Source organism: Helianthus annuus, chromosome 15 (assembly GCF_002127325.2).
Source record: "Helianthus annuus cultivar XRQ/B chromosome 15, HanXRQr2.0-SUNRISE, whole genome shotgun sequence".
NCBI classification, from domain to species: domain Eukaryota; kingdom Viridiplantae; phylum Streptophyta; class Magnoliopsida; order Asterales; family Asteraceae; genus Helianthus; species Helianthus annuus.
The window spans coordinates 30,955,737-31,027,825 of record NC_035447.2 but is presented as its reverse complement, the minus strand read 5'-3'; the positions used below and the strand labels follow the sequence as shown (position 1 = coordinate 31,027,825).

The 72,089-nt window shown below is 38.6% G+C and overlaps 5 protein-coding genes, 1 long non-coding RNA gene and 1 other non-coding gene across 10 annotated transcripts; 3 read left to right on the top strand and 4 right to left on the bottom strand.

The window, feature by feature from the left end:
• Nucleotides 1–941: 941 nt before the first annotated feature.
• LOC110911191 lies at nucleotides 942–7,933 on the bottom strand. Of its 4 annotated transcripts, none has more exons than XR_004881303.1 (3): nucleotides 7,783–7,933; nucleotides 2,358–2,897; nucleotides 942–1,998 (listed from the first exon to the last, which is right to left on the bottom strand). It is a non-coding gene; the product is annotated as an uncharacterized LOC110911191 (long non-coding RNA). The 4 variants fall into 4 exon arrangements; XR_004881305.1 differs by lacking the exon at nucleotides 7,783–7,933 and having other exon boundaries at nucleotides 942–1,313; nucleotides 1,935–1,998; nucleotides 2,358–2,976; XR_004881304.1 differs by lacking the exon at nucleotides 7,783–7,933 and having other exon boundaries at nucleotides 2,358–2,418; nucleotides 2,499–2,976.
• Nucleotides 7,934–19,642: 11,709 nt separating this feature from the next.
• LOC110909535 (zinc finger CCCH domain-containing protein 3-like) lies at nucleotides 19,643–25,840 on the top strand. The gene is made up of 4 exons (XM_022154441.2): nucleotides 19,643–19,832; nucleotides 20,496–20,558; nucleotides 25,196–25,300; nucleotides 25,510–25,840. Exons 1-4 carry the CDS (start codon nucleotides 19,698–19,700, stop codon nucleotides 25,720–25,722), a joined length of 516 nt encoding a protein of 171 aa, XP_022010133.1. The 5' UTR covers nucleotides 19,643–19,697; the 3' UTR covers nucleotides 25,723–25,840.
• A 2,735-nt stretch (nucleotides 25,841–28,575) lies between these two features.
• Nucleotides 28,576–28,941, top strand: LOC110913505. The gene has a single exon (XM_022158330.1). The coding sequence runs from the start codon at nucleotides 28,576–28,578 to the stop codon at nucleotides 28,939–28,941; it is 366 nt and encodes a 121-aa protein (XP_022014022.1).
• Nucleotides 28,942–31,275: 2,334 nt separating this feature from the next.
• LOC118487310 lies at nucleotides 31,276–36,825 on the top strand. The gene is made up of 5 exons (XM_035984019.1): nucleotides 31,276–34,390; nucleotides 34,615–34,835; nucleotides 34,921–35,013; nucleotides 35,090–35,206; nucleotides 36,220–36,825. The coding sequence occupies exons 1-5, from the start codon at nucleotides 34,375–34,377 to the stop codon at nucleotides 36,517–36,519; spliced, it is 747 nt and encodes a 248-aa protein (XP_035839912.1). The 5' UTR covers nucleotides 31,276–34,374; the 3' UTR covers nucleotides 36,520–36,825.
• Nucleotides 36,826–54,600: 17,775 nt separating this feature from the next.
• On the bottom strand, nucleotides 54,601–57,293 carry LOC110913504. Its single transcript, XM_022158328.1, has 2 exons — nucleotides 55,299–57,293; nucleotides 54,601–55,179 (listed from the first exon to the last, which is right to left on the bottom strand). The coding sequence occupies exons 1-2, from the start codon at nucleotides 57,291–57,293 to the stop codon at nucleotides 54,601–54,603; spliced, it is 2,574 nt and encodes an 857-aa protein (XP_022014020.1).
• Nucleotides 57,294–60,866: 3,573 nt separating this feature from the next.
• Nucleotides 60,867–62,330, bottom strand: LOC110913503. Its single transcript, XM_022158327.1, has one exon. The coding sequence runs from the start codon at nucleotides 62,328–62,330 to the stop codon at nucleotides 60,867–60,869; it is 1,464 nt and encodes a 487-aa protein (XP_022014019.1).
• Nucleotides 62,331–65,046: 2,716 nt separating this feature from the next.
• On the bottom strand, nucleotides 65,047–65,150 carry LOC118487861. The gene has a single exon (XR_004882804.1). It is a non-coding gene; the product is annotated as a small nucleolar RNA R71 (small nucleolar RNA).
• Nucleotides 65,151–72,089: the final 6,939 nt, after the last annotated feature.

Here is a 72,089-nt window from a genome sequence, read left to right as displayed (position 1 = left end):
CACACGCTATTTCGACGAGGTAATCTCCGGTAACACACCGGCGACGGTTCGAATACCAGAGAGAATAATACTGCTTTTGAAAACTCGTAGAATCCCTTGCAAGGTAAAACTGGTCAATTAGATTTTTTTTTTTTTTTTTTGGAAAAAGGGCGATTTCATTAAAAAGTAACTTAAGCAAGGAGCTCCAGTTTGATACATACACAAAAATAATGGAAAGACATCATACAGGAAAATTAGAAAACTTGAAATAGCTCCATGCCTCCCATCTCAAATCCAGAAATCCAGCCCTATTTTTTACCCATAGGAATGACCCAGCTTTAATGTCTCCAATAAGCTTTTGAATTGATGTTGATTTTTTTTTTTTAATTTTAAATCAAATCATTCCTTGATCTCCAAATCATCCAGCATGTTGTTTGCAGTACCACATGAACTGCCCTCTACTATCTACTATATATTATATATTGGTGGGTATGTATTTGGTTTTTAGATTTTGGTGATTTTAATGAGTTTGTCAATTTGTTGGTATTGATCTCACGGTTATTAATCTTCTTAGTGATTAATTTCAATACAAATCCATCTTTATACACTAGTGGGAATGCCTGCGCGTTGCTGCGGGTATTTTAGTTTTTTTGGCGCACATAGTTTTTGGCTTTGTCGTTGGAAGCTAGGTCTAAAACAACTCATCTAGCACTAAAGAACTTGTATGTGTTCCTAACCGTGGATGAAGTTTGGTCATCAATCTAAAATCAACACGAACCCAAAACAAATCACATTAAACGTACTCTGGTCACCACCATGGCTTTTCACATAATCACATGCATATTATTAAAAAAAAAATAGATGTCATTCCACACACGCATTGGCCCAATTAAACATGACGTCACAATCTTAGTGTAATCAACAAAACAAATAATACCATTGAAGCTAGTGTGCGATTGATATAGAGAACAAATGCCAATGATAAAAAAAACTTATAGCAAGCTATACTCCTACATGTACATGTACAACGACATCAGCAAAACAAATGTCACATCATCCGATAAAGATAGCGTCCGTTGTGTGCGTGCCTTATTCGACAGCACCAAAGAAATAGTTATATGCTTCTAGATCTAGACATTCGACGATACCTTGTCTGCCGACACGGATGAGCATTTTCCACCATTCTCAAAACCGTTATTTCTATTACTGTTAGTCTCCATGTCCCTTTGCAACATCATTTGGTTTGGAATGATATTTCAGATGATATCGTTGCTTTTGAGATGATTTTGACCCGCTTTACTGGTTTTTTTTTGTCTCCGGTTGAAGTCTTCAACCTGAAAATATATAAAATTTTAAAAACATTTGTGTTTTAAGTATAAATATTTAGAGAGCAGGAGTTTTTGAAGTACATATCTTCCCTACCAAATGGTCGATTGAATCAATTGGGGTGGAATGGATTTGCTATTAACTATCTCCCCTAATATACGAACGATTGTGATACCATGTACCCAACCCATTCGACCTCATGACCCGGCCACTTAGCCACCTTTAGCAAAAATTATATTTTGGTCAATGTGCTTTTCTTATTGTACTAATTAATAACAACTATATGAAATAAACTATATAAAATCATAATACAGATTGCATTTAACAAAGGGAACCTGGTATCACAAGTAAGCCTACAAATGCGAGGAACAACGAAAAAGACCCCTCCAAGTTAGAAAAAAAGGAGTGACAAACATATGTTAAAAAAAGGATATCGCATAATGTTCAAACCTTCTTCTAGTACAACTACTTTCCTACCATAGATCAGAGGCCTTAATTAAATAAAGAACTAAAAACTCTATTTGTGTAGGCAACAAGAGCGGTGAGTGAAAATGATTAAAGCATTAGTCTAAACTACAGTAACAGAACCATCGGTCCTGCGATCAAACCAGCTGCGCGATGGCACATACCAGTGACAACATGTCAGAGGGATGACTACAGTTATGATATGTGCACTTGAAGTCCAATCAGTCCCTAAAATTTGAAGAAAAGAATAAAAAACTCCTTACAATTATGACATTTAACTTTGATTAAAAAAAATTAACATAGAGAACAAAAATTTACAGAGAATGCACGTGAACCCTCTGTGACCCAACCCGTTTTGTCCCGAACCCAATTGACAATTTCTTAGAAGCCGCCCATTCTGAACTCAAATTGAACCCTTACACAACTCATCGTAACCCAACCTGACCAGTACCTTTTGACACATTACATGTACAACCCGATCCAACCCACCCATTTTGCAAGTCATAATCATGACATTCTTAAACATGATAAAAAAGATGGATAGACCATGACATAAAATCTATGATATATATGGATTAAAGAATCACTTTTAAGAGCGCATCCAGTTCATCTATAATAGCATGTCCATTATGCAGAGGATCATACCTCCTTGAGGTTGCAAAATAAAAAAGAAGTAGTCAGAAAAAAGTTATACCCAAATCAAAAGGTGAATGTGTAATGTTACTTACTTGTACGGATCGTATAACATCTGGAAGGTGCATTATAGCTTTGTCCCATAGATTACTTTAATTTAGCATTACCAAGACAATTAATCCTAATTTAAGCCACTCAAGTCAATAAAATTAAAAAAAAAATAAAAAAAAAATCCCAAATCCAATATCATACATTCGATTGATGAATTATCAATCATGCAACCCAAACCAACATATGTAATCACGTCAACTTACAGAAAAAAGCAAACCCAAATCGATTTCTTGTATTAAACTTACCTTCCATGCCAATTGAAACCCTAGGAGACCTACAAGAACATTGCTAGCAATCCAGAAAAAAGACACATATTATAAAATATGAAAGACAACTTAATTTTACTTACAATTTCACCCAGAGAGATAATCCGCCATTGATACCTGCTCAACGTTTTGAGAAATCTTCAAAAGCTTGAAACGGTATGAAGGATTATGGTACACGGATTTATAGGTGAATAATAGATTATATTGTAAATATAGATAGGATCCTTATGTTTATCTCTTTCCTAATTGATAGGATTGTAAACTTGTATATATGGATTGTATCAATGTATGAGAAATCACTTTGAACCATATTATTCTACATGGTATCAAGAGCCTAAAAAAACCCTAATCTCTCAATCTTTTCTTCGCCGTCACCTCCTTCCTCTCGGCCGAGATGTCTTCTTCTCCAATACATCCGGCAGTAACCGTCACTAACATCAAAAACTCCATACCTTTGATACTCGATAGCCAAACCGAGCACTACAATACTTAGGCCGAACTATTTGTCCTTCATTGCAAGGCTTATGATGTCTTTGATCACCTCCAACCCCGTGAATCCAACACCTCTTCCTCTTCTTCCTCCACCACCAAAGAATCCACAGACAAAGACAAAGAAAAATCACCGGAAGCCAAACGCACCTATCTTGAGTCATGGGAACGTATCGACTCCATTGTTCTACAGTGGATCTACGGTACCATATCTCAAGACCTCATGCACACCATAATGATCACTAACACCACCGCGTATGACGCGTGGTGTCGTCTCAAAAACCTGTTTCTAGACAACCAAGCCGCCCGTACCATCACTATTCAAAACAAATTTTTCAACACCCGCCTTGACCAATTTCCCAATATGGCCGAATACTGTCAGAACATGAAGCTTCTTCATGATCAACTCACAAGCCTGGGTTCAACCATCTCTGAAAACCAACTTGTTCTTCAGATTCTCACCGGCCTCACTGATCAATACGAGAGCATCTCTCTGATCCTTCAGCAAACCCAGCCCCTCCCAGATTTTTACAACACCAGATCGCGTCTATGTCAAGTTGAAGAACGGAAGAATGCTCAAGCCAAAGTCTCGGCTCAGACAGCGGGTACTGCCCTTCACACCACCACCGAACCCGCACCCCGCCAATCAGCGGACACCCGCAACTACACCAGGTCCGAAACTTCCGATAGGGGACGCGGCCGAGGTCGGGGCCGTGGCCGCGGTCGCGGTCGCTCTTCCTTCGGTCGGGGCCGGTACTCACAGCCATCCTACTACCCTCCATACCCCTACTGGCCGCCACCACCTTGGGCTTCTACTCCTCAACAGCAGCAAAACAACAACTGGGCCCAATGGACACCGCCCCCATGTCCATACCCATCGCAACCTTCGGCCCAAACTCCACCATCAGCCCAAGGCATCTTAGGCCCAAAACCCAACTCTCAAACGTCCGTGCATTCATACTCGGCTGGTCATTCTCCGACTGACATTGCTCAAGCTCTATATAACTTGGCTCTACAGCACAACGATTCATCATGGACCATGGATACGGGCGCCTCAGGTACAATGTCTCCTCAGCTTGATAAGTTCACGTCTATTTTTAATTCGGGCATTATTCGTAACATAATTGTTGGCAATGGCAAAACCATTCCGGTCCTTGGACAAGGCAACTTAACCCTCCCTCCTCCCTTTCCCCCTTTTAAACTTAATAATGTCCTTTATGCCCCTAATCTTGTTAAAAACCTTATATCTGTTCGTCGTTTTACCACTGACAACCAATTATCTGTTGAATTTGACCCTTATGGTTTTACTGTGAAGGACCTACGGACCAAGAAACCTATCCTACGGTGCAATAGTTCGGGGGATCTTTACACTCTCAGTCCATCCAACATCACTTCTCTCCACACTGCTTCCACTTATGCAGCTATTTCTCAAGACGTTTGGCATCAAAGGCTCGGTCACCCTGGCCCAGCTGTCTTACAAACTTTAAAAACTTCTAAGTCTATTTCTTGTGGTTCTTTACATAATAAAGTTTGCACTGCGTGTATTTTTGGAAAACATACTCGACTTCCCTTTGTTGCTTCTAATTCACGTACTTTTCACCCTTTTGATATAGTACATAGTGATGTTTGGACATCTCCCATTCTTTCTAATGGGGGACATCGTTATTACGTCTTATTTTTGGATGACTATACCAATTTTCTATGGACCTACCCTATTGCCCACAAATCTGATGTGTTTGCTATGTTTACCAAATTTACCACATTTGTTCAAACTCAATTTAACACAAAAATAAAACAATTTCAATGTGATAACGGGCGAGAGTATGCCAACAACCAATTTCATAACTTTTGCTCTCTACATGGCATGCATTTTCGTTTTTCTTGCCCGCATACCTCCTCCCAAAATGGCAAAGCGGAACGAAAAATCCGCACGATTAACAACCTTATGCGAACCATCATGGCCCACTCTTCGACCCCCAACATCTATTGGCATCACGCCCTTGAAACTGCCACTTACCTTTTAAATATTATACCTACTAAAATTCATAAATTTCAAACACCAACTCAACGCCTATATCATTGCATGCCTTCCTATGACCATCTCCGTGTGTCCGGGTGCATATGTTACCCTCTCATTCCGAACACCACTATTCACAAACTGGCATACCGTTCCTACCCATGTGTCTTTCTTGGGTACCCGTCCAACCACCGAGGTTATAAATGCCTTGACCTCAAATCTCACACCATCACGATCAATCGCCATGTTCTTTTCGATGAAACCATATTTCCCTTTGCCAAAACCCACAAACAAACTCCTCACACATATCAATTTCTTGATGACACCAACTATCCTCATCACCTTATACCCCAGCCCACACCTGAGCCCAACTGTCCCTCTCCACAGCCCACTAACTCCCCTCAGCCCGCTAACCAACCACATCCGACCCACACCTCACCTTTTCTAACTCCCTCTCCCTCAATACCCACTGCCGCCCCACTGGCCCAACCCACTGAACCCACTGAACCCACTTCTCCCTCGGCCCAGCCATCCACCCCTAACTCTACCTCGGCCCAGCTCCCCAACCACTCCCCCTCGCCACCCTTCAGCCCAACTTCCCTTTTCCCCAGCCCAACCGCAGCCACTTCACCGGCCCCCCATCAACCTTCTCCCCTATTTGCCAGCCCCATCCCAATACCCCCACCACCCCCACCGACTCGCACTATTCACACTCGTGCCATGTCCGGTATCTCCAAACCAAAACAAATCTTTAACCTTTCCACCTCAACCATCGTCCCTATTCCCACCAACCCCAAAGTTGCTCTGTCCAACCCGGAATGGTTTAACGCCATGCAAAACGAATTTAATGCCTTAATTAAAAACAAGACTTGGGAACTTGTCCCTAGACGTTCGGATATGCATATTATTCGGAGCATGTGGCTTTTTCGCCACAAATACAGATCCGATGGTTCGTTAGAAAGGTACAAGGCACGACTTGTGTGTGATGGGCGAAATCAGGAAGTCGGTATTGATTGTGGAGAGACATTTAGCCCGGTTGTTAAACCGGCTACTATTCGGACAGTTTTGACTTTGGCATTATCACAGTCTTGGTCTATTCATCAATTGGATGTCACCAATGCTTTTCTACATGGGAACCTCACTGAGACTGTGTATATGTACCAACCCATGGGGTTTCGACACCGCGACTATCCTGATCATGTTTGCCGTCTCAAGAAATCTCTTTATGGCTTTAAGCAAGCTCCGAGGGCATGGTACCAACGCTTTACGGATTATGTCACATCCATGGGCTTTCTACAGAGTCGTTGTGATAACTCTCTTTTTACATATCATCACGGGGGTGACGTTGCGTACTTGTTGATTTACGTCGATGATATTATACTCACTACTTCATCGGATCCTCTTCGTATGAAACTTATGGGCAGCCTTGCGGCTGAATTTGCCATGAAAGATCTTGGACCTCTCAGCTATTTCTTGGGTATTACGGTCACTCGCACTGGTAAGCAACTGTTTCTTTCTCAACAGTCTTATGCTCTTGACATTGTCAACCGCGCGGGTATGGACACATGCAATCCTGTAGCCACTCCAGTTGATACGAAACCAAAGCTTGGGGCTACATCCAGTGTTCCATTTGAAAACCCCACCTTATATCGTAGCCTTGCTGGGGCACTTCAGTACCTTACGTTTACCAGACCCGACATCAGTTATGCGGTTCAGCAAATCTGCATTCACATGCACAACCCCAGCTCGGATCACTGGAACGCGTTAAAACGCATTATACGCTACATTCGCGGCACTGCTTCTTATGGTCTTACCCTCTCTCCTTGTGCCGAAATCTCACTCCGGGCTTATACCGATGCAGACTGGGCTGGGTGCCCGGATACCCGACGGTCCACCTCAGGATATTGTGTTTACATGGGTCAAAATCTTTTATCCTGGTCCTCCAAGCGACAGTCGACTATTTCTCGCTCCAGTGCTGAAGCAGAATATCGTGCGGTTGCCAACGTCGTTGCTGAAATCTGTTGGATTCGTAACCTTCTTCTTGAGTTACGTCGGCCCGTCTCGACAGCCACCTTAGTATATTGTGATAACATCAGTGCGATCTACCTGTCCAGCAATCCTGTTCAACATCAACGCACTAAACACATTGAGATTGATATTCACTTTGTTCGAGAGCATGTTCAACGAGGTACGATACGGATTCTACATACTCCCACTCGTCTTCAGATCGCTGACATCTTTACCAAAGGCCTACCTCGCGTTCTGTTTGATGACTTTCGCTCCAGTCTCAACATTCGACCACCTCCTGCTGCGACTGCGGGGGTGTAATAGATTATATTGTAAATATAGATAGGATCCTTATGTTTATCTCTTTCCTAATTGATAGGATTGTAAACTTGTATATATGGATTGTATCAATGTATGAGAAATCACTTTGAACCATATTATTCTACAGTGAAGATTAAGATGCGTGATTCTTGATTACCAAAATCATACCTGAAACCTCTTCACGTGACCTAAATTAATACAACTGATCTCATTTTGCAATTGGAAACCACCGGAAGCCAAGACGCTTCATTTGCAATTGGAAACGGAAGGCACGTGATAGGTTTTTGGGGGAAAAGAGGGAGGCCGTGTGAGGGGAGAGGGGCAGAAATGGAAGAAAATGTCAAAAAAATTATAGATTTTAACTGACTTTTCATATGTCATCTTAAAAATTGTAGGTGAAATTAGATTTGTAGACATGGGAAATACTTTATAAAGGTCTATAGATATAGATATTGTTTGAAACAATCAATTCAAATTGTTTTTTTTTTTTTGAACGGCCAATTCAAATTGTTACTCCTTTCGTCCCATTAAAAGTGTCCTATTTTGAATTTTCAAAGTTTTTTTTTTTATAAACTTTGACCTTAAATAATTTTGTTTGTGTTAGATAATTCTTGATGAAAGGTATATGATTTGAGTGTGTTTTACAAGTGTTTTTATAGGGTTAATTTTCATCAAGTTTTATATAACACAAAAAATATATAATTAAAGTCAAAGTTTATAAATAAAGACTTTGAAAATTCAAAATATGACACTTTTAATGGGACGGAGGTAGTATTTGGTAATCTAATTACAGTAACAACTTTTTTTTTCTTATTTTATAAAACAAAAATCAATGATTTTTTTTCTTAAGTTGTACTTGTGGATTTCCATGTGGATTTGCTTGGTAACGCCTAAATGTAATTTGTGTTTTGTGGTTAATTAGGATGGATTTTGTAATTAAGTTTTTTCTTTGTTCAATAGTGGGTTGGGGTGGTTATAATCATTAAAGATTATTAATTAATCATTTTTTATGATATGGACAAGGTGCAAATTTTGATTTTCTTTAGATTAAGAGATAAACAAACTCTTATCAATTATGAAATGCTAGCATGTGAATAAATTAGTTGTATATGGTTGTCTATATAAATAACCTCCATGCAGCTTTGCAAATATGCTTGTATTGAATAAATGTGACCTTGCAACTTCTCAGGATTCCATGCAGCAACACTACCTTGGTGCCTAGTTTCCTACAGTGAAATCTAAAAGTGCTGCTAAAGAAAATGATTCATTGGCCACCAGATTGATCTCTAAAAAATTCAGAAGTAGATGGGCAGCCAGCAAGATTGTATCTTGAAGATGGGCACATTTGGTCTACCACGGGAGTTCAGCAAGGGGACTCATTGGGACCACTTCTTTTCGCTCTTGTTTTGCACCCCCTTGTGCATCAGATTAGAGACAAATGCAAACTTCTCCTTCATGCTTGGTATCTTGATGATGGGACTCTCATTGGAGGTTCAGAAGAGATGGCTAGAGTGTTGGACATCATTAGGGTGTCGGGTCCAACATTGGGTCTTGAACTTAATATTAAGAAAACTGAGCTATTTTGGCCTTCTTGTGATGGTAGCAAGTTTCGTGAAGGGTTATTTCCTAAGGACATCGGGAGGCCATTAGTGGGGGTGAAGCTTCTTGTTGGGGGGGGGGGCTGTTAGTAGAGATGCAAGCTTTATTAGTGGGTTGGCAAAGAAAAGAGCTACTAAGGCAGTAGATTTGATGCGTCTTCTACCGAAATTAGGTGACCCGCAGAGTGAACTACTCTTGCTTTGATCCTGTATGGGCATTGCCAAACTTTTCTTTGGCTTGAGGACATGCCAACCTGTACACATGGAAGATGCAGCGTTGTTCTTTGACAAAGGTTTGCGTGAGGCGGTTGAGGAATTGGTGGTTTGTGGAGGTCCTTTCTTTGGAGACCTCAAGTGGCGACTTGCTTCTTTACCTATTAGGTTTGGAGGTTTGGGGTTGTATTCGTCTGTAGAGGCTTCATCCTACGCTTTTGTGGCCTCGAGGGCCCAATCGTAGGTGCTACAGGACCACATCTTAAGAGACGGTGGCATATGCGGTATGGATTCTGATTATGTTTGTGCTTTGGCTTGTCTTCTTGATACGTTTCCAAGCTTTGACTTCAGCGGTTTCACTAATACGGACACCCCCCTAAAGCCTAACATGCATTGGCGAGTGCTCTTTTTAGTAAAATTGTCCAGGAAATCGAAGTGCAGTTTGACTTGTCCATTAGACAAAAAGCCGTTTTGAGTGTCTCCGAGCACCGCATGCACAAGATTTTCTTCCTGCTATACCTATAGATGGGTTAGGCCAGCATATGTCGCCGGTGGAGTACCGTACTATCCTTAAGTATCGCCTCATGATTCCTTTATTCCCAGTTGATGAGGTATGCCTAGTTTGTCATAAGGCGTGTTCGGATTCTTTTGGTGAGCATGCAGTTCATTGTAGAGAGCTCCCAGGGTTCAAATACCGACATGATTTGGTTAGAGATGTCCTTTTTGACATATTCAGGTGCGCTGGTATTTCTGCTAAGAAAGAGGCACCCATTAATTTCTTAACAGACCTGTTGGAAGGGAGATCTACCCTTCGACCAGCCGACATTCTGGTCTTTGGATGGGTAGGAAGAAAACACGCCTGTGTGGATCTAACAGGGGTTTCCCCGCTTGTGGGCTTAGGGAGTAGTGCTTTCACAGTAGGTCAGGCTGCTTCGGGTAAAGTGATCAAGCATGAGAAAGCGTACCTTGACAACCAGCACATGTTTATCCCATTTGCTTTTGATACTTTTGATTTTGTGGCGCCAGAGGCTGTGGACCTAATTAGTCGAGTTCGAAGGGTCATGCATAGTAATGTTATAACCACGAGATCTATGGACGTAGTTTTTAAAAGGCTTAGTTTTGCTATTCAAAAAGGGGTAGCGGCGCAGCTTATTGCCCGTTTACCAACTATCCCGATGTAAATTATTTACAATTTAATTTACAACTTAAAAAAAAAGAAGTAGACAGATAGACTCCACCTTGAAAGCGTGAACGATATTCCGTCCAATAACAAAAGAGTTAAAAAAACCATATACCCCATGCCCAAAAATACTCAAGAGTGAAAGTAGAAGGGCTGCCCAGTGACACAAAACGACCAATGACCAGGTTTCCACCTTTAAGCAATTCAAAAAGCATGACACAATAATTGGATCTCAAATAAATATATAAAACATGAAACAAATAAACGAATGTATACTTTGTTTAAAACTATATTAACAAACTATAAAAACAATATTTAAATCACTAATATACTTTTAACATTAAAAAACTCAAAAGCTCCAAATTAAAATGAAACAGAACCACAAAAAAAAAGAGAAGCCTAAGACATTAAACGAAAAAAATCCGCAAATTAAAACGAAACACAAAAAAAATTTAAAAATAGAGAAGCCTAAGACATTAGATATGTGCAAACTATCATTGAGCAAATCAGTTTTTTTTTCTTTTTTACATATTAAAAATTTCAAAATTAGTTGAAAATTATGATTTGAACGATGACCCAATATGTGAATTTCAACCTTTTCAAACACAAATTCATAGACATACCTTGAGAAAATAAATCTGAAACTGTAGTAACTGGAATGGGATGAAACAACCAACTTATACATCTTCAGATCCTTGAATCGAAAAAGCATCAAAGAGTGAAAGCGGGTAACAGCGGCTTTGTGGTAGGAAAATCGATAGGGTTTGGAAGTGATAGAGAGGGAAATGGTGGGGAGGGAGACGATGCTGTGGTGGGAGAGTTTGATTAAGTTTGGAGAGAAAAATTAAATGTGAAACTTTCAATTAAATATGTGTTTCTGTTGTTAAATTCATGATGAAAAACAAAATAGATAAAACATAAGAATACGAATCATGAAAGAACTTTAGGGTTAGAACATTACCAAATCAAGAGTACAACAACATGGTTGCTCTTAGGCTTCCAATAGTGATCCAAGAGATTAGGGCTCTTGAACTGAAACGGCTCCCAATTGTTAAACGATATGGGTTAAGTAAAATTAATATCTAAATGATTGTGATAAAAGAATAAAATTAATCACGATGATGAACCTGAGAAACAGCTCGAGACCACTGATTCTACCTTATCCTTGTTCATCAAGCTCCAAACTACCAGTGACCAAAAATATGAAGAAACCTATCAAATGCCTATACAAAATTAATCACAAAATATTCAGTGTATATCTTCAATCCAATCTATCAGATGCTTTCAAAAACCATAAAAATATTAAGAGCATCAGTTGAGCAGCAAGCAGCAACTAATGACGAATAACACCAGCAGACCTAATCGTAAAAACAAAAAATTAAGAACATACTAAAGAAATCAAATTAATCATCGCAATTCAAAGGAATACGTACCGAAAAAAATACATACATGCTTTGTTCGGATGTTAATCGGAAGATATTAGCATGGCAAAAGTCGCCGATGATGATTTTAGCGTAAAACCCCTAAAATCAATTCCTTAATAGGATAAAGTATCAACGATTTAACTGATGTATAAAAAACCCTAATAAATCAAAATGCAAAGAAAACCTCAAATCTAAAAACCCTAAAATCGATGGAAACTGACATTCCTATTAGACGGTTGAGAAGACGAAGAATGATGGAGCCAGATTAATTGCAGTCTGAATCATAAGGTTTTGTAACATACCTATTATGAATCCCCTTCATCTTCGACCACTGCTCACATCGTCGTTTATCCAACCACCATCAGTTCCAATCATCGTGGCCGCCAAATCTAAACCAAGAAACGCACAACAATGAAGTAGACAACTATTAGAAAGAATGAATCGAATTGATAGAAGATTTAGTATTAGGAAGATTGAACGTACCTGATGCTGAATCATTCGAACGGCTTGAATCAGGAATAGAGATGAGAAAGAATACAAGTGAAGGTTGTGTCTAGGGTTTTGCAAACTTGATGCTGAATGATTAATGGAGATGAGAAAGAATGCAGATGAAGGATGTGTCTAGGGTTTTGCAAAATAATATATAAGATCCATTTTAGGAGGTGGATGATTCAAAAGTCCAACCCAATTGTTTCCGGATCCTGCATCCCACTTGTTTTTTGGTTTGTGTTTTGAGATTTTTGGTTTGTGTGTAGAGAATTCACATAGATTCCCTCCCAAAATCATCCTCTACTCCACCATAGTATGCCGCATAAGCAAAATTGCTCCACCATCACATGCCACATGGCCCAAATCATCTCATTTATTAATATATATAGATGCATTAAATGGGATTATTCATGATTTTCAAAATAGAAATAAAAGAAAGTTGGTAATAACCCTGGGCTTATGGCTTACTGGTTATGGGAATGAGGGAAGACTCTTGACCGAATGGTCTTGAGGCCGATTCCTGATCCAACCAGGTTTTTCCGGCTTTGCATTGTCGTGCCCTCGGGCGGGTGCAGGGTCGGGTTTTCCTCGGAACTGGTGGCATGGTGGGCTAGGGGCTTCGTGCGTGCAGGTTGGGCTGTCGCGGGCTACCTTTCGGCCAATGGGTGCCGCATACGGAGTACCCGACGATTCTTATGTTGGACGTTCCAAAAAAAAAGTTGGTAATAATATTTGAATTAAACTTAGCCTTATCATTCCAGTGGGAAGTTTGATAAAAAATTAAATCAATTAAAAAACGTTTCGCAGGGAGTGAGGACCGACCGTGTGAGGGAGGGGGTGAGGATCGAATATGCGCCACACAGATAAGAAAGCGCATCTTTGACCACTTGGGAAAAAACTCATTCCTCTCTAAACTTTGATTTAAAACATATGGTGACGGCAATGTTCTGATATGTGCAAAATGCAACATATAAATTATATCAAGTAAGGTATAAAACAACCCTTTTTAGTACAAATGTTAGAAAAACAAGTGTGCTTCTTTATATACTTTTGATTTTCAGGATTAAAAGAGCTTAAATGTACAAAAAAAAACAAATTAATAGCAAAAACCAGCACAAATACAAAAGAAGGGAAGTCGATACAATATACCAACCCTCCAATTTTCAGCCCAAAGCCAAAAACAACAAATCAGAAGGCATGCACGGGCCGTGCCACCGAGCCATGGGGTCGTGACCCACTCAAGATTCTGGGAAGAAAAAACAAACAGAAACAGACAAGAGACACGGGGTCGTGTCCCATGGACACGGGGCGTAGTCAACTCCTAGATATGCAAATCTTGGATCGTACAGCAATTACAATGGCCACAGGGTCGTGCCGTTGACACATGGATCATACAGCAAGTACAATGGCCACGGGGTCGTGCCATTGACACATTTTTCCGTGTGAGCATCTAGACTGACAAGCTCATTTAATGAAGAAAGAGAAGGAGAAGGGCACGGGGTCGTGCCTACCAGGCACATGGCTGTGTAAACTGTCTGTTTTCAGCTATAAATACGGGTGCTTGGTTCAATTGCAACTCATCCCTTGGCAAGCCATTTCTCTCACATCCACCACCACAACACCACCATCTTCCACCACAATCATTAGAGTTAGAGTGAGTAGTAGTCTCATGATCCAAGATTGATAGTAAGAGCTTTTAACAAACTATGATCATGCTTGGCTAATCTCTTACATCACTTGGTGAAGACAAAATCTTTTTTGTATTACTTTTGATTTCCAATCTTTGGTTAACTTTTTAATTGGGTTTGTATTAATGACTTTAATAACTAGTTTTTTATATTGAAAGTGAATTTTATCCTATCATTTCTTCATGTTTCTTTGATTCACTCATTCGTGTCTTTACGATCTATATAAAGGGCGTTACTGCCTGGAAGGGGGTTAGAAGGGTGGTTTGGGTACAGTTCTTACCTCGTTCAGTGTATAGATCCTGCGAGGACTTAATTCAAGTTTATTAGGACTTTCTTTGAGGCAGATAGCATCAAATCGGGGGAAGTAAGTACGGCTTGAATCCCTTATAAATAAACTGCTATTAAAACTTTAAACGGCCTTGCGGTACTGCATCCCTGCTGACTCAGACCAATATGGCCGATGGTAGCGTTGCCTCCAAAAGAGGGACATGCCACATTTTGCATTAATAACTTACTTAATTATCTTTCAATATTCCGGCCTTGCGGGACTGTATCCCTGCTGACTCAGACGAATATAGCTGAGGGTAGCGTTGCCTCCAAAAGAGGGACATGTCACTATAATTAAGATAATCTCTTAAAAAAACCAAAGTGCAGAAATCATCAAAGGATACATAAAAGATGAGTCGGAACCAAGTGATTCTCTCTTTTTATTTGTTTTTTTTATTACTTTAGTTTCTTTCTTTATTTTTATTTGTTAAAAAACCTTGTCTCAAAATTTGGGTCGATTAGACGTTGACGATAATCCGGTACTAAAAGCTCTTGTGTCATTGGACGACCTCGGTATCTTACCATCACTATACTACAACAACGATGGGTGCACTTGCTCTAGCGTGTTGTAGAGAGTGATAGTGTTACATCGTGTTTTATAAATTTAAAACATGATAAAAGAGTAAAAAGTACTTACAAATATAATAAAAATCATACACAATCCGACACACGTCAAGTTTTTGGGACCATTGTCGGGGACACAAGGATTCTAAGAAAGCTTAAAATCAACGGCCTAGTCATTTTGTTTAGTTTTTCTGTCCAAATTTCTGTTCGTTTTTCTAGAAACTTCAGTTACAGTGGCTTAACACGAGACCGTGTCCAGTTTGCGGCAACTCAAAAACTTTTTTCAGAAGGCTCACACGGGCCGTGTTTCATTCGACATGGGGCCGTGTAAAAAGGCCTAGTACCGAATAAAACACAGTCCTGAGCACAGGCCCGTGTTCATAAAGCACGGGGACGTGTAAACCTTCTGTGTTCAGAAAAAATTTTTATTTCCGAAAGTCGTAATCTTCTTAGTACTATCCAAACAATGGATTATTACATGGGAGATTATGACTACTACGATTATGATGATTATGAGGAACCATATTGTACTATATGTGGTGAGTCTCATTCGGTACAAAATTGTTACCTTTTTCAACCATCAACCTCATACACAACATATGAGGAACCAAGGTTTGAGCTTCCAAAATCTAGCTTTGACTGGGACACTCCAACGTTTGAAACGTACGAGACACCACCTACAATCATTCCCGAAGCCGAAAGCCTCATACAAAGTCTCAAGAACTTAGAATTCTTGATCAAGCAATCTCATGCAAAAGAAGAGACCATTTGTACTAAAGAGGTAATAATAGAAGAGGTAAAACCCCAAGAGCAATGAAAGAGGAACCACTCAAAGAAAACTCAACACATGAAGATTAAAAAAACCCGAACCAAGCCTTTCGGAAGGTAAGCCCTTAAAGGTAAATTTCGAAGAGGAACAAAAAGACCTCTGAGAAATACACATCCTACAACCTTCATTCGAAAATCATAGTTTGGTTCCATCTCATGCTAAGTTTTTAAAAGAGTTAACCACTAATCCTAACATCAAAGAAATAGCAAGTCTTAAATTAACTAAAGATCAAACCTCGCTAATACAAGATGAAAAAATTGGATTAAACATAAAACCGGTAACATGTTTTATTCAAAACATCTATATTAGTAACATATCAATAGTTAAAGATATCTGTGTTAACATAATGCCTAGCTACATATTTGAAAGAATAGGTATTGGTGATTTTCTTACAATCAAAATTCCTATCCTCTTGGCTAATCGAAAAGTAAACATGCTGCGGGAGTAGTTGAAGACGTTCTCATTCAAATAAACCAAACGATTGTAGCAAATGACTACGTCATCCTTGATGATGCTCCACTCGTGTTGGGATATCCATTCATTAAAACCCATCAAGCTTTGCTCAAAGAAAAACATCAAGATCGTCCCACTAAACTTGGGGCTGACAAACGAAATTTCAATATAAATAAATCAATGAAATATCCAATCAGCAATGACGACCCCTTGTTGGACGATGAAGTTGAGCCACCCGATATGGAGGAACAAAATGACCAATTCATTGAAGAGGAAGCCGCTACCAACCAAATCGTTTCGGCCATCGACCGCGATGACGAACCAAAAACTAAGCCATCTATTGAACCCACCTTCTTTAGAACTCAATGAACTTCCAAAAGGCTTAGATACGCATTCTTAGATAATAAAGGTAAACTTCCCATCATCATTTCCTTGTATCTCACTTCTCAAAAAAGGAAAAAATACTTAATCTACTTAAAAACATAAAACGGCAATTGCATGGAAATTAAAGGACATCAAAGAAATAATTCCTTCCATGTGTACAAACAAAATTTTAATGGAAGACGACTAAAAAGTAGTAATCCAACCATAAAGAAGGGTCAATCCTAATGTCCAAGAAGTTGTCAAAAAAGAAGTCATCAAACTCTTAGATGCCGGACTTATCTACCCCATTTCCAATAGTCCATGGGTAAGTCTTGTCCAAGTAGTACCAAAAAAGGTGTAATGACGGTTGTAACCAACGAAAAAAACGAGCTCATACCAACAAGAACCGTCACTGGATGGAGAGTATGGATCGACTATAGGAAACTCAATGAAGACATAAGAAAAGACCATTTTACTTTACCCTTCATTGTTCAAATGTTAGAGCGATTATCCGGTCAGAAATTTTATTGTTTTCTTGATGGATTCTCGGGGTACTTCCAAATTCCTATCGCCCCAGAGGACCAAGAGAAAAGCACCTTCACTTGTCCATGTGGAACCTTTCCTTATCGACGCATGCCATTTGGTCTATGCAACGCACCTGCAACATTCCAACGATGCATGGTAGTCATTTTTCACAACACGATAGAAAAAACCATGAAAGTTTTCATGGATGATTTCTCTATCTTCGATGATTCATTTACCAATGCCTTGATAACCTTGAACGAATGCTATCTAGATGTGAAGAGACTAACCTTGCTCTTAATTGGGAGAAGTGCCATTTCATGGTCACTGAAGGAATAGTACTCCGTCACAAAATCTCCAACACATGATTGGAAGTCGATCGCGCAAAAATCGATACTATTTCCCGACTACCTCCTCCATCATCCATTCTAGCCATTCGCAGTTTCCTAGGACATGCCAGATTCTATAGGTTATTTATCAAAGACTTTTCTAAAATCTCTCGACCTCTAACTAAGCTACTTGAAAAAGATGCCCCATTCATCTTTGACAAGGATTGCACAACAACATTTCTTGCTCTTAAAGATATACTCATCAAAGCACCAATCATGATTGCACCCGACTGGAAGCTGCCGTTTGAAATCATGCGCGATGCTAGCGATTTTGCAGTTGGAGCAATCTTGGGACAAAGAAAAGAAAAACATTTTTATCCCATATATTACGCTAGCAAAACTCTTGATGACGCTCAAGAAGATTACACGACCACTTAAAAAGAGTTACTAGCTGTAGTATTTTCATTTGATAAGTTCCGTTCCTATCTTGTGCTCTCCAAAACTATAGTCTACACAGACCATGCTGCCATGCGATACCTTTTCAAGAAACAAGATGCAAAACCCTGTCTCATAAGATGGATTCTTCTCCTTCAAGAATTTGACATAGAAATAAAAGATAAAAGAGGAGCACAAAACATTGCTGCTGACCACCTATCTCGTCTTGAAGACCCTGCTCTGGAAGGAACTCGAGAAGAACTCATCAATAAAAAATTCCCCACGGAATCCTTGGAAATGGTAGAATATAGAGAAGAACCCTGGTACGCAGATTATGCTAACTACTTAGCTAGTGGCACTATTGTTAAAGGGTTGTCCTTTCATCAGCGAAATAAATTCTTCGCTGATGTAAAACACTATTTTTGGGAAAACCCATTTCTTTTCAAAATATGTGCAGACCAACTCATTCGACGATGTGTCCATGGTCGTGAAGTAAGATAAATTTTTAGCCATTGTCACGAAGGACCATGTGGAGGACACCATGGAATAGCCAGCACCACACGAAAGGTGTACGATGCAGGATTTTACTGGCCCACAATACACAAAGATGCTTATATATTGGTAAAAACATGTGATGCATGCCAGCTGGCAGACAACATATCAAGAAAAAACAAAATGCCACAAAATAGCATTCTTATTTGTGAAATCTTCGACGTTTGGGGATTGGATTTTATGGGCCATTCCCACCTTCGAGAGGAAACAAATACATCTTGGTGGTTGTTAACGACGTTTCTAAATGGGTCGAGGCTGAAGCCCTTCCCACCAATGAAGGAAGAGTAGTGGTAAAATTCCTGAAAAAGCTATTCTCACGTTTTGGAACTCTAAAAGCCCTAATCAGTGATAGAGGAACCCACTTTTGCAATCTAAAAATGGAGAAAACTCTAATACGATATGAGATTTATCACCGTCTCTCGTCCGCTTATCATCTTCAAACCAATGGTCAAGCCGAAGTAATAAATTGAGGTTTAAAAAGAATCCTAGAAAAAATTGTGGGTCAAAATCGAAAAGAATGGGCAGACAAATTAGACGATGCTTTATGGGCATTTCGAATAGCTTATAAAACACCAATAGGTACCACGCCATATATGCTAGTCTATGGAAAAACTGTCACCTCCCAGTAGAAATTGAACACAAAGCATATTGGGCACTAAAAATGTAAACTTAGACCAAGAAATTTATGGAAAAGATCGCCTACACCGGTTAAAAGAATTAGACGAACTGAGTATTCAAGCATATTCCAACTCAGAAATCTATAAGGTGAGGTCCCAAATTTAAATCTGGGCAAACAAAATTTAATTTAGAATAATTGAAACAGTAGAGTAAAAGGAAATGTTCACATTCAAAAAAAATTAAAGAGTGTGAATAAAATATAATAATTCAAAAATACGTATGAACATAATAATATTACTCTTATTAGATATGATATTTAATGATGAGTGAGAAAACCCAAGTGATCTATGAGGTGAAGTCAAACTCTGGTCTCCCCATCCCTCGCTATAAAAGCATAAGGAACTCATGCTTTTAACACATTTCTCCTCCTCCTTCTAATCCTCACCACAATTCAGATCGGACCACCAGTAGAGCTCCTGTCAATCACTGTTTCAGATCAATGGCTAGTTCTACAAATGATGAAATCGAAGCTAGTCCCATGCAGAAAAAGGACTGCTTCTTTTTTGTTGAATATGGATCATGTAGTTTTGGCAAGAATTGCAACTATAATCACCCCTCTCGAGAAGATTCTCAGGTAAACCTCTTATCTCTCCATCACGCCTTCATTAATTTCTTGATAGATTTCTCAAAAAAAAAAAAAAAAAAAAGAAAAGGCAATTTATAGATTTCAACCCTAACAAACACTATACATTTTATGTTTAAATAGCCTAAATTTACCTGTTATGACAAATTTACCTTTCATGTAAAGGGATATGACATATACTAAAAAAAGTATTTTCTGTTTTTCTCCTAAAAGTCCCTTTAACATTTTTCTGCACAAAAAAGTCAGCATACTTACTTTTTTTCTAATAAAAGTCTTTTTAACAATTTTGTACACATATAAAACTAACATACTTTCTATTTCTTTTTAATTATAAAAGTCCTTTAATATGTTAAATTTGAAAACAAAAATATCTCTTAAGTATGATCTGATGAATAATGAAAATATTATATGACAGATTACATTATAATGGTGATAAAATAACTGTGTGTAACTCTTTAATGATTTTCAAATTTACACACCATTTAGTATGTTTTTATTTTTATTTTCTATTTTAAGTTACGTTTTCATCCATGCTCATGATGCATATGTATTTATTGTTTTTGAAAGATGATTTATTATTATAAACTAATTTTAGTCGTCTATTCTTTTATTTTTACTTTGTGTACTGATGTATACCTTTGTTCTTGTTTTTAGGTTCGTCAGGAAGGAAGTGCTGAAATCGTGTATCCAAATTACACTCGTAGAATCCCATGCAAGGTATAACTGTTTTTAGATTTTTTTGATTTTAATAATTTGTGATTTTGTTGGAATCAATATCAAAGTTATTAATCTTCTTAATTAGTATTTATTTATTTCTATTGCTAAGTGGGGTTAGCTCACTTGGTAGAGGTTCTTGCCTCTTAGTGGGAGGTCTTGGGTTCAATCGCAAGCAAGAGTGAGTTATTTGTAAATATAGGAGTTTGGAAGAGTAACGTTAGCCATTCAAAAAAAAAAAATATTTCTATTAATATCCAACTTTATACATATAGTTGGTTGTTGTTTGAAACATTCAATTCAAATTGTTACGGATGATATCTTTCAATCTGATTACAGTAACATTCAATTCAATGGTTATTTTTCTTAAGATGTATTTGTGGATTTCCATGTAGATTTGCCTGGTAACTCCCAAACATAGTTCGTGTTTTGTGACTATCATGGATCTTGTAATTAAGTTTTGGGTTTGTGTTTTTTGGTTAGTTCAATAAAAGGTATTATATGGGTTAGTTTATTTATAAACACTAAGGTAGCGTTTGGTATGAAGGAATGGAAGATAGAATGGAATGGATCATTCTGATGGAATGAAAGAAAAATGTTTGGTTATAATGTGGTAATGGAATGGAGCATTCCAAAGAAATGTAACTTCTTCCATATATAATAATTTTCATTCCTTGGTATGTAGGTGTTTTTTTCCCATTCCTTCAAGGAATGGAAAAGAAATATATTATTATTATTATTATTATTATTATTATTATTATTATTATTATTATTATTATTATTATTATTATTATTATTATTATTATTATTATACTTATACTTTTATTTGTATTTATATTTATATTTATTAATATTCATACTTTTATTTGTTTTCATCGGGCTGTTACTTCAGCGAGTCATCTCGTGTGAAGGCAGTACGGTTTCCGGGGAAACGCCGTAACCAAGTCTGGCCAACCCAGCGCGACCTGGTTAAGACAACGTAAGTCTGAGCAGACTTGGCTAGGGCCGCCAATTAGGCGGTGTGACATTGGGTCACTCAAAAAGAAAGTCACCGTTCAAAAAAAAATTAATTTTTATCATTAATATATTATTATTATTATTATTATCATTATTATTATTATTATTATTATTATTATTATTATTATTGAGGCAATTATATTTTTGTCGTTTTTAATACATTTGTGTTTCGTTACTTCATCTTTTTTTGTTTATCAAATTGTACAAAGTAATGATTCATTCTATTAACATATGAGTAACCAAACATCACAATGGAATGGAATGATCCATTTCATTCAGTTGTCCATTCCATTACCTCGTCCATTTCATTCTCTCATCTATTCCATTACCTCATACCAAACAGACACTAAGATTATTAGTTAATCATTCTATTCATGGTATGTACAAAGTGCAAACCTTGAAGTTTTTTCCTAAACTAGTGTTGATGAAAAAAGTATTTACCATTTTAGTGTTCTTTGAAAACTATTTATTAAAATAGTATTTTCCTTATAATTTGTGTTTACTTTTTATTTTGAGTAAACTGAGGTTTGGTCAGTTTTGTCACTTTAGTCCAAAACTCAAAACTTTTGAATCTGGGTCCTTGTGGTTTTAGTTTTGTTACCATTTTTGTCCAAAAATAAAGTCAACTCAGATTTCTCAAATAAAATCATAGTTTTTTTGTCCTTTTTCCTTAGATTAATGAAGGGAAAAATAGTCATTATAAGTTTTATTATAACAAATTATTAACTAAAATAATAAATTAAATGACCTTATAAAAGCGGGCAAGTATCATCATCTTCCCTAATATCCTAAGCCACTCTGCTGCCATCGCTAACACCCACCACACCCCACTCCACTGACCACCATCTTCGCAACACACCAACCACCACATGCTCCCATCACCACCACCCACATCAACACTGTCGCTAAAACTCATCAACACCCAAACCCCCGAATCTAAAACCCACAACGAGTTTGAACAAAACCAGCCACCGCCACCAACACCGGCTGGAAATCGAATTATTAGGCTATCGATATTTACCTCAGTAGTGGGCAATCTTCTATGGCATCAGATCTGTGGCGATGTCTCTGCTCCTCAACACCGTCATCGTTTATTTTGACCATTGGAATCGCCGTGGGTCTCGTTTGATGTCGTCATTGCTGTTGCTTTCCGTCATCTCCTAGCCGTCACTGACATCCACTTCGAAACCCACTTGATTTATTAGGAAAAAGTTCAGATTTTGATTTTAATTTTTGAAAAATCAATGATGGTTAGAAGTTTTCTCTGTTTTTGATGGTTAGAATTTTGTTGCTAGGGGTAGTCTGTACACCTTCTGCTTTTAGAAAAATCGCAACAAAATTCCTTGTAATTGTCCGTTGATCGTTGGAGAAGAAGATGTTCGTAAGAGTGGATTAGGATATTACGGATTGCATTTGGGGAAGATGATAATACTTGCTTGAGGTCATTTAATTTAATTATTTTAATCAATAATTCATTATAATAAAATTTATAATGACCATTTTGCCATTCATTAGTATGAGGAAAAAGACAAAAAAAAAACCAAGATTTTATTTGAGAAATCTGAGCTGACTTTATTTTTGGACCAAAATGGCAACAAAACGGAAACCACGGGGATCCAGATTCAAAAGGTTTGAATTTTGAACTAAAGTGGTAAAAGTGACCAAACCCCAGGGACCAGAATGACAGTTTACTCTTTTATTTTCTAAACAAGATATTATATTTTTATTGTTTTTTTCTTTCAACGCTTCGTTATCCTTTTTAATTTTTTATGATACTCTTTTTTATTTAACCAGTTTAATAATATTTGGCAATCAACTCTTTATACGTATAGGCTTTCTAATGGTTTTTTTTTTTCAAATACAACTATAAGAATCATGTTATATAAATTTGTACAATCAAATAAGAAGCATAATTTTTTTATTAAAATAGTGTTTTCCTTATAATTTGTGTTTACTTTTTATTTTCTAACCGTTTTATTGTATTTTTCTTTCAACGCTTCAATATCCTTTTTAAATTTTGTGTAATACTCTTTTTTATTTAACCAGTTTAATAATATTTAGCAACCAACTCTTTAGGCTTTCTAATGGTTCTTTTTTTCAAATACAACTATAAGAATCATGTTATATAAATTTGTACAATCAAATTGGAAGCATAAATTTTTTAATCAAACATTAAAATTGACCAGCTAGTGGTATTAATATCAAATACAAATGGAAATCATATTCATTCCATTTCGTAGTTTTATTGAGTAAGCACGATCATTTTTTTCTCGTTTTGAATTATATGTTATATCGCGTTAACTTGTATTCTTTCTGTTATGAAATATATGAAATCAAAATCCATATATAACTATAAAACTTTGATGTTCAAAATCTTTAACATACTTTATAAAAACAAATTTCAATTCCATATAAAATGTGAATCGATAATGACTCAAAGTTCTCATTTTGAAAATCGTGAAATCCTCAAAATTATTAATGAAAAAAAAAGGAAGGCAGGTTCTGAAACGGCAGGGGAGAAAGGGGAGATGGTTTACCAAATCTTTTTTAACTTTTTAAATTAAAAAAGACAATAAAAAATAAACTAACCTTACTTGAAAAAGAAAACCACTAGAGAGCCTATAAAGAGTTGGATTGAAAAAACGTATTTGGTTAAAAAAAGAGTATTCTAAAAATATAAAAAAATAAAAAACGATAAGGGATTGTTTGAACAAGAAAAAAACAATAAAAAAGTATAATATCTTGGTTAGAAAATAAAAAAAAAAGTAAATACAAAATACAAGGAAAACACCATTTTAGTAAATAGTTTTCTAAAAATACCAAAATGGTAAATACTTTTTCCACCAATACTAGTTTAGGAAAAAAAACTCGCAAACCTTGATTTTCTTTAGATTAAGATATTAACAAACTATATTACTAATGAGATTCAAGCACTTGAATAGATTAGTTATGGTTGTCACTTGTCAGCTTGGCAAGTGTTCTTATATTGAATAAATATGCGACCTTGTATTTTTCCCAGGATTCCATACATGATACATGAGTATATGTACAAGTTCGAATTTAGGTTCATGTCTGTTGAACATATATTCACTATCCATATAAAAACTAAGGAAATAATTGCAATATTTATCCCTTGATGTAATTTAATCTGGATAAGTCTGATATGTGAATTCTTGCAATGTATAAGCTAGCTTGTTCAGTTTTTATACTCGTATGGATTTTTATTCTTACTGGATAAGTCTGGTATGTGAATTCTTGCAATGTATAAGCTAGCTGTTAAGTTTTTATACTCGTATGGATTTTTATTCTTATAGTGTAGTTGTGCGTCTTTGGAATGTAAGATGAACACATGTCATAAGCTTAAATGATATGATAATTATGAAGCATACTAAAACAAAGGAGTCTTAGCTTCAATAATCAATATCGTTGATGTTGATGCTGAGAAATCTCTCACATTGTAATTGATAACTCACTCATAGAAATTATATTATAGACAATGATGTGAACATTATTTTAACAACCCATATACATAATTTATTTCAATATAATTTGTTTTAGAATAATATATATGTAAGATTTTGATAAAGGAGACATGGGAATGTTTCAAATGATTCTGGCTACAGTTTTTTCGTGCTGGATATTGCAAGTATGGAATCTATTGTGGATTTAGTCACTCAATGCCTCCTCCCCCAATGCAGTACAACTCTGATGGACTTCCAATGCGATTGGTAATATATATTTCGTATTTTTTTCTCGATCTGTCTCTAGGCATATAAATTATATAAAGAAGTCATTGAGCACACCCTCTTAGTATTAGATCTTAAAAATTCACTATTTAGATTAATTAAGATAATATAGATACACCTGGTCCAAAGACCAAGGGTTGTTTCGACATTAAGGCAATACGATTTCTTATTTGATCTTGTTAATTATGCAGGGTGAGCATGTATGTGCCCACTATGTGTCTTATCGTTCATGTGGTTATGGAGCAGGCTGCAAGTTCCACCACCCAGAGCTAAACTACTCCGTCCCTCAAGAATATGGTCCTCAAGCTTTTGGTCAAGCTCAGGCATATCATGATGGAACTTTTGAATCCAATGATATATTGTTAGGATCCACTGATGAAGAATTTCTACCAATTAACGAGTAATATATATGCTTGATATGAAAGCTTGTTGAGTTTTTGTTTGGAGTTTGGATATGTTGACGTTTAAACGACATGATGTTTGTTTATGTAGATGTTTCTTTGTTTAATATTATCCTTTTTGTGCCGCAGTTTCAAATTTTATCTTAGCGATGTGGGTTTGTTTTTTTGTCCAAAAGCAAAACGCTTGTAAAATACATTAGCGAACCAGCTTTATGTCTTAACCAAAATGCCATAACTATGCTTTTACAACAATCTTTTTGATAACTTTCGCCGTCTCTTTTTCCTTTTTATAGTATTGCTTGGGATCCTTACAAAAATCTATACAAGATTCTTGCACATAAGCTATGGCATAATGTGACATTCAAAGACTACAAATGATGTTAGACCAAAGACTACAAGTTTTTTTACATGTAATGCAATACAATTTCTTTTTTTCTTATCTTTTTTTTTTTTTTAAATTTGGTGAGCGAGTATGTTCTTTATACATAATTATTGGGGTGGCTAAAGAGTACGCTGCAAGTTCCACCACACAAAGCTAAAATAAATCATTCCTCAAGTCTATGGTTCTCGTACTTTTGGTCAAACTCAAGAATATCATGAAGGACCGTTAGGGTCTACTGATCTATTGATGGAGAATACCATCGAATAAGCATCACATGCTCTCCATACTTGTTATCCATGTTGAGCAATATATTCCATATGTGCAACCATGTTGAGACTATGTATGGAGCTTGAATATGTTGACGTTTAAATGATTGGATGTTTGTTCATGGAGACGCTTCTTTGCTTTCATTCTCCTTTTTAGCTATGAGGCTTTTTATCTCAACCAAAGCGGTTGCAAACTTAGCTTTATTTATGATGGTTATTCAAAGATTTGGGTTATTGCTTTTGCCTTTTTTTAGTAGTGCGTGTGACGGCGACATTCAATTGGTCGTTGAGCATTTGAACAAATTAACATTTAGAGCATCCCTGTTAGAAGTAATCTAAGGAAAACTAGAGCATATGCGATCAAGAAAAGAATTGCAGTTATGTCATGTGGAGAAGACCCATAGCCACTATACGGGAAAAAAAGACTTAAGAGGCTAGTGTTAGTTAAAAGAAGCATAGTGAGATTGCATTCAATCTATCAACCACAAGATCTTGTAGGTATGGAAGCTATTGGGGGCTTAACCGGTGAATACTAGATCCCCCAATTTTGGACAACTCTAATGGACTTCTAATGCGATTGGTAATTTCTTATATGTTCTTTTTTTTGCGCAGTAAGTCTCTAGGCGCATAGATTCATTTAATTGGAGAAATTCTTACACACCCTCTTACTGATAGATCATAAAACTTCAATATAAGATTAATTAAGAGCATATAAATATAGTTGGACCAAAGATTAGGTGGTTTTTGAAAGTAACACATCACAATTTCATATTTTATCTTGTTAAAAATGGTGAATCCAGTATGTTCTTTCTATATGTATAATCAGGCTACAATTTCCACTACCCCGAGGTAAACTACTTCATACATCAAGAGTATGGTTTTCATGCTTTTGGTCAAGCTCAGGAATATCATGATGGTCCGTTAGGATCTAATGATAGAGAAATGCTATCAATTACTGAGCAATATATGCTTGATGTGAAAGTTAGTTGATTTTATGTATGGAGTTTGGATATGTTGATGTTTAAATAACCAGATGTTGCTGCCAGTGGCGGATCCCGAAATTTTTTCCTGTGGGTTCACTTTTTTTCCGTGGTTAGATTTTTTACAACCAAACGTTAAGATATTCGGGGTCGGGTCGGTCAGGGAAAAAATACAGTATAATGATGCAAGTAGAAAATTATTTTCATCACTATCAGCTATCTTATTTGATTTATTGATGCCTTGATAGTGTCCTAAGTAATATTGACAGTGCACAACTCACCTCTTAGTTTGCCTATAGCCTATGGGGCCCAAGTAGTAGTCATCTTCAACATGAACCAGGTGAAATTTAGGTGTCCCTTTGATTACTGAACCCTTGGTCGCTAATCAACAATAGCAAGTCTCTAGATATCCATGTTATTTAAGAACTTGGGGGCTAACTATTGATTATAAACTACCTTTTACATCTAAGAATCATAAATCACTACATAGTTGAATGGTAAGAACTCAATCCAGTCAATTCTTATTAGCTTTGATAACTGGTTAATGCATTACATCTAAGAATCATAAATCACTACACGATTGAATGGTAAGAACTCAATCAAGCCAATTCTTATTAGCTTTGATAACTGGTTCAAGTTTTAACATGATTAAAATCACAAATTCATATTCACAAATCACATATTCACAACAAATTCATATTCACATACAAGATTCAAGAGAAAGCAATTGAAATTTGAAAGAAATAGAAAGTTCATCTCAAAAAGACATAGTTTAAAGCATATTATAAGACAACAAATTGAAAATTAACATGATAAACATCATCAATCTATAATAAACCTGAGAGATTGAGAAAGATTAAGAGTAGTGGAACCTATTAACATAAATATATTCTCAAAATATTTATGTATATTGTAACTTATTGTATTTATTTAGTCAAAGATGTATAGCTTGATAGGCTCCATGATAGTCACTAGACTAGCTGATTTGTAGGCTTAATTTTCTGTTCCTTTGATGTACATATATGGCCCCTTGGTTTATTGTTTTACACAATCGAAATCATTTTGAATATTCAATTATTATCATGGTATCACAGCCATAAGTTTCATCCCCTTTTCTCCTTTGTTTCTTTGTTCCTGTAGGCTACGGCCATTCTTTGAAGGTTATGATCTTCATAAATTTTTTTTCTGTTCGATCCACTGCTGCAAACACCATCTCTGCTTCTCGGCTATGGGAGACAAAGCAGACTCCTCCACCAGTTCCAGTAAAACAACTCCTTCACTTCACCCGTTTTACACCATTACCAACATTCAAAACAAAGTTCGTATTTTGGATGGCACGAAAGTTACGTACTCTTCGTGGGTAAAGCTATTTCGGTTAAATGCGCATGGATACAAGGTTCTTGACCATATCGGTGGAACCCTACCACTGCCAGAGGATGACCCAAACTATGGCACGTGGATGGAAATCGATGCTATAGTGTTGCAATGGATTTATGCAACCGTTTCTGACGACTACCTGGTTCGGATCTTGGACACCGAATCTACTACTTTAGATGCTTGGGGTCGTCTCAAAAAGATTTTTTTTGAAAAATAAAGGTCCGCTGGCTGCTGCCTTGGAGAAAGCTTTCACAAACTTGACCCTGAAATCAATGCCCTCGCTTCAAGAATATTGTCAGAAACTTCAAGAGATCGCTGCACAACTTGCGGATGTGGACCAGCCCGTATTTGAAAGTCGACTAATCATTCAACTGGTTAGTGGACTTCCTCTGGAATATAATGTTATCGCTACCCAGTTACATCACTCCCTTCCGTCTTGGGAGGACGCCACTAACCTTCTGGATGCCGAAGAACGTCGTCAACTTGTTAGACAACAACTAGCCCCGGTCATTGCTGCTATTGTACCCGACACAACCAACCCACCAGAACGCAATCCTACTGGACGAGATTCTTCTCGTGGCCCAGCCCGCTACAACTAGCGTCGGCCTCAACACAACAGTGGGCCTAGGCTCAATCGCTCCTCCAACAACCAAAACAACAACACACGGCGCAACAACTAGGGGCCTTCACCTCGGTGGACCTACCCTCCCTGGCGAGCCATTCCTCAACAATCACACACCTACTACCGCTCTCTATCTTCAATTAACACAATCGAAATCATTTTGAATATTCAATTATTATCAGAACTGACGGTTGGAATTGGAAAGGTGGAGCGTGGACGGCTGGAGAGGGTGTACGGAGCTCAGACAAGGGATTTGCAAATGGGGCCATAGGGGCGCTGTTATGTATGTAAAACGCTAGGGGCTGATTAGTTTTATTTTTCTTTTAAAAAAAAGGAAAAACTACAAAAAAATGTCGCCAAACATGAGTCGAACCAGTATCCTTTAGGCTGGAAGGGGAGGCCTTCACCACTTAGTCATCCATGAATCTTATGTATGGGTTCATCCCAAATTTCTTTTATGGGGTCATTCAGAAATTTCTATTAACACTACTACTAAAAATTTGAAACCGAGTGGGTTTGGGCAAACCCGTAACCTTCAATGTGGACCCGCCCCTGGTTGTTGCTGGGTATACTCCCAATCATTTGCCTAAGTAAGGTAATCGACGCGTTGATAGATAGTGATTGTGTATACACGATCGCATATAACAATTTGAATGTTACAAACTCAAAACAGTTTCAATTCAAGTTAATATGATTATTGATTTCTGTTTTTCAATCTTTGATTACCAGTTTTGGGCAATATTTAGTATCAAAGCTTGGATTTAACTGAGCTTTTTATTTTTATTTTAAATCACAATCCTCGTTCTTGAAATCTTACTTGATTGAGTCCTATAATTGCAATCATTTTTTGTTAGTCCCATTTAAATTTAAATTAAAGTTGATTGATTAAAACTAAAACTCACACCAATTTGTTTACCAACCAGAAGAGAATCAAGAATGGATTTGAAGGTTTGTTCCAGGCTTCACATTCTTGATCACAACAAAAACCAAAAAATTAGAAGCCATAAAGAGGGAGATTTTGATCTTGTTGATGTTTCGATTTCACCAGAGCAGAAGAGCAGAAACCGGAGAAACCAATTGAAAATCAAAGTTGAAGAAGTGATGCAAGTCTTGTTTCATTCTTACTCAACAGAAGAATTAAAGATGCAATCCAAGTTAGAATCACGTTCAAGGATTACAAAATTCACAGGTTCACAAGTTCTAACTAAAATCTAAAATTTTGTTTTGAATTCTAGAAACCTTGAAGACTAGGTTTTAGAATAAACATTGTGTTTTTATTCTTCGTTAAACTTTTAGTAACAAGAATCACAAACAACCCAAAGGCTTTAGAAAATTATGGCACAAAAATATCCTAATAGTTCTTGAGATGTTTCTGTATGTAATCACCTTTTTAGTGTTGAACTAAAACCAAAACCATAGCAAATACATTAGTGACCCAACTTTATCCTAACCAAACATCATAAGCTATACTTTTGAGACAATCCTTTTGACAGTTTTAGTCGTCTCGATCTTTTTTTCTTTACTAGTACTTCTTGTGATTCATATATATATCTATGCAGGAATCTTACAAGTGACATTAGACTACAAATACAATTTAACCAAAGACTACAGGTTTTCTAGATGTAACAGAATACAATTTCTTTTATCTTGTTAAGCTTAATGGGCAAGTATGTACTTTGTATATGTATAATCATTGGGGTGACTACTAAGGAGCCTGCATGTTCAATATGCATCCTAAAGTATGAGTCTAAAAGTATGTATGAGTCTGACCAAAAGTATGGGAACCATACACTTGAGGGATGAAGCATTTTAGCTTTAGGATTTTAGGATGTTCAATATCCTAAAGCTAAAATGATTCATCCCTCAAGTGTATGGTTCCCATACTTTTGGTCAGACTCATACATACTTTTAGACTCATACTTTAGGATCTAGTGATGGAAATAGACTACCATCCAATAAGCATAGCAAGCTCCCCACACTTGCTGTCAAATTATGACTAATATATTCCTTATGTGCAACCTTTTTGAGATTATGTTTGGAGTTTGGCTATGTTGACTTTTAAATGATTGGATGTTTGTTCATGGAAACATTTGTTTCCTTGCATTGTATTAATGTCTGAGTTTCAAATCTAATGTTAGCTAGGAGGCATTTGTCGTTAACTAAAACCATCGCAAAATATACTAGCGACCATCCTTTTTGTCTCAATTAAAACCGTTACAAGCTAAGTTCTGCGACAATTATTAAATGGTTTTGACGTCTGATCCTTGTTTAATCTTTGTAGTGCGTGTGATTCATATATGAGTTTATAAGAGTATTGAACGTAGATTTTAGATTAATGTAAGATTCAATTGGTCAATGAGCATTTGAACAACCGGACATTTAGGGCATCCATATTAGATGTAATCTAAGAAAGACTAGAGTATAGAGGATCAAGATAAAATTGTAGTATTTTATCATAAGGATAAGACCCATGATTTCTAAAATGAATAAACACATTAAAAGACCGGTGTAAGTTCTCAAAAGAGCCCTCAACCCACTAGTAGAAAAAATACCTTTAATGACACAAGAACAATGACACACACTAAAGTTATGACACACAAATGCTTGTGTCATAGAAAACATGTCATCATTGGTAAAATCTGAATATTTTATGACACTTATTCTTGTGTTTCATCGTTTAAATGTCATTTTCAAAAAAAAAATAAAACACATTAAAATATGTGTGTCATGGTTTTATGTCATCTTTTAACTTTTAATAGTTACACAAAACGTGTGTGTCATCGTTGTGTGTCATCAATATATGTGTCATTGTTGTGTGTCATGGTTTCATTTTTTTTAATTTAATCATCAATATATCTAAATTTTCGCGCCTTCTAAAACCTTCTCAAAAAGTTAAACAATCCCCAAAATTCCCTCTCAAAAACCCTCAGACGATTCATCATCCAAAATCCCTCTCAAAATTCTACACACCAAATTCCCAATTCCCTCTCAAAAACCCAAACCCTTAGCCACTTCATCATCCCAAATCCAAACAAGTTTCCTGCTGATCATCTCCTTCCAGGTAACAAACCTCATCCAATAATCTATTAACAAATCGTCTTAAATTCTAGGGTTTATGTATCCGATAAATGCTGAACATCTGCATTCAGGTTTGAAATTTAGGTATACTTCAAGAAATATCAATGTTATTTTATGTTTACCGTATGTATTAATGTATCAACACAGTGAATTACACATATGTATCAAAGTTATTTTGTTCTTCTTCTTATTATTAATATTATTATGTGTATAGATATAATATATAAGTATTTAGTATGTGATATGAAGCTAAGTCTTTGTTATTTGTCGGGTCATTAGAGACACACTCTAGATGTTTGATGAAATGTCTAGGTAGAATTTGTTAATTGGATATGAAAAAAACTTTGAAACTATCTATGTATCAGATTTCGGGTGGAATTCCTTTGTCGTTTAATGAATCTCTTGTTAGAGTATTGTTGTCTATGAATCGATTTCGGGTGACATTTATGTCATTTTACTGTTTTAGGAACCTTGTATAGAGAACTTACTTGGTTAGGGTTACAAAAATTCACTTCTTGAATATATATGATACTTATACCTTGCAAAACGAGTTGGTCGGGTTACGTCGGATGGCGGGTCAAAATGGGTTCGGCTTGGAACGGGTCGATTTAGAAAAAAGGTTGTTTTGGTTTGGGTCAAAAAGGGTCTGGGCCGGAGAGAGTTCGGGTCAGGACGGGTTTGGATTGAAACGGGTCCGTGTTGGAATGGTTTTCAGATTGCGTTGGGTTGGCTTTAAAAAAGTTTTTGTCTGATTCTAGGTTGAAATTTGGTGTAGTTAAAGTCAATATTCTACATACAGTGGACATTTCAAGTCATTTATATATAGTCAATGAAGTCGGACATTTCAAGTAAGTCAATATTCAATATTCCTTGCCAACGCCCAGATTCTATCTGAGCGTGGTTGAGGGCTTCTTCAATAGTTATGCCACGGTTAGAATTGGGATCTTCAACCAGACGCATGATGTCTACTAACAGACTTGAATTTCTAGTGCACCCCCATTAGCCAAACATGATGTTGTAGGGGTGGAATTGGAAACTCAGTATCTGTTGCACAAGAACCAACAGACTTTTTGGTTTGACTTTTAACTTTCATTGAAAATCCCTTCTTTTGTTATTCTATTTATATCCACAAACTTTGTAAGCTGAAATACTGGATTTCAATGCCATTTTGTGGGTTATAATATTTTTTTTACTTTCCCCTTTCACTAGAATGCCAATTTTTGGTAGCGTAAGAACTGAATTGAGTTATTAACTGTTAATTTCTATTTTTAATAACCGTTTCGACGCGAACCGTTTCGACGCGTACCAAATTGTAGTGTAAACTAAGATACTGATCTTCTTGATGCCAACTAGTTTTTTGTTAAGTTGTTAGAATATTATAGTAAACAAATTGTGAGTTCTTTTTCTTGACTGTGAAATGGTGGGACTTGTTATAACTTGATACTTTATAAACTGTATAAACTTTAATTTGGTTCCTTAAATCTCGAATATAAACTTTATATCATAGTAATTGTTATATACCTATGCTGATAACTAGTTACCTGATTCCTTAAAAAAATGTATAATAACTTTGTTCCTTAAATGTATACTAGCTATGCTGGTAACTAGTTAACTGATTCCTTAAAAAAATGTGTATTTCTTAATTAATTTTCATTCACATCATGCTATAACTAGTTATTGTGTATTTGTTAAAACAATTTTTTATTTAGACATGGAATCGAATTCTGACTCGGATCAGGATCATGCTGAAGATAACAAATCACAAAGAGGTCCGACAATAAAGTCAAAAGCTAGTAAAGGGAAAGTTATAATTACGTACAATAAAAAAGGTGTCCCAGTTGGAAAGGAATCGGTAGAACTTTCTACATTCGAGGGATTGGTAGCAAGAACTATGATTCCAATAACTTATACCACTTGGAGGAACGTTGGTAAGGAAACAAAGGAAGAATTATGGCAATATGTCATGGTAAGTCTAACATCTAAAATGCGCCATGTGGTAACTTCTACTTATTTCAGCAACCTAATTATGTTTATTTAAAGTAACTATTGCCAGTAACTTCTACTTATTTCAGGCACATTTTGTGCACATAATGCATGATGCGCCCGATGCACTAATGGGAGGGTTACCGAATATGTGCATCCCTATTGTTAACTGGTTGTTTAATATTTTGTTTGTTTTATATTTTCAAGCACATTTTGTGGTTAGCCCAAAGAGCCGGAAGCAAACTATACAATCAATTGGGACAAAGTGGAGAAACTTCAAACATACTCTATACAGGGATTACATTATGACACAAAAAGATGACCCTGAGGAGAAGAAGAATTTACTTAATCCTCCTCCTAAGTACCCGTTCTTGAAAAAAGAAGACTGGAAACTATTTGTTGCACAAAGAACTTCAAAACAATGGGAGGTTTGTTTAAACCTTTTGGTTTGTATTGTTCAGTAGCCCATTTTTTATCTAATGTTATATAAACATTTTAATGTTTCTAATGCAGGAGACAAGTAAGAAAGCAAAGAAAGCCCGTGCACATCATAAATACAATCATCATTTGAGTAGAAAGGGATATGCCAGACTCACTGCTGAGATTGTATGAATTTAATTAACCCAATAGTTCACTTGTATTTGTTTATGTTATATCAGTTTTGTTATTCTTTTACATTTAGATGCAAGAAACTGGCCTGGAGGAAGAGGAGATTGACAGGGCAATGTTGTGGAAAAGAGCAAGAGAACTAAAAACAGGAGGTTTTGACTCAGATGTCCAAGTGGTAGTTGATAGAATTGTAAGTCTTCCTTTGATCTTACATTATGATGTTATAGTGATGAATATAATTGGCTGGTTTGGTCAGTTTAGTAGGCTGATTTGAAGTAGTAGTTGGTTTGTTCGTGGAACTTAGTCTTTACTGCACTTCATAATACCTCTAGACTACAAGTTGTTTGGTTTCCGTAACTGTTAGGTGTTAATTTTTAATACTATGGATCACATATCCTTAGATTTGGCATGGATCACTGATCCTTAACAGATGGTGCAGGAAGTCTGAGGATCACGGATCCTTATTATTATTTACATTTACTAACAATTGTATCCTTTGTTTAAAACTTGTATTCGCGAGAATATAACGAATTGGACGTGGTCTATGCTGATACTTCGGAGAATATGCTCTCTATTCGCATGTTCATGAAGAAGTGTAGCCGTTATGGAGAACATGGGGATACTTGCACCATTTTCTCTTTGTTTGTTATCTTGTTGTTTTTATTTTTATAAGCGGATAACGAGCTCATTGTATTAAGCTCATTATCTTCCGAAGTTATACTTGGATCACTACTTATTGTTTTTATACGGGAGATCTATCAAGGATCAAGGGCTTTTCCTCGTATAAATATCGGTGTTCATTGTCATTTTTACTTTATACTTTGATCACACAATTGTTCATACACATTAGCACTCTACCTCATAATCAAAATTTGGTTACATTATCCTTAACCTGATTTTTGACCAAAACAATTTGACGCCCACCGTGGGGCAAGTGGTGCTTCAATTCTAAAAACCTTTTTGTGCTCATTTCTGTTCATTATCATCAACTCCATGGCTTCTCAGGGAAAATCCACTTCAAGTGCCATGACGGTGGTTACCTCATCTCAAACCAGTGCATCATTACCTCTTATTCCCCCATAGTTTCAGAAGAATGTAGATAATGCTCAAAAGAATACATCATCAGTTTTCCAAGGATCCAAAGTTTCTACTAGTTCTTCTTCTACTAATACTAACAGTTATATTTCTGTTTTGTTTTCGCAGATGAAGAGCTACATTGAGCAGCAAGACAAAACCAGTCAGAGGATCCTTCACGAGATTGATGATATCAAGAAGCAAAAGAGGCCAGCAGAGGATCAGTATCCATTGGTGCCTAGGGTGTTGGACTTTGTCACTCCAACAACTACAGCACAACAATCCAGAGTCTCCATCACACAACCCCAAGGATCCTCCATTCAACATCAAGGATCACTAGCGATGACCCTTCCTCAAGGATCCTCCATCCATCAGCATGGATCAGTGGCGATGACCCTTCATCAGCATGGATCAGTGGCGATGACCTAGACACAAGGATCCTTCCTCCGCCCAGAAGGATATATGGAGATATTTCAACCTCAAGGATCCATGGATCACACATCCAAACCTACAGTTCAGACCCACCCAGGACCCAATGTCTTTCAAGATCAAGGATCCTCAGGAAGACAATCATGGAGAAGCTTTGAAGTCCACGAAGGGGATTTCATCCCTATGCAGACCATTGCTTCTTCTGGCCCTACTATTACACCAGACATGACATATCCTAGATATACTTTTGCAATACCAACTTCAAGTCAACTAGGAGGTAACAATTTTAATACATCTTTTGACCAAACTAGTAACTGCATAAGAAATTTTCATATAATATATAGAAACCTAGAGGGTTTTTAAATGAATAACAAATTTTAATATTCTTGCTAGGTTGGAAAGTATTTCTTGTTAAATTCTTACATAGTTGAAAATCATATGATCTATGCTTAAAATAAAAAAAGGAGAATTGCATATCAAAACAAGAATATATAGTGGTTTGGGTGAGTGTTAACTAACACATACATTCAATCCTTGATATCCACCAAAAGTTTATCTTTATTGTTAACTTCTCAGTACTCAAGGTAGTGATCGAATTTTACAAGCATTTCACTATTAAAGAGTGATGACCTCTTCAACATCTTGTTAAATTGGTTGTTGATGTGCTAAAAGTGGTTAAATAAAAACTAACTAATATTAACCTAAACTAGACACGCTAAGTTTTAAATTTACAAAAAACAGACTCTCTAAAACCTAGACTACACAACCAGCAAGTGTACTGATCAGTGCAGTATAGCTAAAGCAAGCCCGAGTTTCGAACCCACGAGACTCTCTAATTACATTTACTAGACTCGACTAACTTATCTAAGACTGACTCGACTCTAACTGTTTTTAAGTTTTTTTTTTGGGTTGGGGGGGGGGGGGTTTCTAATAACCTAATGCAATTTATTAAAATTAACTAAATTAACTAAATCGGACTAAGCACTACGACACAAACCAAGAACTTAAGAAACGATCAGATATGAGAAGTACACTACCTAGGTCAGAATCCTACACATGTATGACAACTTCTATCGGCTTTGGAACTATTGTGGATCCGGGATCTTAAAATACTAACTTACTAGGAAACTAAACAAGACCTTAGACCCTTCTCCAGGAGACACTTATGGCAACCTAAAAAGTCGTTAAACTACCAGTTAATGGACTCCCTTACGGTATCTCCAACTGTAACAATAAAGTACCCTTATTCGACAATCTACCTCACAGCACAAAAGTCAAGGGTAACTATGGATTCCTGATTAGACTCGGTAAGCAAATAGTGAAAGGGAAACAAAGGGGATCTTCTCACAAAGTATCTAACCCTAGCAATCTAACACTAAAGACAAATCAACAACCTCTCACCTCACAGCTATCGACATTGGTAGAACACTTAACCCTATTCAAATTACAGCTATACCCCTATAGATCACTACATCTAGCAAACCATCTAAAAGTCAAAGACACGCAGTAATCGACCTAGCATGCAACTATTATTTGAAAGACATTCAACTAGCCACATGAGGGATAATAGCCATTCAAATAACAAGATTAAATACGCATATACAAAAGATCATAAGAACCAAAGTTGTTTTCTTTAATTATTTAATCCACAATTAAATCCAAAAACCAAATAAAAATAATTAGTCAAACATGGTGTTCATCACAAACCTAGGCAGTATAAACGAACTAGCCAAGAAATATAACCACTAAAAAGAAACAAGCCTCAAATAATAAATAATCCATAGTATCAAGTTTAAAAACACAAAGCTATTAAAAATGAACACTAACTATTTGCAAACACGGACTTGAATCTTGATCGCTGCCTTGAATCTTGAACAAATATATAACTCCGCCTTCTTGAATCAAAGTTTTTTCTCTGTTCGTATGGCAGCAATTCGTCTGATATATGGCAGCCGCCCTTTGTATGATATATATAAAATAATATGACGGCCTCCTCTTTTTGTTCGTCTCTACATCCGCTAATAGTAATCCTCTCCCAAAAATTAATATTCGATCCAGTTGCTTGAGGTGTATGTATTGCGATGGGCCAAAGCCCATGTCTATTCGATGCCCATACATCAAAGGAAAATAAATCTGATCTGATGATATCCACATATGATTTAGAAATTCATTTATGGAATTTTCGTAATTTCTCATTTATTTTAACATGGCATAATGAATTGTTGTATTTTTCTCTGTCAAAAACATCCTTTTGTTATGAATGCATCCATTATTAGTGACTATCCACATTTCTAACTCCCATGTCACATTTATGTTTGTATTAATGTTGTAGCCTATATATAGTGGCTCATGTATTTTGTATGAGATATATCAATAAGAAATTCATCTCCCATTCTCTCATTCTCTTATATACATTGCTAATAGGTTCTAGTTATTATACAACACGTTATCAGCACGAAAGTGCTCGAATCATCATTGGTTTTAATCATTGATTAAAGTCTCGGTTGACCCATGTCGTTGATGATGTTTTCTTGATAAAAGTTTTGGTGGCCCGAGGTGTTTCCAACAAAGATTGGATTTCGTAGACATGGCGATTGAAAAGTGATGGAGATACTATTTTCTTTAGTTATTTCAAGGAAAGTTTTTTTCCACCATACATGTTTATCTACATAAGGTACTACTCTTATACCTATATTGTTTCTTGTTGAATATGCATTATCTTTTCAACTTGATTTTACCATGATAAGAATAATCGTTAACCAGAATGAGATTTTTGAAAGTCGGTTGAACAGGGGATGTTCAAATCCTACTCATAATTTTCATTTTCGTTTTCAATGACCTTTTCTAGAATAAATGATCATCACGGTATTGAAAAAAAAATAGGAAATATAAGTTTAATATATACATGAACACTTGTTACAGAAACCCGATGAGAAAATACTTGTTATTAATTTATTAAGTCTAATCTTATTTATTTGCTAGTTATATTGCAAGCTTATTCCTTGGTTTAGAAATTGATATATAGTTTTATAAATTCTTTTTATGCATGTTTAATAAATAAACCTTGAAAAGAAAAGTTGTATTATGATATCCATGATCTTGCATTTACTTGTTGATTATATTGTTTATATATATTTTAAAGTTATATTAGTTTCAATTAATATAGCATAAATTCAATTAAAGTTCTAATATATAACTTATAAGTGTGGATTGAATATTATTAATTATAAAATTAATTCCGATTTCCTCATCATTAATTCATGATGAGTAAATAGTAATTAAATAGCCTTTTATTGTTGTTCTAATAAATTGTTTTTATTATATTTTATGGTTAATAAATAGTAATTAAATAGCCTTTTATTGTTGTTCTAAATTTTATACAACAAATTACGTTTCAAAGAGACATTACAAATTCTAAATCATTATGTGCTTTTATTATTATGGTTATGAGTTTTGATATCATTATGTGCTTTTATTATTATGGTTATGAGTTTTGATATCATTATGTGCTTTTATTATTATGGTTATGAGTTTTGATTGGTCAATTAATTAGTTTTTGCTATTAGTATTTATACAATTTATGATGATTACCAAAATACAAGTTGTATTAAAAGGTGATGTCTAATAGTTATATTTGAAGATAATCATTAGTGCAATTCTGTTAATGAATTTACCATAATGCACATGTTTATATGATAATATGTTATAATATGACAACTACTTAGTTAATTTTGTTGTATATCATTGTTATTGCAATTGTATAAGCCTTTTAGTTGTTATTTGATATTTAAATATGTGATTTGATTCTATGAAATATTTGTGTGGTAAAAGATATTATTTGCAAATTAACATGACATTAAAATTCTCAAGATGCCTGTTATATTTTTTTGAGAAACAAAATTTATTAGTATAAGAAAGCTCATTTACGAGTAATAAAGATTCATATGTTATTATATGATCGAGAAAGTTGATAGTGACATTTGTTTATGTTTTAAACTATAGTGACAAATATGTGTATATATGATATACTTGTGATTGGCTATATCATGTTACATTTATGCATAAATTACACAACACGTCATAAACAAATGAGTACGTTACTATAAATGATCTTTAATATCCATTTAATTACAATCTGAAATTATATGGAGTTATGAACATGGATATTAATATATATGATGTTGGTTAATGATTAGAAATTAAAATCATTAAATATCATTTTTTTCTCATTTAATTCATTCTTTATTAATTTTAATTCATTCTTATTAATATCTTTTAATTAGAAATTTGATTAATTCTTATTACTTTAAATGATCTTTAATATTTTTTTTCTAGACATGACAAGCAAATTAATATGAGCTTAATCTCTTTAACACTCACACACACATATATGTATACGTATAATGTCCTAGGATTGTGTGTGATTTATATATGTAATTGATATGCATATAAATTGTGAATAATTAACATGCATATAACTTGCTTATGGGTAGATATTACGGATTTCATTTGTTTAGCAATACTTCTGTTGGTCACATTGTTTTAGATAACATATATGTTATGTGTATTGCCTTTTGACAAGTTAAATGTGCTAAATAAATTAATATAAATTTCATTGGTAGCTGGTTACCAAAACAACTACGTTGAGATAAACATTGTTATGCTTTAGTGATTTGATATTTCAGCTTGTTACAATGCTATGCATAGTCAACATAATTAATTGTATTGTTATTCTTCTAATTGCTTGTTGTTGCTAAACAAATATTAATAGACATTGATATAGTCATTAGAAGTGTGCCCTCACATGGAAATGATGAAAAATAACTATGAAAATAATTAGTGGGCTTTAGCTTAAGTAAACTACTCTGATGTTAGTTACTTAAATTGATAGATAATAATTCATTTGAGTTAGTGTTGATGGTCACATGAATCCTAAATCAATGATGAGAACCCGAAGTTCTCCTAAATGTATACAAAGTCCCGTTTGTTTTTAATAATGATTTTTCAAGCTCAACCCAAATTTTAGTTCATCGCACTTGGCGTTTTTGGCTAACATATAGCCTAGTGATGGAAAACCTTATGAATAATACATGTTTTCCCTCTAAACAAAGGCTAAAACTATAATATTTCACGTGGTAGAGACGCTATTGATACTATTTCACGTGTTAATAGCATATTAAATGCTCCAGAAAAGCATCGATAGTTTACACGCTGATATCGAATTTTGTAATTCATAATGCATCATATTCTAATGTATACCGAAGAAATTTATTAAGTTTCCACTATGTTTGAATGAAAAGTCATCACCTTTGAATGGTGTAAAAGAAAATGCACTAAATATCTAAAATATATCATATAGCAAATATGGCCAGAAGACTATATTAGAAGTTACTAGAAATGATACTAATTTTCCACAATATTCCATTAAATCAAATATTGTGAGTAACCAGAAGTTACTAGAATATTTATACGTTCACCACATGGCATGACCAAATAGGTCATCAAGATAGCATCATGATATGCTAAACAATCAAACATGCTAACCGGTACCTTAGCACCTCTAAGTAATCTAAAAACATTGCTCCCAGAATGCCTTATCATATGTTTAGTTAGTTTTTTTTTTTTTTTTTTTGTGGCAAATAAATTTTTATGCCCTTCCAAGCAATAGACTCCTACAAACAATCTCTCTTATATGGGACCATTGAAATGTACAGTTGTGTGGATTGTGGCATTCATACATGGTTATATGTGAGTTTTTAGCTACCTGTATGTAGCATATGCCCAACACTATGGAACGTTGTTTTTTTTACATGGTTTAACACTGTTCTTTGACAACCCCTTCTATAGGGACCATTGTTGGGCACAATGTGAAATATAGTGAGAGGCATACGTAGTCGAGACGGAATTCGTCGATTGATTATATCAATTCAAAACCAACTGCTTATCACAAATACTCCCCATTACAACTGTTCTCCTGAAGAGAACTAAGTTTCCTTTTTTTTATATACTTTGTTGTGCAGCCTATGTACCAATAGCACCACCATAACATATAAAATGTGATATGTACATCGTATTCCCAGTCTTAGGGGGAGACAAGAAAATGAAAGACTGGTAACATAAAAAAAATGCATCAAATTATATATCGACCCCTGAAGTGGTCAATGCAAATCTGAAGTCCAAAAGAAAGAGCATGTATTTGCAAATAATAACAAATGAAATACAAGATGCATTCACTAACACAAATAAGGTGACAAAGTCACATATACCAGCTTAAACTTATCTGCTCGAATGGAAGTACTCACAAAATGATTATCATATTAATAAATTGTGAGAGATAAATCGGTTCCAAAAAGATAAAACCCGCAAACACAAAAAGAGCAGAGTAACGCAGTTGGTATAACCCCAAAAGAGGTGGCACACAAAACACCATAAGTGGTTGCATACAAAACCCCAGAAGTGGTTGCATACTAAACCTTAAAGAAGGTTGTTATCAAAACCCCAAAAGAGGCTAATGGAGTTCTAAAAGAAACTCTAGTACCAAACAAATATGAGATCGCGATGAATTATGTACAAAATAAGTACAATATGGAACCGTGACGAAACACGTGTAAAATGATATATTTGATTATGCTATAGCAATAGATGTAATCGATGAAAAAAAAAGATTACATATATAGAAAGTGTGCAAGAGTGTACGCACACAAATAGCCAAAGTGGCTACATGACTTAAGGTTGAACTAAATTTGCTCGACAAACTAAACGTTTTCGAACCAGCAGTTCGAACACCCATAGACGTCAAACCAGTAGGTTATAAATGGGTGTCTTTAAATAAAAGGAAACGTAAATAATGAGTTTTTGCGATGTAAGGCACGCATTTTAACATAAAGATTTTTCCCAAATCCCAGCAGTTGATTACGAGGAAACGTATACCCCTGTAGTGGATGCGATAATTTTTAGATGTTTAAGCGGCTTCGCAATCTCAGAATGACTTCAGATAAAACAACTTATGGATGTCATCACCGTATACATGTACGAGACAATTGCAAATGACATATGTATGAAAACCCATGAAGGATTAAAAATGCTCAAAGCATTATGAAACAATAACCCCATATGTGTTATATATATGAATCTTAAAGGAAACTACTCGTATGTGGTACAGTCGACTATACTCTGAAAAGAGAGGTATAATTTTGATAAAATGAGCTACATCTATTTAACAAGATTTCACTCTTACAGTGATAATGTAAACATCATCGAGAGGGAACTCTCAAACTAAAGAGGAAAATTTTTGAATGACCTTTACAAAGTGTAGTTATCCTTGACCTGTAGTTTCGAGTATATATGTACTATTTTTGCTCATCAATCTGACTACATCTAGAAGATGTTATATAGAAAAAGCTCATTCGTTAAGTATATGAACGATTGTCTGATCGCTTGACATAGAAAAAATATTCTTACCAACCCCAAGAAAAGAATGTTGAACTACTTAGTCAAGAAGTACCATACTTAATTGCGATCAGAGCATTGACATATCTTGCAAACAAGACGACATCTGATATTACGTTGTATTGGTAAGATTACAGTTCTAATCTCAAATGTTGCACTCTTTTTCCCTTCACTAAGTTTTTCCTACTGGGTTTTCCTGGCATGGTTTTTAACGAGGCAGAATTATAAAGCGCATTAAATAATTATTTGACATATTTACAAACTCGAGACACGGGATAGTTCCACAAGAACAATATGGTGTCCTGGGTTATGATTGATATATATTAGACTCGCATAGAGTTCGATCTCAATCCAGATACAAGTTATGAAGGTCGAAGATTTCAGCATATTTAACAAGTATGTAGATTAGAGTTGATCAAGAGAAGCTCAAGCTATACTGTATGAAGACAATGTAGACAACAACACCCAAATCAAAGAAGACTACGCCAAATATCAAGTCAAGCAATTATCACAGAAGATTGGATTCAACATCATCAAGATATACAAGTAAAACTGAGGGGGAGTAACGTACCCATAATATACACAGTGTATGTACTCTTTTTCTTTAATGAGGCAACATACCTAATCGAGAAGTATTAGGGGGAGACAATACGCGCTGCACTCTTTTTCCCTTAGCTGAGGTTTTGTCCCACTGGGTTTTCCTAGCAAGGTTTTTAAGGAGACAACATCACCAAGCGTATTAAAGAATAGTATACCATCATGTGGATAGTCAAGGGGGAGTGTTATGAATGCATCCATTATTAGTGATTATCCACATTTCTAACTCCCATGTCACATTTATGTTTGTATTAATGTTGTAGCCTATATATAGTGGCTCATGTATTTTGTATGAGATATATCAATAAGAAATTCATCTCCCATTCTCTCATTCTCTTATATACATTGCTAATAGGTTCTAGTTATTATACAACACCTTTTTTTGTAACTCGGAATTAATTCCAAGTTTTAACATATTGCAATAATAGTCCCTCGCCTTTAATGGACTATTTTTAAACAATCTTTCACCTTATGACATTTTTAGTCCCTTGAAATTTAGTTCCAACTCTCGTATCATTTAAAGCTCATTTCTACTTTGTTTTTACCCCGGGACCTGTAGCAATGTAAAAATAGTAAAATATATAACAAGGGGGGAGGTTCATTTAAGAAGAAAATTAAATTGAGAACAAAAAGAACAAAGGGTACAATTGTAAAACATTAAATAGTTTTTCTTTCATCTAATTCATTATTATTTTTGACTAATTAATTAGTCATAAAGACTATCATCCTCCACACTAAAATTTTTGCCTATACACATCAAAATTTATCCTACACGTTTTTGAAATTTATCCTACACATACTGAAATTTATCCTACACAACTCGTAATTCATCCTACACACCTCATAATTTATCCTACGCTTTAAATTAAATTTTTTCTTCTTTGAAAAAATATATTTTTTTGAAAATAAGTTACAAATTTAATTTAGTTAGCTATTAAAAAGAAAGACTAACAATTAATGATCTATCTAATTTTACCAATATACCCTTCACCCATATTAAATACAAAAATTAAATGAAGTAAAATGAAGCATTCTTATCGGTTGAAGTTTGTTCTTTTTTATTCTTACAAAAAATTTCTTCTCATTTGAACCCTCCACTATACAACAACACTAAAAAACGACTAATTACTTACTAAACTATACAAAATACATAGGATAAAAGTGTGTTTTTCAACACATCAAATATTCCCACACTTACTGTTTTTTCGTCCATGAAAAGCTCTGAAATTGAATCAGAACTAGGATCATTTGTTTCAAAAGACTTTAAATTTCATAATTAAAAAAAAACTCAAGAATGTTTAACCACGATTACCAGTATGGTTATCCACTTAAACCAAACCACCGGCTCGTCAAACCCCTTTCATGTTAGCATTAGGTTCAAGTGAACAATCCATCTAAGGGTCTCAGACTCACTGTCAACAAATCCATCTAATCTTGTCTCAAGCTTATAAGGCAAAGATAAAAATCTACCATCTTATACATATAACCCTTATGTATTTTAAAATAAATTTTCCTTTGATGGAATGATGGATGATGAATAATGACCTTTTAAACAATTTTTTCATGATCAACTCAGAGGGCATTATCACCAAGTCGTTATCCCGGTGGGAAACACCATGAGTCTCACACTTTTCTTTAACTTCCACCTAGTGGGTATACCCCACTCGAGTCACCGTCCCAATGGTTAATACCATAGTCTTTAGTCATATTTATAAAATAGCTCATATAGATGGACGATGGATCTTTTTAGGCGTCACCAGAATCTGAATTTATTCTCATAAAAAGGATAATGTGTGCCAATTAAATTTAAAAATACTTATAGGTTATTTATTTATAATGGCTCATTTTCTACCATCAACGTTTTCAGTTTTTCTATCTCCCCTAATATGAGTACCCACTAGACTTCATAATTTATTATTATGGTATATTAAAACAATATAGGGAACCTTCTAAGTCGGCTGGGCCTACCAGTACATCCTAAAAATTAAGTCTTTTATCTATTTTTATCTCATATATATAATATTTTGAAAACCAACCAATCCTAGGTTTCTATCATTTTCCATTAGAGTTAAATACCATTTTAGTCCCTGTGGTTTGGGCTATTTTGCCAGTTTAGTCCAAAGGTTTCATTTTTAACATGTGAGTCCAAAAAGGTTTCACAATTGCCATTTTAGTCCACTGGGTTAACTTTATCCATTTTTTCTGTTAACGAGAAGGCCAATTCGGTCATTTTATATGGCTGAATTGCCCTTTTAGTTAACAGAATTACATACAAAATGACCAAATTGGCCTTCTCGTTAATAGAAAAAATAGATGAAGTTAACCCAGTGAACTAAAATGACAATAGTGAAACCTTTTTGGACCCACAGATTAAAAATGAAACCTTTGGACTAAACTGGCAAAATGGCCCAAACCACAGGGACTAAAATGTCATTTAACTCTTTTCCATTATATGCAAAAATATTTCTTTTCAGGACATTTTCAATTTTTCATTTTTTAGATTTTTTTAAATTTTTTAATTTGTTGTATTTTTCAAATTTTCTAACTAAAATAACCATATATACAGACTCAAACGACTGTTCCCATCCCCACACTTAAACTCTACATTGTCCTCAATGTAGGAATAGAAACCGACTCAAAAGACTAAAATAAATAAGAATACAAAAAATAATAGGGCATGAATGTAAAAGACTTAGCTGGTTAATTAACGCGTAAGCTCCAGAACTCTCGTCCAATCCAGCTCCGATCGTATCGCATTCCATTCGCAATCGGCTACTCTGACAAACTGACATGCTCGGGAATGACTCGACAAATAATAAGCAGCTTTGAAACCACCTGAATGGAGATTGAGTATGGGTGGTACGATTCAAACCCGCATAAAGATAAACAAGCAAAAACCCCAGCATAATATCGACTCGACACAAAAGAAAACGACTCAAAAACTGCTAACTTAGACTCAATATACAAAAACTACGACTTTATACAAACTCCACGAAACCTCCCCACACTTGAATTTAATCAAGAGGTTTCTCTTTGACCTGGACCCTGTCTAACCCGTTTAATTCCACCCAGTCTTCATAAACGGTTAAAACTTTAACTGTGGAATTATAAAATATTTTATAATTTTTAAACGGGTCAGACCACCTATATTCGAACTTGCCTGGGATGAACCAGATGTGTGGCATATAACGAGAAGACTGGTCGTGCGTGAACTGCAATGTCTCCTTCTTCTTGTGCCAACCCTCGATCCGCAACCAAATCCGATCCTTCCTTTTTTTTTTTGCCTTCTCTCGCGGTATTGTTTTTTGAAGTTTCATTTATCACTATTACCACGGGCCAGCTATGGTGTTCTTCCTCTTCCACCAAAGTTTCTACGTTTGGTGACTTTTTGATCTCCATAGTTGGCTTCACTTCTAATATTGCTTCTAATTCGATCAAATCACCAACTGGGTCAAATAGTTCTTCATCTACTAGAGTTGGTAGATTAATCAACTCGTCACCAAACTCCGTCTCCCATGAGAGGATATGATCATCCCCCACCCCGATGCATCAGACATGTCCCATATTGGGTTAGTGGGATAAAAATCATCCTCATAAATATAAATATCTGGATTACTAGGAGGTTGCTCATCTTCTTTCTCTCCTTATTTTTCCTCTGGGTCTTCTCCCTTCAATATCTTATATGCATCCAGTTGCGCATCTATCTCTTCATTACTACACGAAAAAACAATTATGAACTTACCCGTATTCTCTTCTCGTTCTTCCTGCTGAACCGGAGGTGGGACTGAGATGTCCATTGTAGTCTCCGGCTGAGACTGTGATTCCTGCAAAAAATAATCCTCACAAGACAAGTGTAAAGAATTATACGAATCATTAACATCATGCATAGAATCGATAGACACAGAAGGATCATTTTCATAAACGTTTTTCATATAGTGTGGAATTGGTATTGCTAACATCCCTGGCTCTGTAACGTTTAAAAGCAACTCACCTGAGACAGTTTGATATCTAACAAATGTACCTGCACTATTGTACATATAACGACCTTGAATCTTCACAATCTTCGCCTCCAGACGATCTAACGACTCAACCACATACCGAACAAGCCTATCTCTCTCTTCCTTATCAAATTTTAACCAAGAATTTATTTCCTGTTGTGTACTATTTTGCTAAGTTGCCAATACGAATTAGCATAATAATTGCAGAGGACCCCACATATTGTGGACATTTAACAGTAAAATGGGGTCTTCCATAAATCTCACACGTATTTACTAGACTCAAAAAAAAATTAAAAAAATAAAAGACACGGACAATTAGACTCCTACGATTCAATATACAAAAGCAAGTAGCACAGATTTAGCAGATAAGTGTAATCAAAGCTAATAAACGCAATCGCTAAGAGTCCCCGGCAAAGGTGCCAAAAACTTGATGTGCTAAAAGTGGTCAAATAAAAACTAACTAATATTAACCAAAACTAGACACGCTAAGTTTTAAATTTATAAAAAACAGACTCTCTAAAACCTAGAGCACACAACCGGCAAGTGTACCGATGAGTGCAGTATTGCTAAAGTAAGTCCGAGTATCGAACCTAATGCAATTTATTAAAAATAACTAAATTAACTAAACCGGACTAAGCACTACGACACAAACCAAGAAGTTAAGAAACGATCAGAGATGAGAAGTAAACTACCTAGGTCAGAATGCTACACATGTATGACAACTTCTATCGTCTTTGGAACTATTGTGGAACCGGGATCTTAAAATACTAACTTACGAGGAAACCAAACAAGACCCTAGACCCTTCTCCAGGAGACACTTATGGCAACCTAAAAAGTCGTTAAACTATCGGTTTAAATGGACTCCCTTACGGTATCTCAAACTGTAACAATATAGTACCCTTATTCGACAATCTACCTCACACCACAAAAGTCAAGGGTAACTATGGATTCCTGATTAGACTCGATAAGCAAATAGTGAAAGGGAAATTAAGGGGATCTTCTCATAAAGTCCTAACCCTAGCAATCTAACACTAAAAACAAACCGACAACCTCTCACCTCACAGCTATCGACATTGGTAGAACACTTAACCCTATTCAAATTACAATTACACCCCTATGGATCACTACGTCTAGCAAATCATCTAATAGTCAAAGACACACAATACTCGACTTAGCATGCAACTATTATTTGAAAGTCATTCAACTAGCCACATGAGGGATAATCATTCAAAGAACAAGATTAAATACGCATATACAAAAGATCATAAGAACCAAAGTTGTTTTCTTTAATTATTTAATCCACAATTAAATCCAAAAACCGAATGAAAATAATTAGTCAAACATGTTGTTCATCACAAATCTAGGCAGTATAAAAGAACTAGCCAAGAAATATAACCACTAAAAAGAAACAAGTCTCAAATAATAAATAATCCATAGTATCAAGTTTTAAAAACACAAAGTTATTAAAACTGAACACTAACTATTTGCAAACCCGGAATTGAATCTTGATCGCTGCCTTGAATCTTGAACAAATAAATAACTCCGCCTTATTGAATCAACGTTTTTTCTCTGTTCGTATGGCAGCGATTCGTCTGATGTATGGCAGCCACCCTTTGCTTCATCTGATTTATATAAAATAATATGACGGCCTCCTCTTTTTATTCGTCTCTACATCCGCTGATAGTAATCCTCTCCCAAAAATTATTATTCGATCCAGTTGCTTGCTTGAGGTGTATGTATTGCGATGGGCCAAAGCCCATGTCTATTCAATGCCTGAAGACTCAAAAAACCAGTCAGTCCGACCTGGCTAGAGTTAAGCTTCAGACGATCTAGCAAGAACCTGCAAGATCACAAGGAAACAAGCACACCGTTAGCCTCGTCACAGGGAGGGGGGCCTCTCTGTGACCAAGCTCGGGCGTGAGAATAAGTATTTGTGAGGAGAAAGTAGGTCAAGGAGAGAGAGAGGGGAGTTTAGAGAGAGAAAGTGGCCGTTACCCCTTTTGGAAGTCCAAGTATGGTATTTATAGTCTTTGGGTTTGCTGACGTGGCGAGTTAGTTATGGCCGGACCAGTCACTGTCATGACGGTTATGCCCGTGGGGCCCGGTTAGTTACGGCGTACCAGTGTATTTGTCCGTTTCATTTTATGGTGTAAGGTGCGATCCGACCTTGATGTATTATGGTTCGGTTCTATGTTTGACGATGATTCAGTCCGATCAAGGACGTATCCTCATTAAGTCCCCTTAGTACGTAGCGTTTCTTTGGTAAAAGCTTCGAACTATAACGGCATTATTTTGGCAGTTTGAGTCCCTGATTTATCGTTTTTCTCGGATTTCAAATTTTTTGGGACGGTGACCTATTGTTGGGTGACCATTGGTCACTTTAGCTTTTCCGTTTGATGTGACGCTTGATGTGCGTCAGTTACCATGACGTGTCACGTCCTGATTGGCTGTTTTAAGGCGGTTTCATACCTCTATAAAAAAGGGGAAAAAGTGGTTTTTCATTTTCACTTTTTACTCTATCTTCTTCAATCTTTTTTCTCTGAGCCGAAGTCTTATTCTCTGAGCAGGTTTGTACCCATCTTTTCAATATGTCCAACAAAAGCAATCTGTCTGGTTGCTTCAATATTTTGAGTAAAAGTGGTTTGGAGTGGTATGTAAATACATACGCGATTCCTGCCTCATTGCACCCCGTCCTCCCCGAAAAGGATACGCCGATTTATCCTTTTGTATCGGGGAAAATAGGAATTTATACTCGCCTCTTTGATTATTGCAACTATCGTCTTCCTCTGACGAAGTTTTTGATCGAGGTGCTTTTGTTCCACGAGGTTCACTTGACTCAAATGAACCCCTTCGGCCTTGCCAAGGTGTGTCACTTTGAGCTGGCTTGTCATGGACTGGGGTCCGACCCGGATTTGGATGTGTTCCGGGCTTTTTACAGGTTGAATCGGTCCGGCAGCTGGTATACCTTTGAGGTCAGAGACAAAAATTCTTGCTGTTATACGTGGATTACTACGAGTCTCAAGGATTGGAAAGATCACTTCCTCCTGGTTGATGATAGATGCGTTCCGGAGTTCATGACATGGAGGTTAAAGAAATCGAAACTCCCGCCTCCACTTCCTGAAGATTTCGAGTACAACGGAGACATATATGCGAACTAGTCAAAGAAGCCGGACGTATACAGAAATATCCGTAACACATCCTTGTCATGGGACGGATCAGCACGATATGGTCCGAACCAGGGCGGTATCCTACCCTTAGATGGAACGGCAAGGGTTAGTTTTACGGTGTTCCTCGAATTTATATATTATTATATATATTTTTTTTGCAAGTTTCACTACCGCGACGGACTATAGATATTATTTGTTGTTTGTTTTTGTGCAGCTATGGGTTTGAAAGAGGCCTTGAGGCTAAAATCCTTTGAGCCCAAAGAGTTTGAGATCCGAGCTACAAGGACGCCGAAAGGTGATCCTCCGTACCTAAATATTGTGCAGGGGATTCTTTACCAAATCCGGGAACCTGAGGCTCCGGAAAATCAAGGAGGTTCGGCCGGTCAAGGGGGTTCAGGTTCGGCTCCTATGGCGCAAATAGCGGATGCTGTTCCAGTTCAAGCTGTGGCGGTGGTTGGTGGTGCTAAGGGTAAGGAATCTGGTTCGATCAGGACAAAAGGGTCCGGTTCCAAGTTTGTGATCGAGGATGAGGGAGTCCATCTTTCTGTTGGAGATGAAGGAGAGCATGACGAGGGCGTAAAAAGAGGTGGTGATGACGAAGATGAGGATGAGGCGGATGAGGAAGAGCATCCTCAAGTTAGCTTGAAGAGAAAGCGAGCTGTTTCGTCTAAATCTGGCCCGAAGCTTAAACAGGTGAAAAAGAAGAAGACAGATTCTAAAATTGTCACACTTGATGATGATGATCAGGTCACCGAGTTTTCTACTGCTGGAGGAATGTTGGAGAATTTGGATGCCCATCTTCATGGGGGTCGTACTCCGAGGGACCACCCGGTAAACATTCCGTCGAGCCCGTTGTCCTTCGGAGGAGGGGCTATCAAGGTTATTGCCGATGTCCGTATGTCTGATCTTAAAAAGACCGAACCTTCTCCTTCGGGTAAGCTTACCACGTGGGTTGCTTCTAATGTATCAAGGCCAAGCCCTAAGCCGATTGACAGCGGGGACAGTGCCTCTTCTTCCCCGTTATGGTATAATACTGAAGCTATCTTCTTGTCACGGGAGTTAGGTTCGGGTGGTGTTGAAGACATGGACTCGGCCCGAGCGTTGGAGAAATATGTACCGGAGTGGTCATTAACGAACAAGGATAGGATTGTGGATGCTCTTACAGCCAAGATGGCATTGTTTCATTTGGGGACCCCGGCTGAGCACTCCCACTATCGGAAGATGAGCGGGCCGGAACTTGGAAATGCCCTCATGTTAAATCAGGCTCAGTCGAACTCTCTGGTGGTAGAAACGTATAAACGTTGGATCGAGTCGGAGTCGTCTTGTCACAGGCTCCAGCGTGAGGTTGCTAGTCTAAAAAATGAAGATAACGTTCGATCGAAGACGAAACAGGAACTAGCTTCCCTCCGATCTCAAGTTGACCGCCTGAAGGAGCAAGTTTCAGAGGCGAAGGAAGTTAACAAGTCTTCCCAAGCTTCGGCTGCGGTTGCTTACGAGGCTCGAGATAAAGCCCTCCAAGACTTAGAAAATTTCAAAACAAGGTTCGGTGATTTGGAGAAAAAGCTGCCTGATTCGGAAAAAAAGGCATGTGGCCAAACTGAAGGAGATGCAAACGTCTTATGACCAGCTTCTAGCTGACCATCATCGTCTGATGGATGGTATGGTTTTATTATTTTTTTTACCTGATCCGTATTCCTTCTTTCTAATTTAATCTTATCTTTTGTAGAAAAAGAAGAACTTAAAAAGGCTCGTGCCAGGGCAATTGAATCCCACACGGCGACGATTGACGAAGCGAAGGGAATGTTGACCCGCTGCGATGGTGAGATGGTCGAATTATATTCTCAAGTGTCGTAACTCATGCTTACCAAGCAGTGGTTTCTGACAGACGGGATCGCATGGGTGGTTAAACTGGTTCATCAGAGCCCAGAGCTAGAGAAGGATGTAGCGGATCTTGTTAGCAGTGTTAACACAGTTGGCGCGAATGAAGGAATCAAGCAAGGTTTGCATGCTGCCCTAAACTCGGTCCGTTCTGCCGTGGAGGTCCCTGGCTATGACGAGGGAGCCAAGGACGCATTAGATGCTGGGATAAAAGCTTTTGATGATTTTCATATTTCGGTCCTTGGCAAGGTTGCAGATTTGATTGACAAACCCTTGTCCGTTATTAAACAGAGGAGCCAACTCCCTATTGTGAAGGAAGATTATGAAATTTAATGTTTGTCGTTGGTTTCTGTAATCGTACAATATTTTTACCTTTGTCGTGGTATGTACCGAACAAGTCAGTCTTTTGGTTTATGTTTCTTGATGAAAAACATGCTTTACTTAACTTTGTATGAAACCATGCTTTTCTTAGTTAGACATGCGTGTGTCTGGCCTCTTAGCTTTTTGAGTTTGCGTCCAAACTCCTCACCGTTCGACCGTATTACTGTTTGGCTATCTTAGGCAGCCGAACACAGGTGGGAAATTTTATAACTTAACTCTTTTCACCTATCAAATTATTTAAAAGTCATGCCGCATCGGCTGCATGTCTTTTGCTTAATAGATTTTTATGACTTGAACTATTTAAGCCTTCTCGATCGGCGCGAGGCATGGGTCGAGGCCCGTTTGTGCACATTTTATTTTTGTTTGAACTTTCGTATATATGTGTATGTATGCTACGTATGTATGCTACGTTTAATACTTGCAAGGACATAGATCGCTTTATTCGTTATCATTTATAAACAAAAACTCCGGGGCATTACCCTCCCGGACTTTCAACAATAAATGGAACTTTTCGGGGCATTACCCTCCCGAATTTTACATGGAAATTAAAAACATAAGGAAATAGGAGATAGCGATCTTTATCGGCCGTAGCAGGCCGTTTACATAAAACACTATTTCAAGTGTACCCCGTTCCAAGTTCTGGGTACCGGGGTTCCGTCAATTTTCTCCAACACGTAAGAGCCCTTCTCGCTTGCTTCTTTGACTCGGTACGGTCCTTCCCATTTCGGGGCTAACTTGCCAGGGGCTTCGACACGGCTTGCATCATTGTTTCGGAGTACAAAATCTCCGACTTCGAACTTGTAGATCTTTGTGCGGGCATTGTAATACTTCTCGATTTTCTTTTTGTATCGGGCTTCCTTGATCGTCGCGATGTTCCGACGTTCTTCTAGCAGATCGAGATTAGACCGGAGTTCCCGCTCATTCTCCTCCCAGTTTTTGCACCTTTGATTCGGGAGTCCGATCTCTGCAGGAATTACAGCCTCAGTGCCATACGTAAGGCAAAAAGGTGTCTCTCCATTGCTAGTCTTGTGCAACGTTCGGTGAGCCCATAGAACATTCGGCAATTCATCCGCCCAGCCTTTGCCTTCGTACCCCAGCCTTCTTTTTATCCCATCAACAATTCTTCGATTTATCTGCTCGACTTGCCCGTTCCCTTGGGGGTGGGCCACCGAAGAGAAGACATGGTTGATCTTCAAATTTTCACACCATCGCTTGAATGGGTTTTCCGCGAACTGTTTTGCGTTGTCGCTGATAATGTAGAGTGGAAGACCGAAGCGCACACAATTTGCTCCCAAAAGAATCTTGTTACATTATAACCGGAGATAACTGTAAACGGTCGGGCTTCCACCCATTTGGTGAAATAATCTACCGCAACTAGCAGGTACTGGGCGCTTCTGCTCGACCGTGGAAAAGGACCGACTATGTCAACTCCCCACTTTTGAAAAGGCCATGCTGCGGTTACTGGAATCATTTCGTTCTTAGCCCTAAGGCTTATTGGTGCGTGTCTTTGGCATTCATCACATTGCTGAAGCTCCTTGACTGCACTCTCATGCATCCCGGGCCAGTAATACCCTGCATTTTTTACTTTGGTTAAGATCATTTTAGGTCCGGCGTGAATGCCGCAAATGCCATAATGTATTTCCCTGATGATGTAACTGGCTTGCTCCGGGTCAAGACATTTCAGCAGAGGTCCGAGAAAAGTCTTTCGGTATAACCCTCCTTCTTGCATCTCGTACTGAAGAGAGTTGATTTGGATCTTTCTTGCCTCTGCTTTGTCAATCGGTAGAACGTCGTGCACCAAGTAGTTGATTATTGGTGTCATCCACGTCTGGGACGGAGCTTCTACTTGCATAACATGGGGAGTAGAAATTGAGGGTGCGGTCAGCACTTCTACCCTTACTTCCTTGGCCAGGTGACTAAATGACATAGATGCCAGCTTGCTTAGTGCATCGGCCTTTTTGTTTTTGCTACGAGGGACGTGTTCGACCTTGCAAGAGTCGAACGATGCCATGATTTGCTTTACTTGTTCAAGATATTCGATCATGTTAGCTTCCCTCGCTTCATAATCTCCATTCACCTGATTTGCCACGAGCAATGAGTCTACATTGGCTACGACGTTTCTTGCTCTGACTTTTGCTGCCAGACGTAGGCCTGCTAATAAGGCTTCATACTCAGCTTCGTTGTTGGAGCTCTTGAATTCTAAACGGAGCGCATATGTCATATCCGTGCCATCTGGATTGGTGAGAATTAAGCCTGCCCCTGACCCTTCGGAGCTTGAAGCGTCGTCTGTGTACAGGGTCCAGGGTTTGTCCGGAGCTTTTTCGGCTTCTTCGACTACTTTTTCCTCCGGCATTTCTACTAGCAAATCGGCTATCACCTGCCCTTTCAAAGGTCCCTTGGTTCTGAAAGTAATATTGAATGCACCCAGCTCAATCGCCCACTTTGCCATACGACCTGAAACTTCGGGTCGCCGGAGAACATGCTGGATTCTTTTATCCGTTCGTACCTCAATTGGGTGGGCCTGAAAATACCGACGAAGCCTTCTGGAAGCATGAACCAGCGCCAGGGCTAGTTTTTCCAGGCTTGAGTACCTCGTTTCATAATCTTTTAATGTTCGGCTCACATAATAAATGGGGATTTGCACACCGGTTCGGTGAGCGACGAGTACTACACTGATTGCTCCGTACGATGCAGCCAAATAGACCGTCAATACTTCGTCTTTTTCTGGTACGGTGACCGTCGGCAAAGTGCCGAGATAAGTTTTAAGTTCTTCAAAGGCTCGCGCGGCTTCTTCGGTCCATTTGAACTCCGACCTGAAGCTTCTTCTGAGCACATCCATGAATGGCAGAGATCTGTCCGCAGCTTTCGACAGGAACCGGTGGAGGACGGCTAACCGTCCATTCAAGGATTGAATTTCTTTAACCGACGTTGGAGCTTTCATCGTAAGAACAGCATCGATCTTGTCTGGGTTGGCTCGCAGGCCCCTTGACCCGACCATGACTCCTAGGAACTTTCCTTCTTCTACCCCGAATGTACACTTTTTGGGGTTTAGCTTCATGTTGATGCTTCGGAGCCGGGTGAAGGTTTCGAGTATGTCTTTCAACATGGTAGCTTCGTCATGACTTTTGATCACTATATCATCAACATACACTTCTAAGTTCCGTTCGATCTGGTCTTTGAAGGCTTTGCTCATTAAACGTTGGTATGTAGCACCGGCGTTTTTCAATCCAAATGGCATCTTAGTGAAGTAACAAACTCCCTCGTTGGTGACGAACGCTGTCTTGTCTTTGTCTTCAACTGCCATTTTTATCTAGTGGTACCCCTTGTAAGCGTCTAGAAAACACTTCAACCTGAACGTGGCGATGGAATCGATCTTCTCATCGATTTCTGGTAATGGAAAACAATCCTTGGGGCATGCGTCGTTTAGGTCGGTGAAATCGATACACATTCGCCAGGAGTTATCCTTTTTTCGTACCATGACCGGATTCGACACCCATGTGTCACACCCCGATTTCCACGTGTCTCACCGGTGGGCCCGGTGGGGGATTACCGTGACGTAGTTGGCAACATTATAGTCAAACCACACAATATAAGAATGCACAGCGGAAGCATAAAGATAATATATTTCAACTTGTAAGTGTAATATCAATGTATCACCATTGTTGAAATAATAATCCACAGGGGATCAAATAGAAATAACAAAAGTATTGTTCAACAGACTTCAGGCATCTTAAGCTTGCGAGACTTCTAGTGATGCTAAGGAGAAATCCCAGCCAATTACGCCTACTACCTGCATTTTGTCTTTTTGGGGAAAATACGTCAGTTTACACTGGTAAATACATTCAACTAACACTTTTGTAAAAATGTTTAATAAAATTCGTTTAAATGCTCAAGGCACAAACTCTTTATAACTTGGGATAATTTATAATTAAATCTTGTAAAGAATTACATGTTACTATGCGTTCGGTCGCCCGAGTCATATCGGGTTAAAGTTTAATAGACACACCACATAGTATAAAACCGTGGCGGGTAACCAACGGCTACACTTTTATAATTATAGACATAATGTCGGGTGTACGCCTACACCGGGATGTCGAGGTCGTGGCCATTCGTAAATGCTGCCAAGGATATCCGGGACATGGTCATTAAGCCCCCAAAGGCGTCAAGCCAACAAAACAAATTTTCAAACGGGTCACACTGATAATACCCAACTACTAATGAGTTGGGGTCAATTGCCCGACCAAGCGGTATTTTAGATACCGTAACCCAAGCCCATATAACGGAAAATAAGTTAAAAGTATTTACCTTTGCAAGTATAATCCTTAATTGAATAAATCACAGATAGCTTTTACTGGTCTCCTATTCTGGAACGAAGGTTTAAAAATAACCTATCAGAATCCTAGCGGGTCCTTATATTTGCCGTAGCTTAGACCGGTTGGTTTCAAAGAATAGTTACGGTTTAATCGCGTGAAAGGCGAAAACCGTGAATGGAGTGTGATTTTGACCCAACAAGTTTGAAGACTTGTTTTATATGGGTATAATAATCATACTCTGGATTTTGGGGTCAAAACAATATGGTTTGACCCGTTTCGGCTAATTCGTGTAAACTAGTTACATAAGCCGAACCGTGCGCGCAAAAGGCGCAACGGGTAACCGTAGGGGTCCTACACTTGTTTCCTAAGTCAATATGCTTTAAAGAGGTTGTGGTATCAGTAGGATACCTTCCGTATTGCCCGTAACGAGTTTAAGTTCATTATACGCCCCGTAGGGGTTTTTCGGTCATTTTAAAGGCTTTTAAAGAGCTTTCTGAGTTCTACAGGAAATCTGAGTTTCCCGAACAGTTTATAAAGTCTAATATACTTTATTTATTATTTAAAATCAGTAGCAACTGGAATCGGGTCAAAAGACCTTGTAGAACTCACATTATGGCCAAAAAGGGCATATTCGGTGTTTACCGAGCGATGCCATAACCGCAGGTTATGAGCAGGTCAAAAATAATTAAAAATCTTAAAAAATCCCAAAATATTATTTTACATCAGTGTGTAAAAGGTTTGGTGTCGAAATCCGGGTTTAGATAGGCGTTATGCTAATTGCGCTATTTAATTACTAAAGTTTCGCAATTTGCACTATTTAGCATAACTCATATTCTGGACCTCGGATTGACGTGAAATTTTAGGGACATGCTTAGAAATCAGTAACCAAGGTCATGATCCTTTCACGTGTCCGAAATTCTCGTTTTAAATTAAAAGGGCGTTACGGTCAACTTTTAAGCATTTAACGGAAATGTGTAAAAACTCAGACAAACAACGAACCGGTCACAGAGGTTTATACCATCATGTAACCTGGTCCTAAGAGAGTCCTAAGGCATATCTATTTCAAACTTTAACGGGTCAGAACTGAAGTCAATGCAAAAGTCAAACTTTTGCGACTTTCAGCTCCGAATCGGGTCAAAACAATATATGGTCGGATCAAACAAGCTTAGACTAGTTTATATACTTATTATCATGTTTTATGAGTGTTCAAACAGGTTACATATCATCTACATTACAGATTATGCAAAAAATCGCAAAATGACATTTCTGTTGACTTTTTCTAAGCACGTTTGACTCGACATTTAATCTAGTTAGAGTGGGAATTAGAGGGTGCCCTTTTAGGGGTTTAATGCCCACATGATTACCATCATATAACTATCTTTGATTCGACAAACCACTGGACCATTCGTGGTTTATCGCAAAGTCAATCGTTAATTACGACGGATTGACTTTTAGGGTAAAACTATAGAAAAATGAAACCACAAAGGGTTAGGCAACTTACAGAAGCTTAGTGCACGACTTAGAATGATAGAGGAAAGCTTTGGAGCTCCAGAAGTGAGTTAGAATGCAGGTTTGAGGTGTGATTCATTAGTGTGCAATGTAGTGCCTTTTATAGTGAATTTCCAAGCACAAGATCACTACAACTCAACCTACAAGGGAGCATGGATGATCAGCAGGTGGCCCTGGGTGCTAGGGGGCATGTAGAGGGCGCCCATGCTTCAATTAATGCAGCAATGATCGTTCACAAGCTTAAATCATGCATCTGTCCAAAGTTTCTGCATCTGGGTGGTTCACGCGGCCCGCATTAAGATTCAGACTGGGCTCACGCGGGCCGCCTGAATCTTAATATCAGAACGCGTATATGCAGGAGGCTCGCGGCCCGCATTAACTTATGTGTTTCACTCAGGCGGGCCGCCTGAGGCCTGTTTTCAAAGATTTTTAAATCTTTTGTAATGATTAACCGAATCTTTGGTAATTAATAACCTGACCTTTCGGGTTTGAAGGGGTAACTTTGCGATTTGGCCCTCGGTTAATTACAATTAAGGGCCTCGTGTCTTTTACCCGCACTGTCAAGTCCCCGGTTAATTTAATTACTATCCGGAAAGCCTTAACTTTCATTGTTGACGCTTTTAACCCCTCTCGTACGAATTTGATCATAACTTTCTCGTTTTAAAACGGAACTTCGCGAAATTTATATAGTACATTCTAGTGAGCGTATTTTACTGTTACAAAGCCTCGGGTTCGTCAAAGGGTCACTCAGACGTATAATTAAACATGTTGACACAGTTAACTCCTGCAGCTTTGTAATTTCTCACTTTCTTCCGCGTTTCGCTCCGTACGATCCATGATTTATTCGTTTGAAGGTACGAGCATCGCTTAGGGTTACTATACAGTATATTTACCCTTTGTTGACATTTATAACCCTCGAATTTACATACTTTCAAGGTTTGTCAATTTTAGTCCTTTATTTAATATCTAATGCCACGTGTAAACTCATGACACGTGTTAACACATTATTGGGCACAAAATTTCGAGGTGTTACACCATGTTTGATACCGGACTTCTCAAATGATTCCGGCGTCCAGGAGACTCTTCACGTCCTTTGCAATTGCCTTGGCTCGATCCGGTGCCATGTGCCTTTTCCTTTGTGCTATCGGCTTTATCGACTCCTTTACATTCAGGTGGTGTTGTGCCATGGAGCGGGGAACCCCTTGCATATCAGAGTGCTTCCACGCAAAGACATCAATCGAATTACTCAGCAGTTCCCACAGGAGTTTCTTTATTCGTTTTGGGAGCTGGGCGCCGATAGCCACCTGCTGTTCGGGATAATCCGGGTTGATCGCCCCGAGTTCTGTGGGTACTTCGGCCTTTTTGGAGCTCGTTTCTGCTGCGTGTCTTACTTCGGCTACGCATGAATTTTGCTCTGAAAGTATAGTGGCGACACCTGCTTCGGTGGGAAATTTAATGGCACCGTGTATCGTAGAGCTGATTGCTCCGAGAGCTCGTAATCCATGTCGCCCGAGTATTATGTTGTGTGAAGAGTGGGTTCGGACAACCAAAAAGGCTAGCTGTACGGTTCTGCTCTTGTCACCATCTTTAAATGTGGTTGGAAGAGTAATCTGCCCTATCGGACGAACTACCTCCCCTGAAAAACTTATCAGAGGGGTGGATACTTCGATTAGCTTCTTCTTGGTTTGGGGGTTTAACTGCTGGAAACACTGGAGATACATTATTTCAAAGGCACTTCCTCCATCTACGTAGATTCGCCGGACCAAGTGTCCTGCGACTACGGCTGATATCGTAATTGGTCCGTCTCTTGCATCCTCTGGATCAATCGGAGGGAAATATGTGGGCTGGTGCATCCAAGCTGCCATGTGTTGATTCGACCGCTTTACCCCTCTTGGTTCAGTAGACCGAATCATATTAATTCCGGCCTCGGTGTTCGGGTTATCATTTGCTGTTGCGGGCTTCTTTCCGTCTTTTACCTCTTTTACGAGATGAGAGAGTTTGCCGGATCGCACGGCCTTTTCGATCTCCTGTTTTAATGCCCAACATTCGTCAGTTGTATGCCCCTTGTCTCGGTGATATTCGCAGTACTTTTTGGAGTGCTTATCCGAAGTGGGTCGCTGCTTTGATGGCGTAGGAAACCGGGTAGTCTCCGTACTAAGGATTTCGCTTGGTGATTTTGTTAGTTCATAAAAGGTATTAAAACGCACGTTTCCGGTCCGGAAATTGTTTCGTTCTGACTTTTGATACGGGCCACAACTCCTGTTCCAATTGTTGTTTCTATCTTTTGGTGGCGATGCATTCCGTCTCCATGATGTAGTTCGAGCTTTGGAATTTCCTGCAGCTGTTTCATTCGGCTGGCCACAGGCACTCTTCCCCCGAACGAATGCTCGAGCTCGTTCCATGAGTACCTCTATGGTTTTTGGGAGATCTTCATGGAGCTTTTCTACCAACTGATTGTTCCTTACTCCGTGACAAAATCCAGAAACCCGGAGCTGGTCTACCGCTCCGCTTATCTGCATGCTCTCTCGGTTGAAGCGATCTATAAAATCTTCTACGGACTCTCCGTCGCGGCGCTTTACGTGGTGTACCTCGGTAATGTCTTTCTTGCAACGACGCTGCTGGCAGAAATTTTGCAAGAATATACGTGATGTATAAGAATTTATACATCTTTTAAATGTCAAATACGCCCCGTTTATGCGAAAACTCTTTGTATTTTCATTGATTTTGGTACTCATTTGAGTTGTTTGTGAAAATACAGGTCCGGGCTTCGGCCCGGTGATGAAACGGAAGCTTTTGGAGCAAAATAGAGCTAAAATGGTGCATTCCAGCAAACTGCCAGATATGGCACTACCGTGCCAAACAGTGGCACGACCGTGCCAAGCCCTCCGACATCGGCACTCTCAGCTAGCACTAGCATCTATCAGCCAAATCGCCAAAATTCAGGGGAGCACTACCGTGCCAAACAGTGGCACGACCGTGCCAGGCCAAAATCGACTCCTGGTCAGCTTGTTTCCGAGAACGATGTGACTGTTACCGAGCACTACCGGCTCGCACGACCAGAGCATCTCCGAGCACGGTCGTGCGACCTCGGGAACATTTGAGCGGGATTTTTCCAGAAATGGTAGCAAACAAGATTGACAGACGAAAAGTGACTCTGACACTTGCCAAGCACGACCGTGCCAAAAGGTGGCATGGTAGTGCCAAACGCCCAGCAGTTTAAATACGAGTTTCTAGCTCATTTGCAAGGGAGTGGGAGCATTTTGGTGACTTTTTCTCTCAAGAATCTGGTCTTGGAAGCTTGTTGGAGCCAAGAGGAAGCCTTGAAGAGGATTAAATCACTTGAAGATCTACTCAAACACCATTTAAATCTTGTCTTTAACTTGGTTAGCTTACTACATTATGAACAATTTGTGTTTATTTATGCTTGATTTGGTAGTCATGAGCCTTATGGGCTAAACATTTGTGTTGTCTAAACTATGTTGAAGCTTATGAACATGTGATAATATGGAAGTAGATGTGATGATTGTTCTTGTTAATCTTCATGTTGTCATTTGATTTTGTTCTTGGAGTTCATATGCATGCTTAAAGTTCTTGTTCTTGAATGTTTGCTCATAAGTATTTACATGTTGTGTTGGAAAGCCCATGTAGAGATTATGATTATTGAATCTTGTTAGTATGATCCATGGCATGAAACTAGGAATGGTGAGTGCTAATGTGATATGAACAATGATTTGAGCTTGTGTGTGAATTCTTGCATCTAGATTTGGAAAGATCAAAAGTATGTTTATATGAATTCTATAGTTTGTGTTCATGTTTGGTTGATGATTTAGGCCAAGGTTGTTAGCTAGCATGACCATGCTTGTGGTTCATATCAAGAACATGATGCTAGTGCCAACTACTTAAAACCAAGTTAGGGTGATTAGTGTGTTTCTCATATTAGTTTTCCCTAATTTGTAGAGTTAGGAGTTTTGACAAACAAATAACTCATCATCAAAGATTAACATCAACTTAGCAAGTGAGCTTAAAAGAATAATTTTTAGGTGATTAGAATGTTAATTCATTTTTTTAATTTTCCTAAGAATTATAAACTAGGAAGCCTTGATTGGGGACTTAGTTAAAAATAGAGCTTGCATCATCACAATCCCTTCCTCTTTGTTGTCACATGTGAATGAGTGGATACTTAGTTTAGGCAACCTTTCTTAGATATTGTTATTTGTTAGAAATTTTAGTAGTTTATTTATTTTGCATGATAAGTTAGAAAAATCAACCCAATCATTTGAAAAGGCTTTAAAGTAGCAAAAGTTTAGTATCGAGACACCGCATCCACGGATTGATATCTGGTTCTTGCCGATTAGCTATATTGCCACCCGACGGGTACACTTGCCCTTTGTGTGTGTAGTTAGTTTTTAGGTGAAAAACCCTTTTAAAACTAAATTTGTGTGAAGAAAATCTCAATTAAAAATATATATAATTCACGCACATCAAGTTTTTGGCGCCGTTGCCGGGGATGCGGTCTTCTTGAAAACGATTCGAGTTACTTATTTAGCCATTGTGAAAAGTGTACAAAGTTTTTGTCTACTTGTTTTATTTGCCTTTGCTTGATTAAAAGAAAAAAAATATGATTATTTGCTAGTTGATTTTTTTGTTTTTGTATATATTTTGTGCATTGTGCTCCTTATTCCCTACAGGTCGTGCATGTCCTCAACCCCTGCTACCAATATCGTTGAGCCTTCATCGGAGCCGGAGCGCGATCTTCACCGGAGACTGCGGGAGCGGTTTCGCGTGGTAGCTGAGACGATTGAGACAGACACAGCAGACGACGACACCTTCTACGAGGTTCGGGTAGACATGGCGGACGCGGAAGAGAATAGGATCTTGAATGAAATTGGAAAACCGTCACTCGATGGTTTGCCTGCGAGCATCAATGCACCGACAATCGACAATAATAATTTCGAGATCAAGGCTGGCACCATATCGATGTTGCAGAATGCGGTGCAGTTTTATGGCATGGATCATGAGGATCCTAGTGTTCACATCGCGGGGTTTCTAGAGGTTTGTGCCACATTTAGGATTCGTGATGCATCAGCGGATGCTATCCACCTTCGGCTCTTTCCGTTTTCCTTACGGGATGGAGCCAAGGAGTGGCTTCTTTCACTTCCAGCTGGATCTATCACTACGTGGAATCAATTAGCTGAGAAGTTCCTTCAGAAATATTTCCCTCCAGAGAAAACTGTTCGGTTGAGAACCAAGATTCTGAACTTTCGTCAGGACGAGGACGAATCCCTTTACGAGGCATGGGAGCGTTTCAAAGAGCTTATGAGAAAGGTCCCACATCACGGGTTGCCCAAGTGGCAACAGTGTCAGATCTTCTACCATGGTTTGGACAGTCAGGGACAGATGATGATTGATACATACTCGGGTGGTGATATCGGCACGAAAAATGCCACCAAGGCATTTGAGATTCTTGAAAAGTGTGCCGTGAAAAACCGGACGCAACAGCCCCCGAGGGGAAAGAGTTCTCGGCAGGGAGTTCATCATGTGGACGACTACACAGCCATGACAGCACGTATGGATACCTTGTCTTCGAAATTTGATCGAGTGATGGAAATGCACTCGAGAGGTTCTTCGAGTGGGGGAGCATATCAGGTAGGTGATTTTCCGACGGGAGAGATGTCACACGAGCATGTTGATTTCATGGGAAACCAATACCGTCCTCAAAACAATCCCTACAGCAATACTTATAATCCGGGGTGGAAGAATCATCCAAACTTTAGTTGGAAGCCCGATGCTTCTAACCAGCATCCACCCGGATTCGCTCCACGTCCCACAGCTCCGACCCATGGAGCATATGGTCCACCTCGTCCTCAGCAGCCGCCTCCTTCCAGTGATCCTAGTGTGCATGATATGCTTAGTCAAATCTTAGTTGGTCAAAACACTCAAAAAGCGGAGAATGAGAAGCGTTTTAGGGAGTATGACGGTCGTTTCACGAGGCACGAGAGTGAGTTGAAAAGCCAAAAGGCTTCCATGCAGGCCATTGAGAACCAAGTTGGCCAGATTGCCAAGACGTTGTCAGCGAGACAACAGGGGGGCCTTCCGAGCAACACAGAGCCAAATCCAAATGCTACAGCAAAGGCCATCACGTTGAGAAGCGGCAAGACCGCTCAAGCCATCCCTCCGGCTGTTTCAGAAAATCCAGTCGATGACGAGGAGGTTGATGAGGAGATTGAGGCTGAGTCTCCGGGTGAGGTGCAACAGAGGCGAGTCCCAGCAAGTACCGCACGACCCAAGGAGCCAGTGAGAGAGTATGTCCCTCCCGTTCCATATCCGGGGAGGTTGAAGAAGCAGAAAATGGAAGAACACTATGGTAAATTCCTCGAGCTTTTTAAGCAACTTCATATAAATTTACCATTTGTCGAGGCACTTGCTCAAATGCCTAAGTATGCCAAGTTTCTGAAGGATATCCTATCCAACAAAAAGAAACTTGAGGAGCTTTCGCAAGTGACCTTGAATGAAGAGTGTTCAGCGGTTCTTCAGAACAAACTACCGAAGAAAATGAATGATCCTGGGAGTTTCACTATCCCGTGTTTGATCGGTAGTTTGTCGGTCAGCAATGCGTTGGCTGATATTGGAGCTAGCATAAACCTCATGCCATATGCGGTTTTTGCTAAGCTAGACTTGGGAGAGCCCAAGCCGACTCGTATGAGCATTCAGCTAGCCGACCGTTCAGTGAAGTACCCTCGAGGCATAGTTGAGAATATGCTGGTGAAAATCGACAAGTTTGTCTTTCCTGTCGATTTCGTGATTCTGGACATGGATGAGGATAAAAACGTTCCCCTTATCTTAGGTCGCCCATTCCTAGCCACTGCGAGAGCCTTGATTGATGTCTGCACTGGTAGACTTACTCTCAGAGTTGATGATGAGGAGGTTACTTTTGATATAGGGAAATCCATGCAACACTCACAGATTCAGGATGATACACTCTACTTCATTGAGACTATCGATACTTATGTGAGTGATCATCTTCATGCTACATTCGAGGAGGATGTTATGGACACACAGCTGCTTGGAGGGGAGACTTTTGGTTCACCTAGTGTGGACCGAATGGTTGAGGAGGTGACCTGTCTGATAGGTCACGCATCTCCCCCGTGTCCCGAGGTATTTGAGGTTGTGGATCGCGTGACTGAGCCTAAAGCACGCCCTTCTATTGAGGATCCACCTTCGGTTGCGCTTAAGGAGCTCCCAAATCATTTGGAGTATGCTTTCTTGGAGGGTGAGACTCATCTGCCCGTTATCATTTCTGCTGGGTTGTCGAAGGAAGAAAAGGATCGATTGCTTGAAGTCCTGAAGCAGCACAAGAAGGCGATTGCTTGGAAGATTATGGATATAAAAGGGATCAATCCATCCTTTTGTACCCATCAGAGGCGTTTGAACCCCAACATGCAGGAGGTTGTGAAGAAAGAGGTCATCAAACTACTTGATGCAGGTTTGATATACCCGATCTCTGATTCACCGTGGGTTAGCCCTGTACATGTAGTCCCAAAGAAAGGAGGCATGACAGTGGTGACCAATGAGAAAAACGAGTTGATTCCTACTCGTACTGTCACCGGATGGAGAGTTTGCATTGACTACCGCAAACTCAATGATGTCACAAGGAAGGATCATTTCCCACTCCCTTTCATTGATCAGATGTTGGAGAGGTTGTCGGGAAGGATGTACTACTGCTTCCTTGATGGTTTTTCAGGATATTTTCAGATTCCCATCTCTCCTGAGGATCAGGAGAAGACGACATTCACATGTCCCTATGGCACATTCGCCTACCGGCGGATGCCCTTTGGACTGTGCAATGCCCCGGCCACATTTCAGAGATGTATGGTGGCCATTTTTCACGACATGATCGAGGACTCCATGGAGGTTTTCATGGATGATTTTTCTGTGTTTGGAAGTTCTTTTGATCAGTGTCTCGGGAATCTGAAAAGGATGTTGGCTAGATGTGAAGAAGCCAACCTTGTGTTAAACTGGGAGAAATGCCACTTCATGGTGAAGGAGGGCATTGTGCTTGGGCACAAGATTTCACAGGCGGGGCTCGAGGTTGACCGAGCCAAAGTCGAGACTATTTCAAAGCTCCCGCCTCCCACATCCGTGAAATCTATTAGGAGTTTTCTGGGTCATGCAGGTTTCTACCGGCGATTCATAAAGGACTTTTCCAAAATCGCCCGTCCCATGACTCAGCTCCTCGAGAAGGATGCCCAGTTTGTTTTCTCCGATGAATGCCTTCGGGCATTTGAGTTGTTGAAGGAGAAGTTAGTGAATGCCCCGATCATGGTTGCTCCCGACTGGGAGCTGCCATTTGAGTTGATGTGTGATGCGAGTGATTTCGCAGTCGGGGCTGTCTTGGGTCAAAGGAAAGATAAACACATTCACCCGATTTACTATGCGAGCAAGACCTTGAATGACGCTCAGGAGCACTACACCACGACAGAGAAAGAGCTCCTAGCTGTGGTCTTTGCTTTCGATAAGTTTCGGTCATATCTTGTCCTTTCCAAGACCATTGTGTACACGGATCATGCAGCTCTTCGGTATCTTTTTAGCAAGCAGGATGCTAAACCGAGACTGATACGTTGGATTTTGCTGCTGCAAGAGTTTGACATCGAAATCCGTGATAAAAAAGGGGCTGAGAATTTGGCAGCCGATCATCTGTCTCGACTTGAGCATTCCGAGGAAAAGGAAACTCGTGGGCCTAGCATCAATGACAATTTCCCCCACGAGTTCCTCATGAGGATCGAGACTAGTGATGATTCCCCATGGTTTGCTGACTTTGCAAACTACTTAGCTAGTGGCATCCTGATCAAGGGGATGACCCACCAGCAGAAGCGAAAGTTTTTTGCGGATGTCAAGCATTACTTCTGGGATGACCCTTACTTATTTAGGGTAGGAGCGGATCGGATGATCCGGCGATGCGTGTATGGTGACGAGGAGGGGGATATTTTACGCCACTGTCACGAGGGACCCACGGGAGGCCACCACGGAGCGAACAACACGGCGAGGAAAGTGTTTGATGCCGGATTCTTTTGGCCGACTATTTTCCGTGATGCCCATGAGTGGGTGAGGTCCTGTGATGCTTGCCAGAGGGCGAGCAACATTTCTGCACGCCATGAGATGCCACAAAACGGCATCCAAGTTTGTGAGGTTTTTGACGTATGGGGGCTAGACTTCATGGGCCCCTTTCCGACCTCTTTTGGCAACCGCTACATCCTAGTCGCTGTTGATTACGTTTCAAAGTGGGCTGAAGCACAGGCTTTGCCCACTAACGATGCGAGGGTAGTGGTGCGATTTTTGAAAAAGTTGTTTGCTCGCTTTGGTGCCCCGAAGGCATTGATTAGTGACCGTGGGACGCATTTCTGTAATGCTCAACTTGAGAAAGCATTGTCCCGATATGGTGTGCAACATCGATTCTCTACACCGTATCATCCGCAGACGAGCGGACAGGTCGAGGTCACTAATCGGGGTATCAAGCGGATTTTGGAGAAAACGGTTAATTCTAGCCGTAACGATTGGTCCGAGAAATTGGACGATGCACTGTGGGCTTTTCGGACAGCCTACAAGACTCCTATAGGCACCACACCGTTTAAATTGGTCTATGAGAAGTCTTGTCATTTGCCTGTTGAACTCGAGCACAAAGCATACTGGGCTTTGAAGACAGTTAATCTTGACATGGCTGCTGCGGGTGAGAACAGGTTTGTGCAGATTCACGAGATTGAGGAGCTTAGGCACGATGCGTATGAAAGCTCCAAGCTGTACAAGGAACGTACTAAGACGCTCCATGATGCCCGCTTGAAGGACAAGAAAGAATTCCGAGTGGGTGATCGTGTGTTGTTGTACAATTCACGTCTTAAGTTGTTTCCTGGCAAGCTAAAATCTCGGTGGTCGGGTCCCTACACTGTACGATCAGTGTTTCCTTACGGGACCGTGGAGATAGGCCATGAGGATGGCCGGTTGTTTAAAGTCAATGGGCATAGGTTAAAGGCTTATGTTGGAGGGCCCGTTGACCCGAGTGAGGAGGTTGTTACCCTCCACCCCAGGAACAAATGAATTCGGGGTGGTGAGTCTAGCTGAAGACTCGTAAATAAACTTAGCATGTTCTGTGTATATTATCTTGTTATTATTTTTGTGTGTGGTTATCCTTTTATTTTTCAGGTTGCGGTTCGTTCTGGTCGCGAGGGATGTTAGAGCTTGTTGCCGGCTCGCAGGTATGTTAGTTCGGTTCTTTTTCTTGGTAGGAGATGCTTCGTGAGTGCCCCGGGTTCAAGGAGTTTATAAAGGGAGATGTCCATTTTCTACACCCTCAAAAAAAAAATCAAATTTTCGAAAATAATGCACCACCATCAAAATTCTGGCACTACCAGAAAGTGTCAGCCCCTTTTGCAGCCAATAATAGAACCATCTTTGAATAAAACCAACCACCACCATAAATTCTTCATAAAACCTTCATCTTCTTCCTTGAACCCATTCAAAGCACTCACGGATTCTTGCATCTCCTAGCTTCCTCCAAGAAATTCTTTCATTCCAACATCATTCCAGGTACGAATCCTTCCTTTTTCTAGTCAGATTCATGTGTTTTGATGTTGTGTTCTTCATGTTCTTCATAGTTAGTTCTTTAGGTTTTTAGGGCTTGGTCTAAATCACCCGATTCAAGCCCGTTTTTAGTGTTTTCTGTGTTGGTTTGAACCACAATGGACCGATTTACAAAACCCCTAAACAAAAAGTTGAAAAAATCGGGGTTTCGGGGGTGTTTTGAGCGATTTTCCGAGCCTGGGTTCCGTCGAGCACGAGGGTGCCATACCAGCGCACGGTCGTGATCTTCATAAAATTCGTCGGATCTTCATAAAAGTGCCCAGAAATTCAAAAGGCACGGTCGTGCTTCCATACGGCACGATCGTGCGTGCCTGTTAGTCGCTCAAATCGCTCAAAACTGTTCTCGGAAATCATACCGGCACGAGGGTGCCAATGGGTGGCACGATCGTGCTTCGCAGAAATTGTGGTTCAAATCCAAGCCGTTTACAGCAGAGCACGATGGTGCCGTGGGATGGCACGGTCGTGCTCCTGTGGAATAAAAACCCAGACTTCATAAAATTCCCAGAAAACTTCATAAACTCACTGATTTGCAGGTCCCGCACGGTAGTGCTATATGGTGGCACGACCGTGCCATATTATCCAGTCCCGAAATTTTCGCTTGTTTGTTTTGGTTGCTGATTAATCTTGTCTCAATCTTGCAGATGGATCACCCCTACTTGCAGTTCTCAAACAATGCCAGGGAAGGGTATTGTATCCCGAAAGTGGAACGATTGTGGGCCCGACGACACCTTATCGAGCCCATGAGGAAGCTGCAGTTGGTGGATTTGGATTTGCTCGGACAGTCCGAGAGGTTCGATGATCTGATGACTCCCCCGTGGTCTCGTCTTTTTGAGATCGCGGAACCGCAATACGTGGAGCTGGTTATCGAGTTTTTCGCATCATTCCGATTCACTTTCCCATGTCCGGATGTCTACGACAAAAAGGTTGGTGTTAAATACCGGTTGGGAAGGAAATGGCATCACCAATCAATAAGTCGATTCGGGACGGTGTTGGGGTTGTACGAAGACGATGAAATAGACTCGGAACTGTTTCACGGGAGCCTACAGGATTGGGAGCCGGATGCAAACAAGGCAGCCTTTTGGGAGGAGATCACTGTACCGGGTCGGATTTGGGACCCTCGTAGAGCCAAAGCTACATGGATACTTGACCCGCTACATAGAGTCATCGAGCGCGCCATTTTCCACGTGATCGGAGGTCGGGGTGATAGCACAGGGAACATCACCACCCGTGACCTCTTTCACCTATACTGCATCATCTCTGGTTCAAACTGCAACCTAGCGGTCAGCGTTGCAGAGTCGATATTTCGAGGCGTTGGTTCGACACCCACGTCACGGATTTGTGGAGGAGCCTTTGCAACTAAGCTTGCTAAATTTTATCGGGTTCGGTTAGACCACCTAACCGAGGCCTGCGACTACGGCCTTCTCGACTTGCAACAGCTGAACTCGATGCATCTTACCAGGAAAGTGAACGGGATTCTGAAGCTCGTTGACCGAATGGGAAGAATTTGGGACCCGCTACCTGTAGTTGAGGAGGGTGGTGGTGATGGTGGTGATGGTGGTGATGGCGGCGATCATGATGTGCATATGCACGATATCCCGGTTCAGGGCCAGCATGGGGGCGCTGGGGGAGCGGACCCCCACATGCAG

What these genes read in the sequence shown, in the direction of transcription:
- LOC118487310 (XM_035984019.1), top strand. An exon ending in CCAGACTCACTGCTGAGATT is followed by an intron (nt 35,014 to 35,089) that starts GTATGAATTTAA and finishes TTTTACATTTAG; the next exon opens with ATGCAAGAAACTGGCCTGGA. An exon ending in AAGTGGTAGTTGATAGAATT is followed by an intron (nt 35,207 to 36,219) that starts GTAAGTCTTCCT and finishes TTGTTTTCGCAG; the next exon opens with ATGAAGAGCTACATTGAGCA.
- LOC110913504 (XM_022158328.1), bottom strand. Translation starts at nt 57,293, where the DNA reads ATGGCAGTTGAAGACAAAGACAAGACAGCGTTCGTCACCAACGAGGGA. An exon ending in CAGTTATCTCCGGTTATAAT is followed by an intron (nt 55,180 to 55,298) that starts GTAACAAGATTC and finishes GAAAATTTGAAG; the next exon opens with ATCAACCATGTCTTCTCTTC.
- LOC110913505 (XM_022158330.1), top strand. Translation starts at nt 28,576, where the DNA reads ATGGGAGACAAAGCAGACTCCTCCACCAGTTCCAGTAAAACAACTCCT.
- LOC110909535 (XM_022154441.2), top strand. Translation starts at nt 19,698, where the DNA reads ATGGCTAGTTCTACAAATGATGAAATCGAAGCTAGTCCCATGCAGAAA. An exon ending in CTCGTAGAATCCCATGCAAG is followed by an intron (nt 20,559 to 25,195) that starts GTATAACTGTTT and finishes TTCTGGCTACAG; the next exon opens with TTTTTTCGTGCTGGATATTG. An exon ending in ATGGACTTCCAATGCGATTG is followed by an intron (nt 25,301 to 25,509) that starts GTAATATATATT and finishes TTAATTATGCAG; the next exon opens with GGTGAGCATGTATGTGCCCA.
- LOC110913503 (XM_022158327.1), bottom strand. Translation starts at nt 62,330, where the DNA reads ATGCAGATAAGCGGAGCGGTAGACCAGCTCCGGGTTTCTGGATTTTGT.